At 46.1% G+C, this 53,526-nt stretch overlaps 3 protein-coding genes across 3 annotated transcripts; all 3 read left to right on the forward strand.

Moving 5' to 3' along the window:
- Window positions 1-353: 353 nt before the first annotated feature.
- On the forward strand, window positions 354-4,826 carry BRS3 (bombesin receptor subtype 3; the record flags this gene model as incomplete). The annotated part of the gene is made up of 3 exons (XM_084269153.1): window positions 354-784; window positions 3,479-3,830; window positions 4,419-4,826. The coding sequence occupies 3 exons, from the start codon at window positions 354-356 to the stop codon at window positions 4,824-4,826; spliced, it is 1,191 nt and encodes a 396-aa protein (XP_084125279.1).
- A 6,857-nt stretch (window positions 4,827-11,683) lies between these two features.
- On the forward strand, window positions 11,684-23,541 carry HTATSF1 (HIV-1 Tat specific factor 1; the record flags this gene model as incomplete). The annotated part of the gene is made up of 9 exons (XM_084269350.1): window positions 11,684-11,854; window positions 16,496-16,700; window positions 17,023-17,070; window positions 18,531-18,685; window positions 19,634-19,801; window positions 21,369-21,464; window positions 21,962-22,051; window positions 22,553-22,690; window positions 23,075-23,541. 9 exons carry the CDS (start codon window positions 11,684-11,686, stop codon window positions 23,354-23,356), a joined length of 1,353 nt encoding a protein of 450 aa, XP_084125476.1. The 3' UTR covers window positions 23,357-23,541.
- Window positions 23,542-32,656: 9,115 nt separating this feature from the next.
- Window positions 32,657-36,672, forward strand: VGLL1 (vestigial like family member 1; the record flags this gene model as incomplete). The annotated part of the gene is made up of 4 exons (XM_084268969.1): window positions 32,657-32,867; window positions 33,446-33,865; window positions 35,941-36,000; window positions 36,632-36,672. 4 exons carry the CDS (start codon window positions 32,657-32,659, stop codon window positions 36,670-36,672), a joined length of 732 nt encoding a protein of 243 aa, XP_084125095.1.
- Between the last annotated feature and the right edge of the window lie 16,854 nt (window positions 36,673-53,526).

Raw genomic sequence — 53,526 nt, forward strand, 5'->3', positions numbered from 1 at the left:
TTACTTGCCAGATACCTCCATGAAAAAGAATCAAGCCATCATTTCAGCTAATATCTTTAAAGAAACCCCTCTTCCCTTTTTTTTTCCTCCTCCCTCTCTGCTCCACTAGCTGAAAAGCCAATAAAAAATTTCTCCACCTCCTACACAGTTCAGAACAAGACCGGTGTGCATTTCTCCTAGGCATGTTTGGAGACCCAGAAGGGGATGAAAGTAGTTAATGTGCAACGGGAATCTTACTTCCAGACACCAATCTGTACCTTTCTACTGACCTTGACGATATGCTGCCAGCTGAATATTAAACCATTTTTCTGATCCATTTAAGCCCAGCCTGAGGAGAAGAAACAGTTAAAGAAATGTCTCAAGTATACTTGCATTCAGCTAATCAGACTTGGTGTGCATCTGCAAATGGTACAGAACTGAAATCAATCACTGACAATGAAACCACAAATGAAAAATGGACCGAAGACTCCTTTCCAGGATTAGAAATACTGTGCACAATTTATGTTACATATGCTGTGATCATTTCAGTGGGTCTCCTTGGAAATGCTATACTCATCAAAGTCTTTTTCAAGATTAAATCAATGCAGACGGTTCCAAACATCTTCATCACCAGCCTGGCGTTTGGAGACCTCCTGCTTTTATTAACTTGTGTGCCTGTAGATGCAACACGTTATATTGTGGATACCTGGCTCTTCGGAAGGATTGGGTGCAAGCTGCTGTCTTTTATCCAGTTAACCTCAGTTGGAGTGTCAGTGTTTACCCTGACAGTTCTCAGTGCTGACAGGTGGGTCTGATGCGACTGATTTGCCAGGACAATTCATAAAAGAGCAGAAATTAGCATTTTGCACAATATTAAATGCCACGTTGTTATAGGTTAAAAAAAACAACCCCCAACCAACAACCAGCTCTCCTGTTTAATTTTAAAATGCATGTTAGGAAAATGGGAGCAGTTCTTTTGAATGGAGTCAAGTGAGAAAGCCTCTGTAATACAAAGTCTTGTGACCTTTTATTAGCTTGAAGTACAGTGCAGGGTGGGTTGTGTGTTTGGGGTTTTTTTTCCTCAATTGCACAGAAAAAGAGAAAAATTGCTTAAGGCAGGGAAAAGACAGTATATTGGTGCTATCTAGTGGTGTACTAAAGTAGTCAGGGAAGATGAAAAATTAAACTGTAAATGACCGAGTGGGAATCCTTTGTACTGAGCACTCGGTGTGGCTCTAAAATCCTGGAACATAAAAGGTTGGCATGTGGGGTAAAATGCCAAACACCACCCCCCCACCCCCTCCACCAGAATAGGCTGGGGGACAAATGGATGGCTTTCATGATTTGATGGTTCTTGTGATACTATCATAATTTTCAGCTTGTGAAGAGCTTAGTGTGACATGATGCGATTTGAATGTTTTATATTACAGTTCTTATAACTTTTCCAGAGATGTTTTAGCCCTGAGGTCCTGAATTTAAACTCAGGTTACAGCAGCACTGTTAGTAGGGATCTGTGTTCCCATCTGACTGCTGTCAGGAGTTGCTGAATGGTCAGTTTTCTGTGCACTTCTTCCCTAAGGGAACTGAGATGAGATTTCAGTTCAACCAGCACCAGTATGCCAAGGAACAGAAAAATCCACAATGAGTTTTAATATGTAATACTTAAATAGGTATTCAGAGAGAAAAAGATTTTCAGCTTGTGTGCCAGCAGTTGTGGACTGTTTGTAGACAGCAAGTAGTTAATGCGTCCAGAATTTAAGCAATACTGTACTCCTAAACACATCAGCCAACACAGGAATGGCCACACCAGGTCAGATCAAGGGTCTGTGAAAGCCAATACCAGCCTTCAGCAGTGGTAGTATAAGGACAAGAAAAGACACATAGGAAGAATAAAAACCATTATCCAACGTGGCACTTCACCCTAAGCCTGCAGATGACCTCCTGAGCAGATGTGGTTTCTGTCTGTTTAATAACCTCAATGGATTTCTCTTCTAGATCTTTGGCCAGCATCTTGAACTTGTCTGGCAATGACTTTCTCTGCCTGTTGCATAAAGAACTCCTTTTGTTTTTTCCCTTTGCACGTGGCCCTGGCTCTTGTGCCAGACAGACAGTGATCCCCATCCATCTGTCCAGGCTACGTGCATTATACTCCACCCTTAGTGTGGCTGTTTTGGGTTAAGCTGTGCAGAGCAGCACATAGTGTTCAGGTCTTGCATGAATCTGAGGCAACTGCACAATGATCCCTTTTGCTCTCCAATATTTTCCTAGTAATTCCTAACATTTTGCTTTTTTGTTGGTTTTTAAGAGGACTGGTGGAGTTTTTTTACTGCTGCTGAATATTAAACTGATGCTTTTGCTCAGCGGTGTATCATAGTTCCAAGGTCTTGGTCCTGCGTGATGTCATTTCAGAATCCAGCACGGACTAGATGACCTGTAAAGATCCCTTCTGATCCCAACTATTCTATGATTCAGATACTCACTTCTGTGTTTACTTCTTCATGCTAGAGGTTATATAAGCATTCCATGTGACAGTTCCACAGGGAAACTATATGTTAAATGTCCTGAGAAAGCTCAGAAAGAACATCAGTCATGTGCACAGTGCCAAACGATTGTGTTCCGGTGTGCTAGAAAAGCTCAAAGTCAATAAAAATGGTATTTATTTGATGAACAGCAGCCAACTTGCAGACCAGACCCTCAGCTTGTGCAAAATGGAATGACTAAGCTGTCTTATCCTCTGGATTCTTTTTCACTGCTTTTCCTTTCGTGTCAGTCTTGTGTCCCCCTTCCCTCGCCCCTGGAGAGGTTTCTTTCTTCGGTTATCACTGCTGAGGGTCCCTGATGCTCCAGGAGCAGGATGTGCTGCCTCCTCTGCTTCATCCACCTTTGTGGCAGTTGGTCTTTTTCCACATCCCGTTTCCACACAGATTTTCACACATCTATAGCTTTACCCAGATTTTTTTCAGCTGTCTGACTCAGTCCACACGCTGCAGAATCACAGCCATGAATCAACAGCCGTGTTGGCTCCTGTTTTATAAACATGAATGAATACCGGAGCATTACTTTGAGTCAGACCACTGTACTCAGCTGGGGCCTTAAGAGCAGAGAACAAAGGCAGGGTGTAGATGCTTGGGCTTGTGTAGTTATTAAATAGTTAACTGGTTTCACACCTTCACCAGTTTTGCATACTAATTCCCTTATTTACCTTCCTAGGCATGCCATAAAAATACGCCCTTACTGATGCTAAGCCAAACAGCAGACGTCATTTTACTCAGGAAGGCTTTAATGACAAGTCCCCCCAGCCAACTCATTAAAATATATGCTGAAAATTAACTTTCACATTTCCATATGAAATTACAAAGCCTTAGTATCTGTTTCCTTTTTCAAGATGAATCGACCACCCTTGGTTTAGTGAGATGAGGGATGGCTTTATCCTCCAGAGGTTTGCATGCCAGGGCTTGCATTGTAACTGCATTTCTTCTGACAGTGATGTTGGTTTTAGGTACAGGGCCATCGTTAAGCCCTTGGAACTGCAGACTTCGGATGCGCTCCTGAAGACCTGCTGTAAAGCTGGCTGTGTCTGGATCATCTCCATGATACTTGCTATCCCAGAGGCCGTTTTTTCAGACCTGTATTCTTTCAGCAATCCTGAGAAAAATGTAACTTTTGAGGCATGTGCCCCCTATCCTGTATCAGAGAAGATCCTGCAGGAAGCTCACTCCCTGGTTTGCTTCTTGGTGTTCTATATCGTACCCTTAGCTGTCATTTCTGTCTACTATTTTCTTATCGCCAGAACTTTATACAGAAGTACATCCAACATGCCTGCAGAAGAACATGGCCATGCCCGTAAGCAGGTGAGCTATCATCAAGCACTAACTTGTCTGGTTCTCCAAAAGCTATCATGCTGATTGGGTCTGAATTCTTGAGTGCTAAACCTTCACCTGAGAATAAGAGTAAAAAAAACTCCATAAACTCAGCCCTTATTAGCAATCTAAATTCAACTATTTGCTCAAGGACATGCTTATGACTCATTAACTTAATTGTGAGCATACAGGCTTTCCTGAAGAGGTATGGGGTTTGTTTTGCTTTAATATGAACCGATAAAACTCAGGGGTTAGAAAGCTGAATTGTAAACACTGAATCCCCATACGTGTGATCTGGTACCTTAACTGAATTTTTAATTTCTAGCCTGGATAAGATTGCCATGTGACTTATAACAGAAAGGGGATGTGCTCTGCACAGAAAATACTTTGTTTAAAGAAATTGTGCCATGGATTTATTTGTCTATTGGTTTATTAGTTGGGGCTTGGGTTTTTTTTTTCCATTTTGCTTTCTTGGTCACTAATGCATTTAGACTTTTAGACTCCTTTGAAAATAAGCACCAGTGACATAAACGTGTTCCTAACTGCTATTAACACCAGCTCTGCATTATTTTCTTGTAGATTGAATCCCGCAAGAGAGTTGCAAAAACAGTGCTGGTGCTTGTTGCTTTGTTTGCCTTTTGCTGGTTGCCCAACCACATCCTCTACCTATACCGCTCTTTTACATACCATGCTTCTGTAGATGCTTCCACCTTTCATCTGATAGCTACTATTTTTTCCCGTGCCTTGGCCTTCAGCAATTCCTGCGTCAATCCTTTTGCTCTTTATTGGCTGAGTAAAAGTTTCCGGCAACATTTTAAAAAGCAAGTCTCATGCTGCAAGGCCAAATTTCACAGGAAGCCTCCCAGTGCTACCCAGAGTAATACACCTACCAGAGCCCTGTCAGTCACGGGCAGCACGCACGGCTCAGAAATCAGTGTTACGCTGCTGACAGATTATAGCATCACAAAAGAAGAGGAAAGCGTTTAGTCCACCTGGGATGAAGAAGGACAGAAATTGAGCCTTTGCAATGAAATCACTCCTACCAGGATCCTGGAAAGACATGCCAAGCTTTGCCCTGCCTCTGAAAGAGCTTTCATCAGGAGTTCCTAATTTAAAAAAAATATATACAATAAAGAAATCGAACTGTGTGGGGGAAGAAGCTGCAACAGCGGAACTTTCAAGCTCGAAGGGATTGTTCATGTTCCCAAGCACGAACACTGATGCCTATCTGGAATTCCGGGACTGGGCAGGACAGGACTCAGCACAGCAGGTGTGAGAATTGGCTGTGAGGATGGTTTTGTTCCCTGTGACTTGCTCTTTGACTTGTGACCGAGAGCTACTTCTGTCAAGTACTTGCATTTAGGGCAAGCGAGCAAGACCCCATATTTCAGAACACCATCAACCAGTCAGATTTTTTTCTTTCTTTCTTTTCTTGCCCCAAATGTTACCCATTTGTAATTGCATCAAATAAGCATCCTGAAATGAAAAAAAGGTTTGCTGTACAGCATGGTAAGCCAGAAAAAGCAATGTGGGCCAGACCCACACTAGCCTTTGCTTTGCCTGTGACTTTGAAACTCTGGGTGAGAGCAGCCTGCTGCACAAGGGGATGCCCTTCCCAGCTCCTCAGGGAGTCAAGGGAACTGGGAGGTGATCATGTCTCTTAAGGAGTTACAATCATTTTTAACCATGCTTGTAAAAGTCTTTGTGGTCAATGGGTATAACGTCTCAACAGCACGGAGTTCTTTATTGTTTCAGTGATTTAACACCAAGAAACGGGGGTGGATCTGTGCTAGAATTCCCTAGGAATTACAGTGCTCTTTTGAAGCAAACTGCTCAAATGTCCCCTCTTGCCTTACTCTGCTCTGTCTCCTGACTGGTCTTAAGTGCACAAAGTGGATTTCTCTCAGATGCAACTGTGCATCCAGTCCATGGAACGAGGCTAGAGCGACTTTGAAGTAAAGGCCCCAAAAGCGTATGGCCTGAGGGTCAGGCCGACCACCTCCCTCCGCAGATCCACCCCTGCCATAGTGCATGTGGTCACAGCTAAGTGCTCTGCACACTGTCAAGCATGCTGGGAGAGCTGGATTTTTCTCCTGTACTAATTTCCTGTTCTCCAAGTTATTAAAGCCCTATCCCTCTTTAATATTAGGGCAGTCTTTTCGAGATAGGCCTTCTCATTTCAGACCCACTGGCTTTACGACTCTGAGGCAAGTCAGATCATGGGCAACCTCTGCATCCCTAAAGCACTGCTGGCAGGGTCCATCTTCCCCTCAGGGCACACAGGAGGCAAGTTTTCCTACCCCACATTGCAAAAATGTTGAATTACATTCATTTTTATGCATTTTGTGTCCCCTGAACTAAAACTTTGTTCTGCGGGAGTTGGTGATAAAACCCCACAGATTTGCCATCGAAGGGACTTCTATCTCAAAAAAGAATTGGTGTGTTGAAGTATAGAAAAGAGGTTGCAGCACGTGAATTAAACAAAACAGTGCTGCCAGTCACAGAAGTTTCAATTTTAACTGACCCTTGGAGCTGTAACACCCCTCCAGCTGCACAGAGCCCCTAACAATAAACACATGGCGGGAAGTCCACCCATCCATGCACCATTATTTGAGTTCACTGTAAGAAGAGACAGTCTGTTTGCAGACTCTCTCTCTGTTGCCTGCCCTAATCAGAATAATAAAACCAAACTATAAATCCCAAGGGCACAACCTCTGTCATCACCTTAAACCAGTTTAATGACAGTCCATTTTAATCCCATCAGGCAGGGCCTTACTTTACTGCACTCTTCATGTTACAGGCTGCAAGGCCCTAATTGTCAAATGGAGTCTCCCTTTTATGGTACCAATTGTACACCAGGATAGGACCACTGAAATAGATGGAAATATAACAGCATAGAAACACAACGTATGGCAAAGCAGACTCCAGAGACTTTATTTTACTCCCTTTGTCTTAATATAACACATTCCCTGGTAGTGAGCTATGTACTAATGTAACAAGCATATGCATTGGTATTTTCCCCTTCTCTTTCTTGTTAACGGAGCTACAGGGTGAGCCTGAAATAACTAAAGAAGCCTACACACTTAGGAGCCTACTTTTATCTTCCTGGATTTTACCACAGGGAACTCTAAACAAACGAAAAATCCATGAACGTTACAGTTCCTTACATCATCCTTTTTTCTAGCTTATTAAAGCCTTTGGAAAACAAATCTGCCCCATGGGTCTGGAATTCACAATTTGCCTCTGTTGGAGGCCATATTTCCCACTGCAAAATCCTTGGCTACACCTCACAGTAGCCCTTAAAACCCAATTTCTTAATTTACCATTTTCCTTGCTTTGCATGCAGCTACTTCTTGCTTGTGTGACTACTCTCCAACTCGATGGTCTATCTATTGCTAATATATCCTGGTATAAAATTGGTGGGTTTTGCTATATGCTGTCCATGTTCTGGTTAAAGGCTGGCAATATTTCAAGCCATAATTTAACTCTTCTGTGTACTTTATGCCTTTATAATTCTGTACTTTCAAATCTTCATGATGTTGCATTGGAGTGGTACACTGGGCAATATTTATTTTTATCTAAACAATCTGATATTATTCATCCCAATATAATTATCTATAAAAATATCTCCATGTTACCATGAGTGGTTTTAGGGGAAAAGGGCTGTTTGCTTTGCTGTCTTTTCTCAGTGCTCCATAAACCCAGTTCTTTCACCCCTAGGTAATACAAGTGTAATTCTATAACAGCAAATAGGAATAATGTCCTTCTACAGAAATATCAAGTGATATTTAGCAAAGAACAGGCATGAATCATTAGGGTTTTACTATTTATATCCACAGTGAAAGAATAGGTAGAAAACAGGCACAAGATACCGAGAGGCAAGGCTCCATCAAAGGTCTTGTTCATGTGGAGTCTCACTGAGTAAATAAACACAGTTTCTAGGATGTATATCTTTTACAGTTTGTTTCGTGAATGAGATGTACACATTAGCAGCTTTAAGACATATAAATGTAATGACTATTGTTCACGTTAACAACAGGTTCAGTACCAGTACTCTGATTTGTGCTGTCACTATAAGATGTTGGTTTAGTTTTAAAAAATAAAATTAAAAACCCCACAAACCCAAATAAAAACCATGTCAAAGCATGGGCATAGCATGAGACTGCATCTCCAGCCAAAGCACGGGGCATTAAAGTCAGTTATGAAATGACAGCCATTTCAAAGCTCACCCTCCTGTTTTCAGAGCAAGCTGCTTTATTTTCCATAGTTAAATATGGGCTGCCCACTGACACTCAGGTGCTTCTGCTAAGAATATTCCAATTAAATATAATATGTAATATACTAGAATAGCTACAGCACTTACACATTTCAATTGGTGGTACTGCCATACAATAAAACACAGCTTTAATTGGTGTTTAGTTACAGGCTCTACCACAGATGGTCCCCTCGGTGCAAGGTGAACTGTATTGTGGAGTTTCCTTTGCCAGCGTAGGAAAGGGTCTTGGATTCTCAGCACATCTGGATCTGGTCCTGTCCGTTTTCATACCATGAAGGCTCCTCTTCACTCTCACTAGTCTGAGTAGCAGTTACAGGCTCCAGCCCCAAGGAAAGCCCAGAGAGGAGTAATCTCTCTGTCCCTAATCACTACTTACAGCTTCCTTGATTTAACATAACAAGAAAAGCATTAACTCTTTACCTAATTAAGAATTAGCCCATGAATTGTGGTTGCTCTCTAATAAACAGTGAACCAGCACTTTTGGAAAACCAAGACGTGGGTACTTTTAGTAGGCTGTGTGTCTAGACCAGCAGTCAGTTCAGATGAACCAAAACTGTATTTTATGTTACAGAAAAGACAGACGCAGACATAAAATTACCACACTAATGCCTCCTTTTAATGCTGGCATTTTGTCAGGTTTTAAAACACCATTTCTTGGCAGCTTAGACTGATCTGAGCTGCGTAACACTCAAGCTCTTCGCACCGTCCCCAGAACATGCAGCTTGTGGCAGCAGTGCTTGCACAGCTATGAATGACATCGTTTCTAGGATGGGATTGAGAAGAAAGCTGTTTTGACCACCAAAAATAATGAGTTTTCAGATGAATCAGGTCCTTGAGCTGGCTCACCGTGCCGTTTTACTGAAGAGATGATGGTGGCAACACAGTAAGCCGTGCTGTCACAGCTCTCGACACACATGCTGTTATCTGGGGAAAGTGTGAGGGAATTTGAGGTAGTTTGTCCTCAGAGCCACACTAAAGCGTGCAGATCAGATGCACCATGTGCTCTCACTTCCATCAAGCTGAGGTTAAATTTGGATCTCCCACTCCCCAGGCCAGCGCCCCAGCGACTCGCTGTGGGCAGTTCTGCACACCAGGGAGATCTCCACTGCGGGCAGGGTGCTCGCTGCATTGACTCAGGTTGTGAATGTGAAAACCTGCCACAAGCAAATTAGCGGTTTCAGACTTAAATCGTAGTGCTCTTACAATGTTTAAGGTTATGATTATCTTACTTCCAAATGTCTATCCAATTCCAATTTTCTAAGTAAGCACAGCTTATGTCAAGCCTCTCAGGCTCCTTCCCAAAATCCAATACCTATTTGGGACCTAATACAAATGTCTCTTAAACTGTCAACTTTATAAGTGACCACAAATCAGTCTTTGGACAACTATCGTAATTGCCCTGCCAAGAGAAAATTCTTGAAGCACGAAATGTCATTAACTAGGCTGGGTGTTCTCTGTGTAACAGCCAAAGGTTACTAGAAGTCTGTATTTATATCCCCGGCAATTTCATCTGACAGTCTGCTGACCAGCCAGTTAGCTGATGTCGGTCTCTCCCTCCAGAGCTTCACAAGCTCAGTATCGTGTCTTTGATTTTATTATCATTCCCGTCTGCAGGACAGTAAAGATGGATTTGTTCCTGGAATACTCATTTCTAGACAACTTCTGTATGGAATGCTATTATCACTGCTGAGTGGAAGGATTGCTTTGCCACTGGCAACCAGCCCCTGCTAGCTTTGGTGGGGCTGTTCAGCTAAATTTTCATTTAATACCTGGGGTTTGTGGCTCTAGGTTAAATTTTGCAAAATAAAATCCAAACAGTGTGCTTCTCTGTCCCCTAAATAAAAATAAGCACTTCAAAATACATACTTTAGGAATTCAATTCGATGTAAATATCTGAATCACACGGTGAAAACCACTAGAGGGCACTGAATGAAGGTCTTTGAAAAGAACCGACTAAAATAAATTATTTAAAATACTCAAGTATCCACAGATGGATTACTAATTGCAGGCTTTATTAATCCAAACCAATTTAAAAATTTTGCAGACAAGCCCCATCCCTTGCATTGTACGGAGGTACCAACCCTTTCTGAAGGGTGTGCTGTCACACCCATCATGGTGCAGCTCCTTCTCCAGGAGCCTTACTTGGTCAAACCATTCACACCAGTAGCCCGTGCCAAGGAAGGTGGAAGAACTAATGTGAATTTTTTCTTTGCATTTAGCACACCATTTTCATGTCATTTGTTTTTTTCTTTGGCTCTAGTAGGATGATGAGAGACTTTCAGTCGCTGTGCCAGATGACGACCAGCACAGCAAGTGACAGCAGCGTATTCAGTGCTGTCCAAGGCACAACAGGGCGAAGTGCTGCAGGAAGCACGCTCAGTGCTCCCACCTGGAGCCCTGTATCTAGTTCTGGGCTCCACAGTACAAAAGACTGGGATCTCTTGGAAAGAGTCCTGTGGAGGGCCACAAAGACAATTAAGAGCCTGGAACATCTCCCCTGTGAGGAAAGACGGAGTGAGCTGGGGCTGTTCAGCCTTGAGACAGGAATACTGAGAGGGGATCTGATCAATGGTTATCAATAGCTGAAGGGTGGGACACAGGAGGACATGGGCAGCCTCTGCTCAGTGTCTGTGGGGACAGGACAAGGGGCGATGGGCTCAGTTGGAGCACAGGGAGTTCTGCATCAATATGCAGAACTTCTTCCCGGTGAGGGTAAGGGAGCCCTGGGACAGGCTGCCCAGGGGGTGTGGAGTCTCCTTCTCTGGAGAGATTCCAGCCCCGTCTGGATGCCACCGTGTGCGACCTGTCCTAGGGACCCTGCTTTGGCAGGGGGGGTTGGACCTGATGAGCTCTGGGGGTCCCTTCCAACCCTGACAATTCTGTGACGCTCTGGATCACGCCCCTTAGCCAGGCTCTGCCATGCGAGTAACACTGCAACGGCCCCCATGGAGGCTCATGGAGGCACAGCTCCTCCCTGAGGGGTCGAGGGGCTAACCACCCCCTGCCAAGGGCCTGGCTATGGTGAAACAGAGCTGCAGGCGAAGGGAGAGAAGCCAGGCCCCACCAGAAGCAGAGAGCAGCCCCGTCACCACCGCCTCTGGCCCGCCCAAGCCCCTCAGCGCGCCGCGGAGCTGCGCCACCGCCCCAGGCCTCAGCCCGCCCAGAGGCGGGAAAATAAGCCCCGCCCCCTGCATGGCGTGCGCCTCCTCTCCATTGGCTCCACCGCCCGTCACGTGATCCGCCAGCCGGCGGCTCAGTGGCTGCGGCGTAGGCAGGTGCGGGAAGGGTTAAAAAACAACCCACCCCCTCCGTGCGCGAGTGGGATGTTACGTGCGGTGCCACTTCCGCTCCTGCGCGCTGCGGGGCTCTGGGACGGTCACCGGCTGCGTGAGGCGGAGAGGGCCCGTGCGCGCCCCCGCCCGCCGCTCCCGGCTGCGCGTGCCCGCGCGCGCCCCGGCCCCGGCGCCGAGAGGGGCGGGGCGAGCGGCGCCTCAGGCGGCGGTGCGGGACCCGGGCCCCGGCGCGGGCGGCTCCCACCCCCCCGCCGAGCTCCACCGAGCGGGCCAGGATGAGCGGCGAGGACGGGAACGAGGAGTTCTACCGGCAGCTGCAGCTCCAGCAGCAGTACGAGGCCGAGCCCGGCGGGGGCGAGGGCGAGGCCGACCCCTTCACCTACGTGGACCCGGCCGATGGGGCGGCCTACGAGTGGGACCGGGAGAAGAAGGCCTGGTTCCCCAAGGTGGGTGCGGGGGGCGCCTCGGCGCTGCCGGGGGGCCGGCGGCCGGGCCCGCCCCCTCGGTGCTCCCTCCACCCTTCCCGCGGTGAGCAGCGGCCTCCTCGCCTGGCCGCGGCCCGCTGTGGGGCGGCTCGCGGGGCGCCTCTCCCTCCTCCTCTCCGCACGCCGCCCGGGGGCAGCTCTTTCCCGCCGCTCGCCGAAGGAAGGGTGGGAACGAGGAGTGGCGGGTGTCGGTCTTCTCGCCGGGGAGGTGTCTCCCTTGCCGGGATTCCTGAATGAGACGCCTGCTCCTGAGCCTCTGGAGCGCTGGAACGCTATTTCCAGGCAAAGCCACGGCAGCTGGCGTTGTCTCCATCTCTGACCTAACCGGCTGCTCTCTGTTTGTGAGGAGCTGGGGGTTGGCTTTTCTCCTTGGCTGTGAACCTGTAGAATTGCTCGGGCCGGGCATGAAGTCACAGTTGTATTTGTGGATGTGTGGTGCTGCCTTTGGCACGTTTAGGTTTCTTTGTCACGGTGGCTGTGGGGATCTTTGGCTTTCTGTTGGCAGCAGAGATGTGAACTAATCCGATGAGAGGCCTAGGTGAAAACAGAGCAGTATATTCCTTTTATTACCCTCTGAAAACTACGTGTGTGTAAAGATATCTTGTTCCATCCCCTTGGTTCTTGGAAATGCACTTGAAAACTAAGTGTCTTTGGCATAGAAGCATCCCACAGAATGGAAACCTACCTGTTACAGCTTTCCATCTTGTTTTGTTTTTTTTTAATTCAATATTTTAAGTATAAAAATGAACTTGCTGTAACAATGTGGTGGTTCAGGGTGGGAGGGAACATTGATTTAAAGTGTTAAGGAAGTCTACTCATCTGCAGGTGAAATGGTACTATATAACAATGAATGAGCACAATTCATTAACTTGCAGATATCAAGGCATTTTGCAGCATATACATAATAAATGGAATGTATGAGTTCTTATTCATGGCAGTTCAGAGAATCTGAGAATGATGCCCATAGTGCCAAGTTCATGTGTGTGTAAACCTAGTAAGGTCTCCATGTAGCAGGTGGCTTTATAGAGGAGTAAAACCTGTGAAAAATCCAGACTCACATAGTGGAGCAGCGGAGACCTGAGTATCCCTGGCTCCCTGTGGAGTGCAATATTCAGTAGGCACGGTAACTTTTTAAAGCCTTCATTCTTTCCCCTTTGTTCCTTCCCCTTTTCCCCATCTTTAATTTATCTCTTGTCCTCAGGAGCGTTGGCCTTAAAGGCGTTTCTTATCTCAGCTTTCCTTCTTGGAGAGCAGATGACTTAAATGAAGAGCTGAACAGATTATATAGGAGTATCAAAGTTCATTAGTAGATATGATGGTAGTGGACATTGTTAAGGAGTCGTTGTGAAGGACCATATGTCATGGATAGGTCACCGAGCCAGGTATTATGATATGTCAGGTTACTTTGTTTTACTGATGATTATTCAACAGAATGTTTAACCAAAATAGGTCTAGGAGATCGCAGGAGCCAGGAGTTACAGTTCTTTCTCTACTCTGTGAGCAGTAACAAAATTCCTTATCTCTGTTCTCAGACAAAAGATTAAAATATTCTGGCTGGTCTAATCATCATCTGCAGACTAGTGTCATGCTGCTACTCTCCTTTGGGAATGGAGAGCCTGCTGAACTTCTATCAGAGCACATTTCAAAGCAGTGCAAAAAGTTAATTATGTTATTGGTCAGCGTTCCTCAGGAAAATTTGGAGACAGATATTTAATAGAAGTGATCTCAACTTTGTGTGTTACTTGATGGGTTGGCTTTTTTCCAAGTGTAATGTATTCATAGATGTCAGCTTTCTCTCGTCCTTCACAGACAGAGCACAAATCACATGTTGAATTCATCTGCCTGCCTTCATCTTGCTGTGAAGAACACAAGAGGCGGGATGCCTCCTGTCAGTGTAGGGTGTCTGTTCTTCATTTGGTTAATCTATTCCTTTCCATTTCGGTGTGACCGGTAGCCAGTTACACGCTGGCATGTCCTGTGGTATTGTATTTCTTTTCCTATAAGCTTAATTGCTCCAGACAGTACAAGTGTGTGGGTATGGAGAAAGAACTGATGTCTTTCTCTGGTGTTCTCCACCAGAGCTGGGTTGAAGCCCCAAGGAGGAAATGCTGTGAGTTTTGCTTTCCATGCAGGCATGGTACAACATGGAAGGGGTGGCTGACACCCCAGAGGGCTGTGCTGTCTTTGGCAAGGCTTGGACAGGTTGGAGAGTTGGGAGGAGAGAAGTTTAGTGAGAATTAACAAGGGCAAGTGTAGGGTCTTGCATCTAGGGAATAAAATCCCCAGGTACTGGTACAGGTTGGGGACTGGCCTGTTGGAGAGCAGCGTAGGCGAGAGGGTCCTGGGGGTCCTGGGGTACTGCAGGATGACCATGAGGCAGCAATGTGCCCTCATGGCTAAGAAGGCCAATGGCATCCTGGGGTGTGTTAGAAGGGGGGTGGTTAGTAGGTCAGGAAGGGTCCTTCTCCCCCTTTCCTCTGCCCTGGTGAGGCTGCACCTGGAATATTGTGTCCAGTTCTGGGCCCCTCAGTTCAAGAAGGACACAGAACTCCTTGGAAGAGCCCAGTGCAGGGACACCAAGATGATGAAGGGAGTGGAACAGCTTCCTTATGAGGACAGGCTGAGGGAGCTGGGCCTCTTCAGCTTGGAGGAGACTGTGGGGTGACCTTATTAATGTTTATACATTTGTAAAGGGTGAGAGTTGGGAGGCTGGAGCCAGGCTCTGCTCAGGGATGGCAGCGACAGGACAAGGGGCAGCGGGTGCAGCTGGAGCAGAGGAGGTTCCATGGGAATATAAGGAGGAACTTTTTCCCTGTGAGGGTGACGGAGCCCTGGGCCAGGCTGCCCAGAGAGGCTGTGGAGTCTCTTTCTCTGGAGACATTCACACCAGCCTGGATGTGTTCCTGTGGGATTTAGTCTGGGTGATCCTGCTCTGGCAGGGGGGCTGGACTAGATGAGCTTTTGAGGTCCCTTCCAACTCCTAATGTTCTGGGATTCTGCGACATAAGTGCCACTGAAAGCCTTCATACTTGGATGAATTGATTTATGTTTGCAATAATGCATTTTAATTGGAAGTAGCTGTGTTGGTATATATGGTAGGATGGGGAAAAAACCCTTTGTTGTTGGCTGGCAAAATCTGACAGTCTGTGGTAAGTAATCTACTAAGAATAAATGTAGGTTTATGTGGGAGTGTTATTCTCTGTGAAGTTGAAAAAGTCCACTGCAGGAAAGTGGCTAGCTGCTGCAGGTTTAATCACTGATTCATCGGTAAGTCCTCTGACAAAAATGAGTAATGTTGTTCACCAGAAAGTTTAAAAGCGGCTTAATTCTCTGGGTTTTATCAAATGTGAAACTAAGATTTGCTAGGATCATTAGTGTGAAATGTCATGAACCTGAATAGAACACATAGTCATCTTTGCTGGAGGTGGTTGTACTCTTTCTTGACATTATCTTATGTCAAGTCTGTAAGAGCAGCCACTCGATTTCCTGGTCAGGGTGTTTTGCAGAGGTTCAGTGTAGGGGCTGTTTCATGCTCAACTTTTGAGTTACACGGGGCTCCACAGCACATTGCATTATTCACAAGTCTGTTGCTGTCAATTCTGCATTTTTGATTTGTCATAATAAAAGCTTAGCCTCAGAACCTCGAGCTTCAGATCTCTGTGGAAGATGGGAGATTGCATTATTATCATTAACGCTACTGTTCATTGTGCCACCCTCTTAAATAGCTTAGTGACATGAAGTTTTGTTCCCTTTTGAATACAGATGAAGCAAGTGCAGCACAGGTCACAGTCTGATAAAATTTTCAAAGGTTAAGGCTCAGCTTTGGGAATAAATCATGTCAGAGTGTTTAACTTCAGTATATATTTCACAGTGCAGTGATCCTAGCAGAATCAGCTGTGATGTATTACGTCTTTGCATGTTACTGACAGTGACTAGTATGAAAATTACCGTTGCTGGAAATACTGGGAGTAATTTGTAGAGGGGTTTGTTTTGGCTTCTAAAAGATAGACATTAGGCAATTCTATAATGTATCCAAATGTAGTCTCTCACTGGAAAAGAGCAAGCTAATTTATCTTTAAGATAGAAAGTAGAGTATGTGGCCTTATAAACTACGTTAAGATACATCTCCCAAGTGCAATATTTATTGTCTGTCAACAGAAATGTGTGTCATGTCTGAAAATGTTTCAGTGAAAAGGCAGATGCCTACAAATCTCAGTCATTCATCATCTGTGGATAAGATGTTGGCTTACCTTCAGCGTCACTTTCTTCTGCATGGTTGGATGCACTTGGTTTCTGTCCTTTCTGAAAATCCAATTTATGTGGACAGACAGTTTTACTTGAAAAAAGGCAGAACTTATGAAATGTTCAAAAGCTTCATGTGCTGTATGGAATTATCATGTTAATCTAGTTCAGATAATGCCTGAACTGGTTGTTCTTGTGTGTTTGGCTTTGCAGAGAAGGGTTAGAAACAGTTTTAAAATGCAGTTTGTTCTTTTCTGTGTTGCCAGATAATGACCATCGTCTGACTAACAGTGACACCCATACAAACCCGAGTCTGCAGTTCTTCAAAACTTTGATTTCATTTTCCTAATGTCTTTTCAGATAACAGAAGATTTCCTGGCAACATATCATGCTAACTATGGCTTCAATGCAGATGATACAGACAGTTCATCTGCTTCTGGCACAGCAACTGAAAGTAAGCAACCAGTAAGTTCTAAGACATCAGGAACACAACCATCAGCAAATGAGAAAGGACCACAACAAACAGATCCAAAACAAAAAGCAGAGAAACGGAAGCTTGAGCCAGGTAAGTGACAAAGGGTTTCCCTCTGTGTAGGCTGCAGCCTGAATAGTACTGAGTGGAAACTGGCAATTGGTCAGTCTTGCCACACACTGCAAAGATACAGGTGGTTCTGGAAATTTCCAGAACGATTTCAAAATTGTGTAGTACTTCATAGGTATCCTCTTAAGCCTGTATACAAAGGGGAGAGGGGGGAGAACCTGAAGTGTGTTCAGAGCTTTTTCCCTGTGAGCAAACAAAAATTCTTAGGAATCTGGTGGAATGTGAACGTTGGTGTATGCTCCTATGTTTAATATTGGTGTAACTGAATTAAAACTCTTGCTTTTAGGATGGTTTCATGTTGAAGAAGACAGAAACACAAATGTTTACGTGACTGGTAAGTGATAGTGTTTACTTAACTACTTTGAGCTGGAGATGGTAAGAGACCTATATATGTCTCTGACTTCTCATTCAGTCTACAACTTACGAGCTACTTAACTTTATGTTCCTGACTGCATAATGTCTTGGTGACCTTTAAATTGCAGATGTGGGAAAGCAGTCTAAGGGACATATTCCATGCTTTTATCTTCTGAATGTGACATTTTGGGAACTGTGTCAGCCAAGCCACTTTTCTTTTTAAAATAAGCTACAACCAAGAAAAACTTGCTGTGAGCTCCTCAGGAATAGATTAATTAGAACAAGTTTTTAGTAAGATAAATCACAGAAATTTGCACACTTGAATTCTCAAAAATCTACATCCAGGTCAAATCAGCAGGGAACATTCACATAATGTTCTTGTCTGTTTCTCTGGGTGGTTTTGTTGTTGGGTTTTTTTCTTGTCCTCAATTCAAAGTTCAGACTTTAAGAACTCCATACATTATCAATTGCTTTTTCTGGTTGAATTTTTGGATGGAGAAATGTCCTGGTTTCAGTCAGGATGAAGTTAACTTCTTTTGTAGCAGCGGATGGGATGCTGTGTTTGAGGGTTAAAATGAACACAGTGCTGATAACACCCTGATGGTTTTAGTGGCTGTCAGACAGTCAAGGACTTTCTCAGTTCTTCATATTTCTCTATTCATGAGAAAGGAGAGGATGAAGCCAGGACAGGTGACCCAGACTGGCCAAAGAGAGTATTCCATGCCAGTTAAAGGGGGGCTGAGGAGCAGGAGGCTCCAGGACGTGTGGTTTTTGGGGGACGGTCGGGTTCTGGGACAGCTCCGGGTGGCACGGTCTGAGCTGTGGGTTCAGTGAGAAACTGTGTTGGGTATCAACAGTTTCATCTATTTTTTTGCTCTAAAGTCCTGTTAACATTGTTATATTTGAACTTTCTGCTATTTTAGTAAACTATCCTTATCCCAACCCATGGGCTTTTAGTTTCTTGGTTTTGGGGTTATTTGCCCCTTCCTTTCCCTTCCCTTGCCTCTCACCCCCCTCTTCCCCTGCTCTTTTCCTTTAAAGAGCAGGCAGCTGTGTGGATCTCGGCTCTCAGCTGGGGTAAAACCACTACAAGAAATTAGTTGTATGTTTGTAGGTTGGGTGGTTGTTTATTGTATCCAAACCCTAGAGGTGCAGTGGAACTTAAAAGTTGGGTAGAGTAGTTGTGTTCACATAGGCTGTTGTGTCCATTGCAGGAAAAGCTCTAGGTCTGCATGTTGAGGAGCACAAAGATGTTGCTGTGTGTTACACCTATTAAAAAGTAAAAGGATTTCCAAAATACTGGTCCCAAGAGAAGTGGTTTCTTATAGTGTATGTCAAATTTCACCCTGAAGATCAGAAAAACATAGTGAGTTTTTTGCTTAATGATGATGTTTAAAAAAAGGAACATAAGTGAACCTTCTGTTCTAATCTATTTTGCAGGTTTACCTCCAGACATTACAAAAGATGAGTTTGTACAAGTCATGTCAAAATGTGGTATCATTATGCGAGATCCTCAGACAGAAGAACACAAAATCAAACTCTACAAAGATAAGGAAGGAAATCTTAAAGGAGATGGCCTCTGTTGCTATCTAAAGGTCAGTGGTGTACTGAAATAAAGCCTTCCTTCCTGCTGAAGATTACACGTGGCCGCTGTTTCAAAATCAAGTTTAGAAGATTTTTGAAATCTCTAAAGTGTAACTGAGAATTTAGGTGTCCGGTTTAAACATCCCAGAAACTCCAGTTTATCTGCTTGTGCACCTCATTTGTTTCCTCTTATCTACCCCCACTCCCCCCCCATAATACCTGCTTGAACGTGTCTCTGCATGCTCCTGTCTAGGGTGGCAGTGATTATGGGGTGAAATGGGGGACCTCTTCACCTTTTACTTTGAAAATATGCCACTGTGTGCCCAAGAATGCAGAAGTAGCGAGACGGGAAGGAACGTACCATAGTCCTGGCTTGGCAGGCTCTAGTTGAGAGCTGGTCAGGTTCAGAATTGTTCCTGTGTTCGGTTAACCTGTGAAAGTTTAGGCTGTGGTATGGTTTCCTTCATGTGTTTCACATTTGGAAAGTTAATGCTTGCAAATGCAGTCTGCTTTAATTCTGCAGGAAGCTCCAGGTAGTTCAAAATCAGCTGCCTCGTGGGGCTGTTCAGTGCAGGAGTGTAAAGGGAGTCTCCAGACTAAAGGACTTCTAGGAAAATGTGAAAAATTACTTAAGAGTCTGAACATCTGCTGTTCCTGACAACATCACACAAGCTCCATAGAAAATCAGCTTGCTTGACCATTGTGGATTAGTTTCTGTGACGTGTTTGAATGAAATGTGTGCAGTTGCTTTTAGGGGCTTTAATCTGTTATACATTTGGTGAAGAAATACTTGGTTTTGGTGAAGAAAGCATTGCCAGTTTGACTTGGAAAAGATATGGCATTATGGCTTTCATGACAAGGAATTGATTGTTAGTGCAGTATTCTTAATTAAAGATTATTGGAATAATTTGATCATGCTGTGTGCTTTAAAGCTTGCTTTCTGCTTTATCTTCAAATAGAGAGAATCAGTCCAACTTGCATTGAGACTTCTGGATGAGGCTGAAATTAGAGGCTATAAACTGCATGTTGAAGTTGCGAAGTTTCAACTGAAGGGGGAGTATGATGCAAGCAAAAAGAAGAAGAAATGTAAAGACTACAAGAAGAAGTTGTCTCAACAGCAGAAGTTTGTATTTTTTATTTCAGTAAAACATTGTTTGAGTTCTAAGTGATATTAGTAAAATGCCACTTTCTTTGAAATAACAGTGCTGAGTTATGCAAAAATTGAAGTCCTATCTGACAGCAAAATGGGTTAAATGATGCACATTTGGAGGGGAGAAACTCTAAATGTTGTTGTAATGAACAACTTTGTGATTGACATGTTAAAATAATACACAGGGAACCACGGTCCTTTCAGTTATAGATGAAAATATTACAATTCTGGATAGACTTTTTTTCCTCAGTGTGTGAGAGCGTGCAAGTCTCACTCTTAGAAGCTACTAAGTCTGTCCACCTATTGTGTGCATCATACCTCACTAGGTGCAAAGAGATGCTAACTTCCATGGAAATAAATGCTAAAAAATCTCTGTAGATTCCCCCAGAGCTCTCTGTCTGGTATAAGATATGCTAGTTTGTTTTTTTCAGTTGTAGATTGATGCTTTTGTCACTTAAAAACTGGGTTTTTGCCTTTTGGAACAGAGAAGATGTGGATTAAAGAAGAAAGAAGTTTAAGTATATAGAACTCTTAATGCTTTAATAAAAACAGCATTATACTAAACATTTTAAATAACTATGGCAAAATACTTTCACATTATTAAAGGGTGCAAAGTCTACTTGACATCCTGTCAACTGAAAAGTAACTTGAATTGGATCTGCCTAAGAGATACACTACCAGTTCTTGCTATAAGAAGTCTCCAGTATGGAGAGAAGTTTGAAACTAATGAATTTACACTTGACAATAATAAACTGACTTAAGTTGGTGTTCCTTTTGAGTGGAAGAGCATAATTAACTTGTTGCTGTCTTCACTGGAAATCTTAAGTTTTATTCAGCTGAAGGGGCAGATGCAAGAAGGAACTTGGATTTTCTTTTCCTCTTAAGTATAAGACTTTGAGGTTTAGAAGTGTAACAGTGTGTTGTGTTTTATTAATAAGAAATGAAGTAGACACTTCTATCAGTAGTATCACTTTTTGTAAGAAGGCAAAGTCATAGATCCCATGCACTTGAGTCGTGTTGCTGGTTTGTGGCAGTGGCTCTCTACACTGTAGCATGCATCTTGCAGCAATGCCTGTGTAAGACTCGAGGTGTTCTTGCATGTCTGGTAAAGTTTCCCTGCTTTTATTTAAAGGGAATCACAGATCTACCTTTTTACAATAGAAGTTTTCTAAAAATGGTAAAATACTGACATTTAAATTGTATTTGACAGCAGGTGGTTCCTGTAACTGAGCTGCTATTAGTAAGGATTTAAAACTTGAAGATAATTTTCTGTGTTTAAGCAAATGCTTTGATTTTAAAAATAATTTATATCCCTTTATGAGCATATAAGTACCTTAAAACCTCCACTGCTTTGTAGAAGTGGTAAAATTGGATGATTATTGCATATTTTAGAAGAGTAGCTTACCTCTTTGTGTCAAAATACATGTTGTAGTTGGTATATTGCAAGAAATGCCAAATTAATGATTTTTTTTCAACAAATACTTGTAGAAACTGAAGAGAGCCGCAACAATATCTTCTTACTGTTGCTTCATTTCATTAGACAGCTGGATTGGAGGCCTGAGAAGAAAGATGGGGCAACTCGAATGCGACATGAGCGCATCGTTATTATCAGGAATATGTTTCACCCAAAGGACTTTGAGGTAGGAAGATGCACTTTGCCACTGTAGATTGTGCTGTTCTACTTAATACTGTCTGAACTTTTTGCCACAAGAATTTTAACAGGATTCTAGGCAAATGAGAACAAAATCAAACGTACTGTTTGGACAGGGTTTTTCCTTGTGTCGAGCATCTGTTTAAAATTAATTCATTTGTTTCTAAAAAGCAAGACAGAGATGCATGTTTTTCAGATTGGCCTTTTTCACTGTGTGTGTCCAGACAATACTCCTTTTTGGGGTGGAAAGAGGAGCAGACAGTCACTGTTTGAATGGAGAAGCCAGCACAAAAGCCTTATTAATAAAAGTAGCATTTATTAAATTCAAGTAAGGGCTGTCTGCCAACTCCCAAGGGGCTTTGAAAATGCAGCATAACAGCACTGAATTGATGAACTTTTAATAGATTGGCAGATGAATTCTGTCAGTGACTGAGCAAAATAAAAGCTGAGAAGTGCTTCCATTTAATCTCTGTGATTGCATTGCAGGAGGATCCCCTGGTGCTAAATGAGATCAGAGAAGACCTGCGGACAGAGTGTGAGAAGTTCGGTCAAGTAAAGAAAGTTCTCATATTTGATGTAGGTGTTTTTTACAGGTGGTGTTTGCAATACTGATACAATGTGAAAATGTGTGAAACTTTTTAACATTCATTAAATATGAGTGGAGCATTTATTTGATATGACATGTTTATGTCTAGGAAACTTGACCTAATCTTCCACTATTTTTAAATCAGCTGCTTTGGAAATTAATTTCTAAATACCTGTCCACTTCAGAATGTGTGAAGGCAAACCCTTAACTCTTACCAACAACTTGGATACTTGTCACAGTTTTGAAAGTTTATACATACATTTATTTGTAGCTTAAACTAGCTGAATTGTTTCTTTTCTGTGTGCAGAAAATCTGTTCTGAGTACCTGTAGAACAAAATGTGTGAACTTGCAAATTGACTTTTTCATACATAAACATGTATGGGCAGGGTGGAGATATATCCTGGTGGATTTTTGTTAAGACTGTCTAAAAGATCTTGGAATTGGTACATGTTTTATAAAACTGTTAAAGGAAAGTTGTCTCTTGTTACAGCGACACCCTGATGGCGTGGCTTCTGTGTCATTTAAAGAACCAAGTGAAGCTGATCTGTGCAAGCTAACTCTAAATGGAAGGTGGTTTGGTGGTCGTCAGCTGAGTGCTGAAACTTGGGATGGTGTAACGGATTATCAGGTAGCCTTTCATGGTCCTATTTCATCAAATATTTATTCCAAACTGAGAATATGTTCCAGTTTGAGAAGTGTTTGGTGTTCCCATGGCCTTCCCACCTGTGGGAAGCTTGTCCAAAGCTGCTAGGATGTCTCAGAAAAATCATGCTTAATTATTCAATTCAGAAAAAAAAGTTTAAAGGATGTGATTGATGTTAAAAACTGTGTGCTGGAGATGTCAACTTAGAGCATTAGTCACTAGATGTGCAGATCAGTAGCTCAGTCAGACGTGGCCTGTTGAAGTCTTGAGGTATTACTGCAGTATGAATGTTTGTATAACCTTATCTGTGCAAGTAACGTGTTTACAAGTAGAACTTTGTAATGATGCATAAAAATGTATCTTCAATAGGTGGAGGAGACTGCAAGAGAGAGGGAAGAAAGGCTCAAGGTGTGGGGATCGTTTCTAGAGGATCCCGATGCGAAGGAGCAGCAGCCTGCATCTGATCCGGATACCGCAACAAGTAGTGTTGAGCTGCCTGAAGGCAGACAGCCTTCAAAGGTTAATGACACATCTAAGGATGTAAATGATGAAGCCCATAAGAGGGAGAATAATGGTGAGGGCATTAATGAAGATGGTGCTCCATCTACAGACAGCAGCCTTGCGGGCAGTGATGTTGAAGCAGATACATAACATCTTTAATGCTTTCTGAAAGCATGGGTTTTAGGGTGGTGTTTGAGTTTATCCCTCTCTTTAGGGTGACTGCAGACAACGTTCATATGAATATATGCATATTAGAATGTCATCAACTGTGTGCTTTGAAGTTTTCATTAAAAGCAGTATTTAATGAGATTCTAAAAGTTTGTATTAATTGGCTGTTCAGGTAAAGTAACTCAAGTTGCCAAGAATGCAGTAAAATTCATCAGGCTTCTTTTGTTCTAACTATGCTTGTCAGTGTTTCATTATGTAAGTGTGAAATATGTTCCAACCCTTAAGTTTATGTAACTATATGTAACTTAAGTAATGCAAAGCTATTACAAGATTTGTGGATTTTACTGTTAATTTTCCTGTACCCCTTGGAACTTGGTATCTCATCCTTAAAAATTAGTCTTGTCCTGAGTGCTTCAGATCCTTTTGTGGATGCTGTGACACTTAGAGAGTAAACACATTGGATAAGTTGCTATGTATTAAGTAGCAATTGGTAAGAGTTGTACCAAGTTGCAAACCTAAAGGAAGTGGAGAATAGACAAGGATGCCACAGCCAACATCAGGCAAACTGAATGAAGGTAGATTATTAAATCACAGCATTCAGTAAGTAACTTTTTCCTTCCCCTCCCCCTTTAGATTTTTCTGTTGATGCTTAGATTTTTTTTTTTTGTTGAGGCTGGAATTATGTCAAGGAGACTAGAAATGCACGAGTACACACGTTCTAGGACAGAATGAAATGAGACTGATTTCAAACTCTCATGATCTGTATGCATTAGGTATGAGAAATAGGCTTTTGATTGATAGGTTGGCTCTGTTAAGTTTTTACTTTAATATTAGTGAGGGGTTTCATTTAACTCTGTTAGAATGATGAGCGTGAGTTCTCATCTACGTTTTGGTTTAGACTTACGTGCTCTCCAAAGTGAGGAGGATCTCCCATGTTTCATAAAAGCTTTTGGCAACTTGAAATACAGTTTGCTGTGCAAAAGTTAGAATACTTGAAAAAACACTTTCAATTAGTGTTCTTTTATATGGAAAACACAAGTGCTAGCCCTCTTAGAAATATTTCCAGTAGAAAGGTTTAGAAGACATTCTAACTTTAGGTATCTTAGTAAGTGGCAGACTTTCAAAATAACTTTGGGGGAGCTGTTTTGGGGATAGGCATTCTTAATTTCAAATCCCATTTTTTTGTTACCTTAGAATGTGGATTTAGACACTAAACAAAACGTCGATGCTAAACTCCTACACGCCTTTCCTATGGATGGTTACTGGTACACATCTGTAAGGAGGATCTTTAGAATGTTTAATTCATAGAGATTGCAAGAAATCATAGATGCTAATTCTTACATTTCCATCTGGAAGTATTCAGAATGATCTGAAAATCAATGTTTTAAAATTTTGTGCTCTGAAGTCTTTTGTACCCATTTGTTTTGGCTGTTTGGGGTTGTTAATAGTAATTGATAAGTATGGGTAGCTACACCAACCAGAGTATCAAAGGGAACACTTGCTGTCATGGTTATAATTATTAGATCCTTTCTGGTGACACAATATCTGGTCTTAAAACAAAAATGTTATTTGAATTCAGGGTTTAAAAGTCAGGGGGCTCATTATACAAGTTTAATGGGGGCTTATTATAAGCTGGCATCCCAAATTCCCAATTTTGAATTGCCTTATAGATAACTGCGACTTGCCAGTGAAGAAATACCATTTTTTCCACTTCACAAGTGTGTGACTTGTCCATTTCAGCAGAGCAGGTGTTTGAATGCTTTGGGGAATCTGGAATACTGCCTGGTTTGTAGCCTCTCTTAGCGGCACCTTCAGATTGCAGCTCTGGGTTGTGTTGGTTCTGCCTTACTTGTAATGAGCACTGCAGACCTTTGAGGGCTGAAAGTTTTGACATGAAGAGTTTAATGTAGTGGGGTAGGTATTGCTTTCAGTGCTCCTTTGGATAACTTCTTTTCCAGCTTCTAGACTCCAGGTTTTAGAACTGTGAGACTACTGTGTTTTGTTTGCCCCTTTTTTTTGAGAGTCTAGTCATACTACACTCTACACAGTTCAATCAGCTGTTTTACAGTGGAATTGCAACTGGTATAGGGAAACTGTTGACAAACGTGTAATTACTGTACAGTTCTATGAAGCCTTATCATGGTATCAGATATAAGAAATAATGTTAGTGTTAGTGTTTGCAAAAAGACTTTGAAAAATAAAGAATCATTATATGTGCAGTAACCTTCCTCTCTCCAATTGATGTACAAATTTGATTGGCTTGCTTCAAAAGTCAAACGTGATGTTAGTCTTCTCACCTTTTCCTCTAGACTTCACACTGAAGTAGAGCACCAACAGAGACCAAATGCTTTACTGGCTTTCCTATTAACTAGGATTCTTAAGAAAATAAAAGCTGTTTTTCCATGAAAATATGTTGTTCTGAAGTGTGGCATTACACTCAAACTGATATTTTCCTTTTGTCTACCTCTGTTATTCCCCAGTAAAATGTAAAAATATATTTTTATAAATACTGAGTTATTGAGGCATTTAAGAGTCTATGGAGAGGTTAATGCAGCTGTGACTTTCTTTTCAGCAGATTTTCATTGAGACCCAATTCTTCTTATGTTTTCTTTTTTAAATTATACACATTTTCATAAATTGATCTGAAGATAAATTAAATTTTTTCACAAAACTTAAAATTACTTTTTTGAAGTATGATTATGAAAATCTTGTAGTGCAGTAATGTTTAATACCAAATTTTAGCAAATTTGAAGTTGGGCAAGCTGAGTTGCTTTTAAACTTTTTTCTGACTGAGCAGCATTGTAAATAAATTGGTAAGAAGATAAAACCCCAGTGAAGTTTTCACTGTATTTGCTCTTTTTTTAGGCATACTTTCTAATGACTTCTCTTGCTCACTGGAAATGACAAAAATCAAACCTTTTGCTCAATTTCTAATTGTTCTTGGGTTCCATTCCAGTGTTCCGTGTACTCCATGTTCCTTCAGCCCCAGCCTTTTGGTGAGGGGTTCATTTGGAGCAAAGCTCTCTCCTTCCCTCCGTATATTATGAGAACCAGAACTAGCAGCAGGGTGAAACAACTTGTGGAGAATCGTGACTGCTCAGATTCCAACTGCAGAAGTAGCTGTTTCTACTAATTCACCCCGTGTGACACAATGGATGTGAAGCCACCTAACTAGAGCAGCAGGGAAAGAGCCCTGGTACTTCAGCATAATTTGGCATAGCTGATCACTTTCTTAACCACGCAACCCAAAATCAGTTGCTTAGTTTCAAGATCAGTTGGTACTTTGCTTTACCATCAAATGCTGGTTAGTGGTTTGCTGGCAGGGTGCTTTTACGGAGTTCCAGGTATCCATTAGAGATTCCAAGGTGTGAAGAGCATGGCCCAGGTAGACCTCTGGAAACAAAAAGCCCCAAAAGCAAAGGCACGTAAGTCATAGCTGGTTCTTGAATGTTCATATACAGCTGTAAAGAGAGAATTAGTTTCATTTTGCATCAAAATGTTTATCTGTTTCTCCTGCTGACTTTTTCTAATTCCTTTTTTTAATTGAATTTCAGTCCCTGGTACAACTTATCTTTTGTATAAGGATTGCAATTCACTTAAGATCATTAGTATGTTAAATGCAGTGCATTTTTGGCTAAAACTTGTCCTAGACATTTTTCAGTTAATCTATTTACATTTACAAATGCTTAGCTTAATCCACTTAAGAAAACTTAAAGGTATTGGATGCTTCATAGAAACCCAAACTTGCCTTTAAATTTTCCAGTAAAGTCGATACCCATCCCCTGAATTCTTGTCCCATATAACTGACTCAAACTCTTCTAAACAAAACACATGCCTAGAGATTTTAATTGGATTTTAAATTCTTAGTTTTATTTCTGAATTTGAGGAAACATACTGCAGTATGATAAATGAATTATGTAAGTTGTGTACTTGTGTTGATTTGACTGATGTGTATTTTAGTGCTCATTATACAAGGCTTGAAGTCCTACTGTCAGGATACTTGGGAAGTTCTGTCAAATATTTATAGAATTATGAGATCTTTTGCAGCGAATTGTTTTTTGCTCATTCTGTAATATGAAAATATATCGTTAGATTAAACTTTTCAGTAAGTTGACTTGGAATTTTTCTGACAGGTTCTTTCAATAAGTTCAATTGATAATATTCATTTATCCTTTAGAAAACCAACATTTAAAAAAAAGACTCAGCATACTGCAATAGTATCTAGACCTGTGACAGCATCTGCGAAATCCCTTGGTTTGTCTTCAATTTTGTTTCTTAAAGGGGTTGTGTTTTATACTACCTTTTTAATAAACAAACTCCTGATCAAAACAAGTCTTTTCTGATTAGTTTTGAGATGATGTATCTGTCTTGCTCTTTCCCTCAGTAGAAGATAACTAGCATTTGGTGCAGTGTGACTTGAATTTCTAAAGCGTGTGTGTTCTCATGCCATCCCAACTGGAGTCCAGGAGACATGTGGGTAGAACTGTAAGTGTTTACAGTGGGACATGGTACTTGTTCCCTCTTCCTGGGTTTGTCTCTGACTTCATTCTGGCTTGGGGTGTTAATGGACCTTGCATGATAACAGCAGCAGGAGGCATGACTGACTGCAGGCACAGGAGCTACAACTGAGGCTGGGGGAGGGGGGTTAAGGACAAGCAGAATTTCCATTTTATTCTCAGAAATTAAGATTTTTATTTTTTTTTACTTCTTTTTTCAAATCTTAATGTTCTGAATGCTTTAAATGCACTGAAAATCACTTGGTTTGATTCCTAAGATCCAGTGGAACAGGGATGGTAATCTCACTTTTACCCAGGGTTTTTTGGGGTGTTCACCTAAGTTCTTTAAACTGATGCCACCTAACAACCTTAAGTGCTCTAACTGCCAATCTAAGAGGAAATTCTTCAATGAGGTCTTGAAAAGCTTTAGCAGAAGCAATCTCTGCTATATGAAATTGTTTAGGAAAGGGGATAGAAGAACGAGGGAGATGTTGAGGACGCTTGCCCTGCTGATGGACTGGAATCCAGTCTGTCTCACAACAAAAATGTGTTTATGCAAAGTCTGTGCCAATAAAAGGCTGGGCACGTGCAGGGAAATCTCACAGCCTGGTAGTTAAATTGTTCTGGGAGATGGCAGAGGGCGGATTCATACGTATTTAGGCAGAGGGAATTGGATTGTGCTCTCCTACTTTCTGACTGGGTCAGTAAACAAGCTCTTGAACTACTGAATAAAAGTCATAATGCCACCAGGTTGGTGACTTACATTCCACAGTGTATTTTTCCACCTGAGACTGGCAAATTTGGCCGTAATTCAGCATTTCTGGAGTGGCTGCAATCAGGTAACTCTAGTTAACTTTTTACAGAAAAACCCCAAACTAACTGCTTGCTACAGCCCTTACAGAACAAGAACAGCGTTTTAATTTTCAGAAGATTTCTATAGTTAGTTAAACAGATTCAGCAGAGAAGAGAGAGAAAATTGGTTATCCAACTTAACTGGGATGAAGACAGGTGATCTCTTCCTCCTTGCAGAGGTTTGCAGCCACACACTTACTGCTCTAACTTGGCAAAGGCAAGTCCTTTCTGACCCTGGCCAGGCTTGGTTCTCTGCCATAACTTGTTTATCATCTTACTCTCAACTCTTCTGAAGTCCAGACGCTGTCTTCTTTGTGTACACGTTGTCATAAAAAAACCCCAAACCAACAATCCCTACTTACAATCTTATTTTCCTCATTCCTGAAACCTCCTAACCCGGTTGACTTGTTGGAGTGCATTTCATGCATTCTTAGCAGATAGGCTGAAGGAAACGCCTAGTTCACTCACAGCTAGAGGCTAGAAAGCGTGGAGGGAGTTCATGAACGTTGCTTGTCTCCTGCAGTCACTGCAGAGTGCACGCAGCCTGCTGGGGAAGGATCCCAAACTGCTGGACACAGCATGACCGTCCCACGTCTGGAGAATCTCACTGGTGTCACGCCACTTGTGACAGTGAGTTAAGGTAGGAGAGCTCAATGATAATGTATGTTCAGTGACTTCTTCAAATGTTTCCTTGCTTGAAAAATGTTCAGTGGAAGAGAATGCCTGCTTGGGAGGCTATTGCTTAATACTTGGGAAGTGGATTTTTTTGTTATTTTATTTTTGAAACTGGTTTGGGCCACATGATATGGAGAACAAAGAGTTCCCTGTCCAGTGCTACAGCCATGGGAATTAATGCTACCAGCAAGGGTGGAGAATGAAAAATATCATAAAGTCCTGGCACTTGAGGTGAGCAGTCAAAAACTGTGTCTCTTAAATCTCTGTTGACCGACCATCCCTGTTCACCTGAAGGACAAATAACTTGGACAATTACTTGTACTATTCAGCTGTAATTAACCCATTCTGAGGTAGTGTGAGGTGAGCTGAGTCTGTTTCATCCTGAGGTCCACTTCTATATTTTGACACCAGTTTGTGGCAGACACAAATTGGAAGGATTTCTGCCTTTTTTGCAGACTTCCTGCTGGAGGATGGAAGAATGGGAAGCTGAGGTGACGAAGGGCACAGTGCTCCAAATCTAAGTCCTGACTCTTGGGCCATTAGATTTCCCGTGTGTGTGATCACTGAGGGGACTGGGATATGGCCTAGGTTATATCCAGCCTTTTTATGGCTACTTGTTGGAAAGCACAAGAGGATTTTAAGGGAAATGAGAAGATAAATTCCTGTTCTTTCTTTAAATATATGTACCTTTTTAGCACTGTAACTACTGTGGTTGCCATTCACACACAACTGCTACCGCCAACAAACGGTGCTGAAGGAGCTTCCAGTTAGTGTCAGGAGCAAGCTGAGCATGTTAATAAAGTGGTATGGAGATTCCATGGCTGGCTTGCACTGAGTGAGGAACAGGAAATACAGACCTCTGGGCCAGAGCTAATGCTTTCTAAATTGTATGGTGATGTGTGGTGCTGGAGCGGTGTAGGAAGAGCTGGTTTGCTGCTTGCTGTCAAGATGGGCTGATACAGTCCTTCCTCGGGCCCTATGGTCGCTGATGACTTTGCCAAGCTTTTACCTCTTGGGTTGGAATTTACAATGGCAAGTGCTGGCCTCCAGCTAAACAACCAGAAAGTCTCTCAAACTAAACAGTGGGTTGCTTTCTAAAACAAGGCTGGGGGAAAACAGTGTCTCTCCCTGTGCTTTGTCCAGCCAGTTGTTTGAATTGTGGTAGCTCCTGCTCATCTCCTGATCCTTGGGAAGGTGCCTCTAAATCAAGAGGAGGGTTTTTCAGTTTAGGTATTCTGTGTTTGGGAGAGTTTGGTCAGTTTTAAAGTTCTGGAAGGTTGACTTCTGCATCAGACAGCTGTTACAGAGCAGGCCCTTACATCTCCTAACTGATGAGCAAGCTGGATGTGTCCCATCCACACCACTGTGGAAAGGATTATGGGGCAAAGCAATAGAAATCCTAAAATGGGGACTGAGGAACTCCTGACTTTGAACATAAATTGGTGGTTGGTGGTGGGGTATTAGGGCTATCTGAGCCAGGGACCATGAAGGGGGAGAACTGAGTGGAGGCTACGGAGGAAGTCAAGGTGACAAGCAAAACTAGACACAGAAGCAAACTATAAACAAGGATGAGAAGTTTGTAGTTGAAAGCTTAAGCATGAAAAGGTGGATAGATTACAGCTGGATAACCTTAATCCTCCTACTTACTGTCTGAATGCTTGGCTTTACAGCCTGAGCAGTCTTTTCATGTGTAAGAAACACTGAGAGGCCTTTGCAGATGCTTCAGAAAATACCCTTTGAAATACAGACGAATGCAATGTTTGTTAGAAAGCTTCCGAGGATTGGGGGGGTTATGATTAGAAAAGGAATCAGATAAATGTGTTGGAATGGGTTAAGCAACACTGCACATTGCAGGGTTAGTTGGATGGAAACACAGATCTAATGATTCATTAGGTTTTGCGTGAAACAACTGGCTCTCAGCCAAAGGTTTCCCCAGCCCCTGGAAAGTAACAGCCACCTCTTTGGTCCCAAGGTAAATCAATTACCCTGTGTGCTGTGAGGAGCTGACAATAAGACTGAAAAATTGAGTAGGAACAGCAGGCCCTTCTCCACACTCATGGCCAGAGCATTGCTAAATATGATTTTGATTACAGCAGAACACATGAGCTCTGGCTGTGGAACAAGCTCCCCTGTGGCCACCAACTGCACAAACCCTTAAAAACCATCCCTCTCAGGGTGAGCAGTGACATTCCTTGTCCTGCTCTGACCATATCTGGCAGCAGAGGTTTTTAAGGAGCACAGAAAGGAGCTGTTTCTATTGGAGGAGTTTTCTATTGACTTCCTGCAAAGTATTTTAGAGTAGCTCCTGTCTTAAATCTGTAACTTGTGGTTGAGCTACAATGTGTGTTTTAGCAGCCTTGCTGCCAAAGTTTAAGCAACTGACAGACCTACCATGTTCCTAGGTATGTTATTCCAAACCAAAAATGGTTTTTTTGTTCGTTTTTTTTGACTTGAATTTGCCAGAATTTTGAATTTTCAGTAATTTAATCTGAGTGTCTCTTTCTAACAGGTGAAGCAACTAATTACTCTCAGAACTCTTTTCCTTGGGAAGGTCTGAGTTGACAGCGATCCAGGTACTTTGAACTTTACATTATCTAAAGTTGTTATTATTTTAAGTGCCCATGAGTATTTTTTTTCTTTACTTTTATTTTCACTCTGTTAGTATGTGGCTTTGAACCATACAGAAACCAGAATCAGACAAAGCATTGGGTTAAGTTCACCCTGAGCTTCATCCAGGGCTAATTCCACCTCTGAATTATTTGCCTAAGTGCTTCAGTTCTTTCACCACAGTTCCATCCTCAGAGCATATCTGTGCAGTACTGGGTCCTAAGCCCAGAGGTATACAGATGGATGAAGGCAGGGTGAGGAGAACTTGGAGCTCATCAGGAAAAGATACTGCATTGAGCGAGTTAAAGACTAATTGGACAGGAGTTTTCTGATTGGGAAAAACACACTCCCATCACAACTCTGAAAAATGTAGTAGGAGCTTATTGAAAGGTTTCTCCTTTTGCTTTATGTTTAAAGTCTTTGATACCTTAGAAGCAGGTAATAAGGAAATCAGTAAAGAAAAGATGTGTGGAAAAAGCAGAAACCCAGATAAAGAATCTAATCTTACTAGCAATAGTTCTTCTGGCCCTGCCAGTTTCAGGAGAAATATGGGCTCACCACTGTGCACTTTAAGTTGAATAGTCTTTCTTTGACCAATCTGCTTTTTTGGTTTTTGGACTTGTTTTTTGTCAGGGGCTGTTGGTTACTGAAGATGGAAGACACGAGGAAGCTCTCTCCAAAGCCATGTAAAAGCAAAGAACCTGTGAAAACCGAATGGGGGGCTCAGAGCGTGGTGTTCACCTACTTCCAAGGAGATATTAACAGTGTCGTCGATGAACATTTTTCTAGAGCTCTAAGCAATGCCAAGAACCCACAAGACCTGAGCACGAAGCACAGGGGCGAGACAGTTCTCCTGAAGAATGGTGAGACGCTTCCCATGCCTGAGCACGGTGTCAGGCAGGGGTGACGAGCTGTCACTAAGGAATTTAGGATGCAGCGTGCCTAAATTTGGAACCCTGCACAAACAGAAAGCAAACTATCATGCTTGCAAAGCCCTGGATTACATAGCTGGGAATTCCTGGGTAAATCCCTGTGCTTTCTGGGGTGATTCCCGAGCTCTCTGTTGGCAGGACTGGGTGCTTATTTTCCAGCCAATAGGCTCCATCACTGTTGGATGCATTAAGTGAATGATGACTTAATTTCTCATCTTTGCAAAAATACCTTTGTCCAAACTTGCAATTCTTAATAACCTGCCTATGCTAGTGGCCTGTAAAAAAATGCATGAAGTATTTATTGGAAAGTTTTGGTGGTGGTGGCTTTAGTCTGCTTTTAGCATGAATTCATGGTTGATTTTTTAAGATAAGCATCACTAAAATGAATATATATTTGTGTAAAAATGAATATGCAGTATAGCAGTGTTCCCTTCGAAGTCTGTAGGAATTTACCTTGGAAAAATTAAGAATTGATAGACTTGAGATGTTTTCTTTCTGTTTTTTTTAAGTAGATGGTGTGTCTCCCCACCAGTGGAATTTCTCTTCACATTGCTCCAAACCATACCCATCGTCATCAGCAACAAGCATGTCAAATTCTGGTCTGAATTTTTCCACTGCAAGTATGGCAGGCCAATACCAGCCAGCAGCTCTGCGGAGTCACCCAACTCAGCCTGCTGATCTGTGGTCCTTCCCTTCGCTTGGGACTCCCAGTCTCACCAGTTCAGTCTATCATCACGCCTTGCCTGACCTGCACGTGGTAGATGAGCCGACCTCTGACAGGAAATACGGTTCTCTTCTTGGTCTTCTGCAACAGGAACGGTGCCTAACATCCATGCAGGAATGTTCCATGAAGCAACACTCGAGTTCTGCTTGTATGACTGGACCTGCTAGGTTTCAAAATATAAGTCAAAGTTCAGCTCCTGGAGCAGGTAAGGAAATACTTGCTATCACTTTATTCTTTGATGGCGTCTTACGTAAAGAGGCAAAACAATACAGACTGTTCCTGAGCTTCTCGAGCTGGAGCTGTCTCCAGCCCAGCTGGTAGAAATGTGTTTCAAGAGATGTGTGCTGTGGCACTTGGCATTGCTATAGCTCAACCAAAAAACCTGTATCGCCCACTCGCACGGTGTTTTGCCTTCTGCCTTACACTGGGGAGATGTTTTAAGTGGAAACAGACGTTATTCACAGTGCTGTCAGGATTTCTACCTTGTAGGTTGCAGGTAGAGTGTTTACCACGGGTTCCTGTATTATGACCAGAAAGAGGTGGCCAGGTAAGTGCCCTGAGGAACCTTATCTTGCTGATGTGCTGCCTGCAGGTGAAACTGCAGTCCTTACCAGAAAGCCCAGAGGTTTCTCTCACTCCCCCCCCCCCCCCCCCCCCCCCAGTCTCTGTCTGTAGCTGGAAGGACTGGGGTAAAGGGGCTGGTGGGCCAACTGTGCCTTGTCTCCCAGCTAACTGCTGCCTGCCAGAAGCACTGCTGGCCTGTGTGTCAAAGGCTGTGATTGCTTCCCAGAGCTGCTGCGATTCATGCAGGAGCGATGATCTCTGCTTATGTGTTATGAACAGTTAATAGGAATCCCAAACCTAGGTACTGCCAGCAGACAGAAAAAAGGTGGCTGGTGACTGAAGTGTTTCCTGGGAGAGCTGTGTCCCCACAGCATCTGGGGCTGCTGGATGAAACTGCTCCCCTCTGAGTAACTTCTGCCTTCGAGAAGCCCTGTGGGATCAGGCTTGCTGGTGGCCGGTCAGGGGATGCCTGTGTGGCTGTTCCCAGGCGTTACCCAGATACTCAGCTTGGCACTGGCCTTCAAGAAAAAGGGTTGTGAAATTGTTTAGGGAGTCTGCTGGAAAAATACAGCCTCTCCTGCCTGGTGTTTCTAGATAAAAGGACCCAGGCATGTGAAGAAGCGATACTGAGTCTCAGCGTCTGAAAAATAGACAGCTGGGAAATGTCTACTGGCTACCCAGATCCTAATCTGCATCAGCAGGAATTTGGCAGAACGTGGGCTAAAAGTACTGCTTGTGTCTGCAGGCTTATCCGTAGCTTCTCTTTGGAGGCTCCACTGAAGCGATGTTGTTTTGAACACCCCAACAGTGGGTGTTTTGCAGATTTACTCCCACTGGAGTGTCTATTCTGGCCTGTGTGTGTGGATGGGGAAGGGGCAGGGGCAGGGGGTGTGTGTCTGCAGCTGGGATGGAAACTTCCTGCTTGTGGTACATAGTTGGATTCAGTGGGGGCTGGATGTATGTGTGGTGTGGGCACGCTCCTGAGACCTTTTGTAGCTAGTAAAATGACAGTTAATTACTTTAAAGGTCTGGACTTCTAGGATTTAACTTAAGAACAAGGTTAGGTGCCCTCTTCCCCCAAGGGGGCAATGTGAGCCTGTTCAGGCTTGGGAGCCTGAGGCACCAACTCCTCCAACGGAGATATTTCTTGAAGCTAGTCTTGAGATCAAAAAAGGGCAGCACTGCTGACACAGTGGAGGCTTTTCCCCCAGACTTCAGAGAGAAAATGGGTGTGGAAAAATTGAAAAAGAAATTTAAAAGTTCAATATTCATTCCCCAACCATTGCCAATTAAAGCCTTTTTTCCTGGGTGTTACAGGGCCTTTCTGAATATTCAGGAAGCCTCAGAGCACCATATGTCTAACACTGTAGATGTGCTGATCAAGCAACCCCAGAAGAACAGATAAGACACGGCTGGCCTGTGTTCACAGGGAGTTTTTGGCAAGCCCCTAGGATATGTGCATCCAGTCTGGCTGTGGGAGTCCCTGTTTCTTGGCTCTATCTTTTAAATATACTTCTCGTTCTGCTGTGTCATGTTTAAGAACAGCTGATATTTATATTTATGGAAGCATATATTGCTGTGCCAGACAGCACAGAGCTCCCAGCACCTGTGCTATAGGCTGGGCTGCAAAAGCACAAGGTTCCCTTAGGATTTACTGTCTACTTTTAGCTCTGTGTTGAATCTCTGCTCATCTCACTCTCTTTAATTTTTGCTCAGAGAGGAAAGCAGGCTCTTACCAGGGCTCAGAGAATCCCAGTGTGAGCCACGCCACTGCAGGTGAGTAATGAAACCAGCAGGTTTGGAACAAATCAGTGCTTGCATGTGAAGGGAGCTGCCTGGCTTATGCATGCAGAATCAAAGATGCTTCCTTGCTTGCTTCCAGACTGTATTCCAAAAGCTTGTTTTTCCTCAGATGGACACACCACCTCCCATATAACTACATTAACAGGGAGGAGGGAAAACAGTCTATTAACGTGGCAAATGGGATTTTCTAACTCCACCTGCCTTAGGTTTTGTGGTTATACCATCAGCCTGCTGCTTCATGGTGCCCATTTTGCACTGGCTGTCCAAGTTTCAGACCCCAGAAAGACAGGACACCCCTTGCTTTGTGTCTGGAGCCCCCAGCGTCCCGTTGGGTGTGTGCCAGCACTACTGCAGTGGTCACCCACAAGCCCACTGCGCATCCCCAGGGCACTCAGACTTCTGTAAGTCTCTTGAGACTGCATCATACCCTCATGTTCGTTCTTTGATGTGCAGTAGTTTGGGGATGCTTTGGAGGGCTCACTGTGGTGTTGTAGTAAGAGCCATCTTGCATCAGAAGAGACCCAAAGGTGCGACTTGGCACAGCAGCTGAAGGGGTTGCGTGGCCTGTGCTGTTTGACTGTCCTGACCCTGCTGTGTCTTTCAGGTATTCAGATTCACGACAGAAGACGAGATTTGTACTTTTAGCAACTGGATGTTTCTGTTTCATCCTGAAAGAGGAAGTTCTTGCTGTGAACTTTTGTTATTTGCAACTGTGAATCAAGAAGACATGAACTGCAGCCATCCTGTGCTTTTTCTCTCAGTTGGAAGGATAAGTGTAGTGTTTGGGGAATGAAAAAATCATCTTTTTCTATTCAGTAAAAAACTTCTACTAGCTGTGGTATGAAACCTGACAGAATGTTTGTTGTGGAGAAATGTTGCCTACTTCAGGCTTTTCATGCAGGCCTCTCCAAAGGGGCTCTTAGCACTTTTTAATCTTCCTGTGTTTGTTCATTTACAATCTCCTGATAAGAAGCACAATTCTTACCAATGCAGTTAGGAACTGCAGGTATGGAGTTAGTATAAATTCAGTGCTGCAGCTTCTTATCTTGATTTGATATCTCTGTATTACTTAAAATAGTCTTAGACCATGGGCAAGAGATGTCAGGACAACCAGAGGTCAGCAAGGCACGCTACCACATTCATGTTGTGGAAGTGCAGTAACTTGGAACCATACTGGCAAGTCAGAGGGATGTTCTTCACAAACTAGGATGTGTGTGCCCAAAGACTCTGGTTCACCCTCTCTTAATGTATAACCGTTCTCTACGAAACACTGAATTCACCTGAGATCTGGGAGGGAATCTGGGTCCTCACTGATGCAATTACAATACCTCTGAGCAGAATCTGGAGGTGGGGATGGTCTTTTTCCCCCAGGCCTTCTGCAGGTGTGAAAGATTCTTTTTCAAAATCACCCCTGTGTGGTTGAATTCCAAATGGTCGAGCTGGAAGGGCTCTGTCACCAGAACAAGCAAAAAAATCCCTCTGCTCACAGTAGCTGCATCCCCCTGACCTCAGAAGGGCTGAGTGGGGCCGGTCTCGATGCTTCTCCCCGCAGCAGAAGCGGCAGCTGTGGGCTGTGTTGATCTTGCACCATCAGATCCTCACGTCGCTTCACCACTCGCCCTTGGCAAACATGTTTGCTGAAGCTCCTGTGAGTAAAAACCTCATGTGACTGATGTTTAGTTGTGCACGTAACCCCTTACTGCACTGTGGTTCCTCAGGATGAAAATGATTCTGGTTTGGTTGCTTTCCTTCGTTAGCCATACATAAAGCTAATTGTGCTCCTTTATATTAAATGAATCTGACAGCTCTACACAACTGCTTAAGGAAAAAGCTGACCTTTTGAGATTCTGGAGCTTGGGATTTCTGGGACAAATCCTTAGCTGCTGCAAATGTTTGTGGCTCTCTTTACACCAGATACATATGCTGCCACTGGTCTGCTTCAGGTACAACACCTTGTGTAATTTTATAAATAATTTGTGTTCAGGAACTTTAGATGCTTATGGTAATGATTTTAAGAAGAAAAATTAAAGAAATCTTGATCTGTGTCATACAAACTTGCTCTAGCATATACATGAGCAAGACCAACTTGCGATGAGGTACAAGAGGTAGATCAACATCTGTCTTCCTATAGATAAGCACTGAAAAAATAATTTCTTTTTAGTGTTTCTACAACTTTGACTTTCTTCTCTTCTAAGCTTAGGAATACCCGTCCCATTAGGGTGTTTTGTCATCCACAAAACACTTAATTCTCTGCTTTTTTGAAAGGCTATGCAGTTATGTCATCTGACTCCCACTGTGGGCCGAAGCAAAGACTTCCACACTGGACTCCATACATCGGTCTTACCAGTGTGTGTTGCAATTCCAGTGAAGTTACTGCTTCAAAATCACTGAAAAACTGTTTCTTTTTTGTCTCCCTCTGCGATGCCCCCTCCAAGTGGGGGTTAGGCAGCATGGGGGGAGATCCCCCTGTTTTTAAATGATGCTGCTTATCATGAGGACACATGGCATCACTGATTCTGCCTTGGTGTGGCACCACTTGGAGCCATTGCCACAAGCTTTGGCAGCACCCTGTCCTTGCCATCTGGCTGAGTGACAGACCCAGAGTGAGGGACCAAGTGCCTGGGCAGCCCAAGGGCTGGTACCTTATCCCGGCACCGCGAGCCGTGGTGCTGGGCTTTGGGCAGGGTGCTTGCTCTCCTCCCTGGCTGGCAGGAGGGTGATCAGTGACCTTGGGGCAGAGGGCTGGGGGCCAGAGGCTCTGCTGCTCCCATGCTTTGTCTCACACCACTGCAGTGTGCCTGGGTTTGTAGGCATCTTGCTCTTCTGCAATAAGCAGAGTTGACCCATCAGTGCAATCTGCCTTTAATGATTTGGTAGGAATAGAGGTGTGGACGTTCCACAGCCCTTCCCTACCCTGGGTAGGCTTTTACATATGCGTATACACACACATGCACGTTCCTCTTCAGGACTGTGTGTCCAGCATGGAGTGTTCCTTGCCTCTCTGCCCAGCCCAGCACCATGTTCCCCACACTTCCACGCTGCCGCCACGCTCCCATGACGGCGTCTTCATTCCCATTCAGTCCGTGTGCTCGTTGCCTCAGCAGGACTTGGCAGGGGGCTCGCTGCATTCAGCAGCTGCCATCTGCTACTTCCCACGGTTATTTTCAGTTCCTCCTCTGAATGCAGCAGCCACGGCGGTGACAGGAGGGGAAAGGATGCAGGATGTACCCGCTGGTCCCTGAGCACTACCACACCTCGCTGGAGACCCCTCCGAAGGACAAGCGTGTGGGGTGGCTGTTGGGGTTTCTGGTAGCTCACTGACCCTGTGGGAAACCGCTCTCTGCCTGCCTTTGGGTCCCATTTCTCAAGCTCAACTGCTTTGTGCAGATGGTTCTTCTCCTCTCTCTTCTTCTGATGGGCAGATGAGATGCAAACCACACGCTCTGTGATGAGCAGACAGAAGAACACCGCAGCGTTCGAGATGCCTGCCCTGTGAGGAGGCTGAAGCCTGGGGTTTTTCTAATAACCCCCAGGAACTGTTGTACATTTTTTCAGCGTGCACGTCCCAGGACACAGGCATTTTCCTTCTGTGTGCCTGGTGTTTGCGGGCGCCTGGCTTTGCCTTCTCATGCGGGATGGCCCTGGTCCAGCTCCTCCTCCGATGGTCAGATAAACCTTGGGGGTGGCTGGGAGCAGGGAGCTGGCTTAACAACTCCACCCCGCTTTAGTCAGTCATTAGCAGTGTTAAAAATAGTCTGGACTCCAGTGAGAAACAAGAGAGATTCTTTTGCTATTAAAGAAAAACCTAAAGGTTGTTTGTTTAGGTAAAAAAAAAAAAAAGGAGGTGGGGGGGAGGAATGTTACTGAGTAACTCAGCCCCTGTGGGTGCTGGGTGCCTCCCTTCCCGCCAGCCTGGCTCTGAAAGATCCCAGGAATAGGACAGAGATGTGACTCTGTGTTTGCATTTATGTTGTTCTTAATCTTGGCTGAGCAGTGGAAAGAACCACAAATTCTCTGGCACGTGAGAAAACCCAAACCGTGCTGGTGAGCCCAAAGGAACTGGGGGTGGCCGTGTGCTGCTGGGGGGCCAGGCTATCTCTGGGGTCACTGAGAGGGCTGCCTGGCCCCAGCCCAGGGACCACCAACTCACAGTGATGCTGACAATGATGTCACCCAGGAAAATGGTCCTAGCTGGTGGCTCTCATCCTGGGGCTGATACCCCTTTCCAAGAAGGGAACCCAGGCTGCTGTTTTTTCATTTTTGTTCAGATGTTGCCTTTTTTCCCACCTCCAGTGAGAAAGGGACACCTCACGTACCCACGTGGCAGGCAGCTGTTGGCAAACACTGACTCACTGCTGGACTTTCTGACCATCTTGCTGTATTTCAGCTTCTTCTGAGGGGGTCTGCCAAGCAGGACAGTCCTGTTCCTGGTGAGTCAGGTGCTGAGGCACTGGTGCAGCTGTAGCTGCCTGAACTAAAGGGGTGCTGTGCCCTGTGGCCTGTGCAGTGCTGCTGAGGTCAGGAGGTGGGGGTGGTGTTTGCAAGTGCCCCAAATCCTTTTTATAATTTATTTTTATTTTTAAACACCTGAGGTGTGGTTGATGTGGGAAAGTTCTGAAAGTGTTGAAGCTGCCTGGGGAACAGTGAGTCCACAGCATCCTGCCCCCCAGCATGGGTAGAAGGAGTGAGCTTGCAGGCTGATAGAGAGGCTTTCACCTTCACTTGTGAATGCAACAGCTCCTTGTTCCTGGGTGGCTGAGCTCTCAAATCCCCCCAGGAATATGGCAGCCAAACCTCTCCAAGCCCTTTTTATCCCTTTCTGAAGGGCTGCTTCTGTTCCCAAGCATCCTGGAGCACCTTGCAGGCTGGCAAGGAGCTGGGCAGGGTGGTGCTGCCGCCTGCAGCTGTCGCACCTGAAGCTGCAAGAAGGGGGTACCAGGGCCAAACCTGCCCCCCTCGTTTGAGAGCACAATGCCAGCCTTTCCCAAAGCTGGTGTCAGTAAAGATTCCCTTTATTTTGGGGTGGTTTTTTTGGTGTGTTTGGGTTTTTTCCCCCCTTTGGGCAGACTTATGACTAAGTCACCACCCAGCCTTGGTACACATGAAGGCAAACCCAAAATAACTGGAGGAGGGAATTTCCTGGGAAGGGTAAGAGTGTTGTTGTGTTGCAATCTATGGACCAGCCCTGTTTTCCTCTACTGTCTGGTTTAAACCACTGCACCTTTTGGGCTCAAGGCTCTAATCCACTCAGCTGCCGCTCCACCGAGAGCCTGGCACTCCCGTACACCTTATCATATGTATCATTGCACCTATTATCATGTACATATCATTACACTGGGGGATTTCAGCAGAGAGCGGGTGTGAACTGGTGGTTTGGTGCCTTGGTGGCTGGGAGGAGGATGCTCCTCGTTTTGGTATCACACTTCGTGTCGGAGGGCTGCGTGTTACTGCAGTGCCAGCACTTCTCTGCAAGCAACTTAGCTGTGGGCTTGTCATCCACATCACAGTGTCTCTGCTGAGGGGGGTGCAGAGGTAGCTGAGGGCTGAGAAGTCAGTGGCAGGGCCGTGCCGGGGGCTCGCAGGGTGCTCTGGGCCACCTCAGAGGATGCTTTTGTGTGGCTGGAGTGACTCAAAGTGGCTACGAGCCAGCTCACATGCAGTTTTACCCAAACCACAGTCCAGCAAGAAGCTGCCATGAGCCCCCTGAGCTCGGGAGCACTCACGCTGCTGGCTGCACTGTCCCTCCAGCCTGGCTTCTTGCTGGGGGTTCAGCTGGGAGCAGTGCTCCCTCTGAGCAATGGGAGCCCTGCAAAGCCCCTGCACCCCAGAAATCTGGCTGCTTCCCTGACCTCCATCCTTGGCTCTGTACCCCCATCTCCCCTCCCCCAGGGCTTGCAGGTCTGGGTTTGAGTCTGACCGGAGCAGTTTGTGTTTTCCTCATCTCTCTCCACCTGGCAAATACAAGGTACAGCACAGGAGGGGTGTAACTAACAGCATTTCATCTCCTGCCTGCTACCTTCAGCTAGGGAGAACGTGACAGCTCTCCTTATCCTGGCACAATTGAAATAAGAAGCTTCTCTATGCCCAGCGTTAGAATCTCTCAGGTAGCTCCAGGCCTGGGTCATTACCACACAGGAGGGTTGCTTTAGGTCAGTCTCTCTGCCAAACAAAACCAAACTGAGTGGAGGAAAAGAAACTGAATGTACTGAACCCCCAAAGGGCACCTCTGGTACCTGAGCAGAGCCAAAAGCAACCCAGCACTGCTGCATGCTGTCTCCCCGTGGCTGTGGGTGACTCCATCCATGCACGGGCTTCATCTCTTTCCCTGTTCGTGGCTCAGAGATGACCAAAGCCTTACAGATACTGCTGCAGGATGTGCTTTGTTTTGGCCTTGCAGAAGATCAACCCTTTATTGGTCCTAAAAGATTAGTTCCCATGAAAGCCTTGAAAGTCTCTTTGTTTCACAGTGATATGGACCCATCCAACTACTTTCAGAACAGGCTGCCCAGAGAGGTGGCAGAGTCACCATCCCTGGAGGTGTTTGAAAACTGTGTAGACGTGGCACTCCAGGACATGGTTTAGTTGACATGGTGGTGTTGGACTGATGGTTGGACTTGATGATCTTAGAAATCTTTTCTAACCTTAAAGATTCTATACACTGGGTCCACAGAGCAGTCCCCATGTCTGTGTGGGTCTGGCTGTGATGCCAGAAAGCAGGACCTCTGGATTTGTGGAGGTTGTAGAGCAGTATGGACTAATGCAGACAAGCCAGGCAGAGAGGAACAATATTCCTCCTTGTGGATTACCCACAGGCCAAGTCCCAAGTGTGTGCTGGATAAATGATATTTAACAAACGCCAGCATGTGCAGCTCAGCGTCGTGGGGAACGCTGTGTGCAATCTGGGCACTGTTCTCAAATCGCTCCGGAGAAGAACACAAGGGCTAATTAAAAATTATGGGCAATTAGGAAAGTCCTCCAGCTGGATTTTTTGATGCATAAAAGAGGAGAGGGTTTTTTAAGGTACAATAAGTAGATTTTAAAGGAAAATCTCCTGGCTTTAGTTGAGCTCTCACCATAGGCATTCGAGACGTGGTACTATCGTGGTTCCACCTACCACACATTGTTTGTTGGTGCTGGGTTTGTACCATGTTTTAAGAAAAGATTAGCATCAAAATGCTCTTTTCCCCCCTACCAAAGGCTGCCCTGCTGTAGGTGTGTGCAGAGGAGACAGGAGTTGCTCCCCCTGTGAACTGCTCTGCTCCCACCATGGCACCCAGGGCTGTGCCGCGCGGTGAGTACGCAGCGCCCGAGCACCAAGGTGAGTGACTTACTCTGCGTGGAAGGGCTGGGGCAGGGGGGTGTTTCCACTCTGCTCCCTGCAGGATCTAAGCACCCTCTCGTTGACCTCTACGTTTGCCTACAGGAGGGTGAAACGATTGCCCAACACCTGCCCTGGGCAAATGGGACTGTTTTGCTGGGCTTGTCCAAATCTGGAGGATGAGGATCATGTTGCACTGCTTGTCCCATTTCTTACCAAAAACAGTATCATGGAGCAGTCAGTCTATTGGGTGGATTTAAGGGGTAAAATCCACATGCATCATCTGTAAATTGGCCTATTGAACAGAGCTGGTCAACGTGTGACTGATGCCTGCCCACACCCGGGCAGGGCTGGAGGATGAGCTGGGTCTGACCAGGAAGCTTCTAGGTCTGTTGTTCAAACCATGCTGTGACAGACTGCTTGTCTTGCAGGAACACCCACAGTATGGTGTGAGGATGCTGAAGATCATAAAGCCACCTGGAGCTCACAGCCACGGGCCAGCAGCAAGTCAAGGGCTGCAGCATGCATCACCATCCCAAAAAGGCATCCCTGGGCAGCGTCCTCCCAGCACAGGCACAAGTGGTGACCTCCCCTGCATAGAAACCTGTTGTCTGCCCACAGCCTGCATAGTGGTATCCCCAAAACTAGGTGGGTCTTGGTTATTTTAGGGGGGTTATTTTTTTCTTACTTGTGCAGGAAAGCAGCCTGGGAGTGCTGGTAAGGAGGAACAGCTATGGGAACAGCTCTGCCATCATCCTGTGGGGTGCTGTGCTGCCTGGGCTGCAGGAGGCTGCTCTTGCTCTTGGCAGATTTCCCACATGGACACGCTGCTGGGCACAAAACAACCCCGTAAGGGTGAGTAAGGAGAACGGCTGCCCGTCTCTGTGCAGAAATGCCTGGGGAGGGAGGGGTCTCAGGGAGATCAGAGCCGCCTCTACCACTCCTCCTTGTCTGGGAAAGATGTTTTCCGTGACTTTGCAAACTGGGGAGTGTGGGAGCCTAGATCCAGCTTTATTGCCCTGTGCACGTCCACCCCCTGCATCTCTCACAGGCACAGCAGCAGCATGCACAGAGACACAGAGCGTTGGGAGTTGAAAGGGACCCTGAAAGATCATCTAGTCCAGCCCCCTGCCAGAGCAGGATACCTAGATTAGGTCACACAGGAACACATCCAGGAGGGTGTGAATGTCTCCAGAGAAGGAGACTCCACAGCCTCTCTGGGCAGCCTGTCCCAGGGCTCCGTCACCCTCACAGGGAAAAAGTTCCTCCTTATATTCCCATGGAACCTCCTCTGCTCCAGCTGCACCCGCTGCCCCTTGTCCTGTCGCTGCCATCCCTGAGCAGAGCCTGGCTATAAGTTTGCTTCAATGCAGACTGAAAACCCAAGGCTCTTCAGCCTGGTTCCAGCTTACAATGGGTAGGAAGACAGATGCAGACTTCCTCACGTGCAGAGGTGCAGCAGGAGTTGAAGCTGTGGCAGCCCTGCCCGCGCCTCCCACTTCACCTCAGCAGGAGCAGGAATGTTGCACAGCTCTGCAGGCACAAGCAAAGGAGAAACCTTAGTGCACCGAGTCAGCCAGGCTCAGTTTGAGCCACCCTGGGACTGTGTGTGAGTCTCTCTCAGCAGTCTTGAAAGGAGGGAGAGAAATCTGTAATTATATCAATACACATGTAAACGAGCATCTGCCACAGAACCAGTTAAACTTCTTTGTATTAAACATGTATTTCTGTTGACACGTTATTTGTGGCATTCTTCATATATAAGGGTGTTATTAAATAGGATTTTGGCTTGATTTAAGCAATTAAATGAGTCAATTCTAGGCATTTGACGGATTTTCTAAAGCTTTGTGTCAGCTCTTGATGTGTGTTCTTGAGGCTGCCTCTGAGCTGACAGCTACCGTTGGGAGTTATGATTATTCAGAAATAGGTGTGGGTAAGTCTGATGAACTGTCAGTGTTTGGGTTTTCACTGACCAAATGTGGTTGGATGTGAAACTAAGGGACCTTCTTGCAAGGCTGTGCTTGGGTTTGATTTGTTTCTGTACCTGCCTACGAGCCCTTCTGAAATCTCAGCCAAAGCAACAGCTTCAGTGACTTCCCTCTTTAATTCCTTGGGGGCTCCAAACTCAAGCAGTTCCATTTCAGTCCTCTGGTGCATAGTGAAAATGCTGAGAGCCTGAAGCCTCCACGGTGTGAGAGAAGATGTTGTTATTTTTCTGGTAGCAGATGAGGCTGGTCTTGCACTTCCTGAATGCTCAGTGCTGCTGTTTACTCCCTGGATAAATGTGATTCATTATTCTTTGTTTCTTTCCAGGCCCTGGTTCAGAGCTTTGACCTCCCTAAATTCTCTTAAAAAGAGAGATTTTATATATATATATATATATATTATATATATATGTATATTCTCCTAGGTGGTCTCTCTGGGAAAAAACAAACCCCAAAACATACTGGATGCTCCATGGTGTGCAAGGCTTGGTGGTGGAGCTTGGCTGCAGCTGGCATCTGGTTGCCAGGGTCGGAGGATGAGCATCTCTTCTTCCTGAGCTGTATCCTTCATGTTCCTTCCCAAACTGGGAAATCCAGCTGTGTTGATATTGCTCAGTGGGGAAGGATGCTTGGTCTGGCCTCATTAGATGTGGTATTTTTGGCTGCAGCAGGTTTTCATCACGTGTGTGTAGTCCTCTGTGTCTCTGGCCCATGTGTGTGCTGCACGTGGCTCTTGCCTTTGATGGGGCATTTCTTTTCTCTCCTGCCTGGTGGTGCTGCCAGCGCTGTGCTGGGAGGGGAGTGGGAGCAGCCCAGCCAGCCAGGGTCACCTCTGGCTGATGAGGCTGTGCAGCGTGTTTGCACCTATGCAGTTAGATTTGTTCCTCATCCGTGGGTGGATTCATCATGCTGCCAGTGACTGTGACAGGTCGTGGTGCAGCTCTGGGGTGACAAATGCCACGTCGTGAGGCTACTACGGTGATTCCAGGAGGCTCCACTGGGACAGGGCTTATCTGCTGTGTGGATGCCCAGAATGTGAGGATGAAGCCCTGAAGGCTTTAACAGAGACTGCTGAAGTCTTTAAATGCCACGTTTGCTGTGTTGAGAGCAAAAGACACAGGAATAAGACATTAACTGAGGCAAGGGATGCAAATACTACCTGTTTGCCTGGTGATGATACGAGGATAAAAAGCCACCTGCAGTGCCCACTGGAAGAGAATCACAGAGTCACAGAATTGTAGGGGTTGGAAGGGACCTCCAGAGCCCATCGGGTCCAACCCCCCTGCCAAAGCAGGGTCCCTAGGACAGGGTGCACAGGTTGGTGTCCAGATGGGGCTGGAATCTCTCCGGAGAAGGAGACTCCACACCCCCTGGGCAGCCTGTCCCAGGGCTCCCGCTGCTTCCTGGGGAGCCACGCTGTGTCCCCGAGCTGCTGTCAGAGGGTGCAGTGTGGGAAGCAGACTGCCCAGCAGGCACAGCTTTAGGAGTGCCACTGTGCTGTGTTGCATCAGGGAAACTGGAGGATTCCCACTGTGAGGGAAAGAAAAACTGTAGAGCAGCTTGGCAAGGATCAGACAGATGGGTGAAAGGAGGGAAGAGGAGTGTTTCTGTCACAGAGTGTAACCAAACTGTGCTGGTCCCAGCTCAGTGAGGCCATGGAGGGGACAGCAGTACCCAGCTGTCTCCTAAATGCAGCTCTCTGAATGCAGCCTCTGGTGTGGGAAGTTTCAGCTTTGATGGGTACAAGGTGGGTCCTTAATTTCCTTGGTCATCAGCTACTCTTGGAGGTGGGTGCTGGATCTTTTGGTTTTAACACAGGATGGGTTTTGTTTTGTTTTATGCCTGGTGTCTCTGGAGCTCCAGCTTGGCTGATCTGCCATCTTCATCCGACTCTCAACCCAGGTAATGGCGGGTGCTGAGCATCGTGCAACCCCATCCCACATCCTCTAGCGCTGCGTGTGAGAGCGGGTCGGGTTCTTAGAGACCCGAACCATGCGCTTCTACCCTCCAGGACAAGCTCTGTGGTTTTTCTAGCAACAGCAGAGCAAGAGGTCACTCCTGCCGCTCAGCTCTCCTGAGGCTGCTCTCAGTGGCAGCCGGTGCTCGGAACCAGTAGACACTAGAGGATTGTGTAATGCCTGGCTTTGTGGTTCGCTGCAGTTGTGCATGGGTGGGCACTGTGGTGTGAACCTACTTTCAGTTCTATTGATGTTTTCTTTGCAAAACTACAAAAAGCCACCAGTTTAAGTCCCCCTTTCAAAGACACTGACGGCCGCCCCATGGGCTGCACACTGCTGCTACTTCATGCACCATGGGAGGGAGTGGGTGAGGGGGAGGATTCACCTTCCTGCCCAAATCCAAGCTGTCACTTAGAAACCACCTCTGCGTGGTGTGGCACTGCCACACCCCCTTGTGATCCAGGGGGGCTGGTTAACAGAGACTGGGGGGGGGATAAAGACACTGACCACTTACTGTCACGGGCAAAGCAGATTTGACCTGGGGGAAAAAGGATCTGCCACTCCTGCAGCCCCAGCTCAAGGTATCATCCACCCTGAACTGCTCTGAAGGTTGGAGCTGGCACGGTGACGGTGTTTATTGGTTTGTGTCTATGTTGTCTGTATGTGTTTGGCTCTTTCCACCTCTGGATCTTCACTCTTCCAGCAAGAGAGAGGTCTCATTTCAACATTGGACCAGTTGATGTATCTAAGGTAACGTAAGCAACCAGACACAGGCAGCAGGAGAAAGCCAGTGTCCTGCCTGCCCGATCTCATGCACACGTGGTGAAGGCCCACAGGGTCCACAACCTGCCTGGCCCCTGGCCCGTGGGGTGCTGAGGGACCTGCCTGGGATGTGCTCTGGGTTTGCCTGCTTCTCTCTCAAGCCACCATTTCCAGTACAGTTCCCCCAATTTACTGTCACGGGGATGACAACACTCAATACTTACGTGGGTAGATTTTCTCGTGGCTCAGCAAAACAGTGACAGTTTCTTGGTGGCTGCACGTTCTTCCCCTCCCTGAATGCTGGGGGGAAACACTCCTGTTTTCTATCCTCATGGTTAGAGCCATGCTGCATTTTCCTTGAACGGGGTGTGTGGGGTTTTTCTTTCACTGTGTTTTGCAATAAGTGGCCATTTAGGGGTGTCAGCCCCTCTGGCCACATCACATCTGTGTGGTTGTTCCCTCCAGGGGTTCTTTAGGCCAGAGATTTTCTACTTTTAAAATAAAGGGGGGGTTGGGGGTTGTTTTTTTTTTTGCTAAAAGGTAATTAGAACCCCTGGAGTTTGGTCCCCTCATGAGGGGAGAAGTGTGTCCCCTCACCTGGGCTTAGGAGGAGCTGCACTGGAAGGAAAAAGGTGTATCCCCAGCAGCTCCTGTGTGTTTCCAGCCCAGCTCGAGGGGAGGTGGGGATGTCCTGCATGAGATCTGGCTGAGCCTGGCCACCAGCAGGGAAGCTCACACCAAATTTGTCCTCTTTGAGAAAGCAAAACATCTTAAAGACCCTCCTGTCGGTTCTCCTGGCAGCTCAGCAGTGCAGCGCTGACAGTGGGGAGTCTCTGTCCTCCATCTGGTGCATCCTCAGAGCACTGCAGGGAGCAGCAGGCCCTGGCCTCCAAGGGGTGAGCTTCAGGTTCATCATCGTGCCTCCACCATTGACCCAGCAGGAACACCACCACCCCACCTCCCCCCATAAGCTGCTGGGACCTATGGCTGGGTGCCTTCCCCAATCTCTGCAGCTGAAGCTCCTCCACTTTGCAGTGCTGGGATGAAGGGGCTGCTGCAGTGGCCAGGATTTAGTCTGGGAGGAACCTTCCCACACTGGCAGGGTGGTGTCCATGGCACCAGGGCTGTTGTTCCATTTCCATGTCTGCATGGGGTGTTTCCTTCTCATTTTACTAGCAAGGCAGTGCTGAGCTCATCCTGCCGCTCAGCTTCCTGCAAAAGGTGGGATGGGGGGGCTGTGCACCCCTGCCCATGGGGTTATGCCCAGTGTTTATGCCACTATGGTCACCAGTAGCAGAGCAGGACCAGAGCTCAGCCCAGAGCCGGGCTTTGCACTGCCTCTGGCCATGGTGTCAGGGCTGTCCCTTGCTCTTTCCCCCATCATGCTGAGCACACCCGGAGCCAGACCCGAGCTCCTCACCAGCCCTGCTCCCATGGGCAGTGGGGGAAGTGGAGGTGGTTGGACCTTGAGGAGACACACATCAGCCACGGGGCACTGCTCCCTCAGCTGTGCAAAGGAAAACCTGCTGCTGGGGTCTGTCCAGATGGGGAAATTCCCAAAACATCTTCAGTGCTTTGCGAGGGTTGGACTTGCTCTCCGCTTGGCTGCGGAGCTCCTCCGGCATCACCCGTGGCATGGAACCTCATCCCAGCAGAGAGGACCTCGGTTTTTACCAACACCTTCCTAGGTGATGTGTGCCAGGGATGGAGGGATGGACAGGGCGGGGTGGGGAGCCAGAGGAGTCAGTAGATGGCAGAGTTGGTTTAGCATCCGCTCTCTGCCATGTCTCTTGCAAGCTCACAGGGATCTTACCATGGATTTGGTAGCAAGGTGATGCCCCAAAGCTTGGAGCATCGCAGCCTGGCCTAGGAGCAAGCTGTGGCTGTGGCTGCTGCAAACCAGCTAGTTGGGGGTGAGCAGTTGTGCTGTGGTGCTGCAGTGGCAGCAGGGCTGGCTCCGTGCAGGGAGGGGGCTCCTCGCGACGCCTGCGTCCCTGGCTCAGAGCGTCAGGGCTCACGGCGCCCAGAACGGGCTGTGGGTGACCATTGCAGGATCTCTTGCAGGATCTCTTGAAGGCGACGCCGTCCTGCCTTTGCTTCGCTGTGCAGGAGATCCAAGATTGGGTTTGCTGCCTCTGCCGGCGTGTGCCTCGTCTTGCTCGGGCTCTCAGACCACGTGTTACTAGAGAGCGTGGCTACGTGTGGATTTCCACCCCAGCACAGACCCCTCCTGCCCCCAGGTGCTGCTTTCTCCATGGAGGGGGGTGTTTAGTCCCAGCCAGAGGCTAAGAATCTTCCCCCCAGGTCAAAGCAGTGCTCCCTGTCTATCCCTCACGCCTTTGGCTGCTCACCATTGCTGGCTGATCTCCTGCCTTTGCCAGCAGCATCCCTCTCTCCTGCTCATCTTGGGGCTGTGCATGGCCCCAGGGGGATCCCCGTGATCCTGAGGGATGAGTACAGCCTCCCAGGGGATTCAAAGGTTGGTGTCAGTAAGGTTTGGGACAAGATGAGTTAGTGTGCCTTAATATTGCCTTGGCAGGGGGATTGTTGTTTAATGTGGAGGAGAAAGGCAGAAGATTAACTTGGAGGCTGCCAGATCAACCCTGGGAGATTGCCTGTCTCTTGATAAAGTCCAGTCAGGAGTCACACAGTCCCAGGGGGATAACATGGGGGTCAGCCAGTGTTAGGGTCTCACTGCAACCCTCCAGCTATGGAGGAAAAGGCTGGGCAGGGTGGCAGCTGCTTCAGGTCACATCTCACCTCCCATGGCAGAATCCATCCGAAACCCTTGAGATCCCATCCATACCCATGTTGCACATGACACAACCATCTGCACTATGGCCAAGAGCTGTGAAACCCTCCCTAGGGCTCAGTCAAACCCTGACCTACGGGCAGGTCCCACCTGCGTGGCCAGGGACCCTCGCAGGGTGACGGGACCGCGGGCGGGGTGGCTCTGCCACTGCAATGCTGGGAGCCCATCCAGTGCTTGGAGCCGATCGCAGCAGCAGCTGCTGGGGGGTGCTCAGCCCCACAGGGTGAGGAGGACTGGCAGCATCCCCCCGCCCCCCATCTCCCCTCGGGGCTCTTGTTTTGTTTGCCAATCCCACAAAGTCCTGGATGCCTTTCGGTCCCGTCCCAATGGGGCGAGTGGGGGAGGAAGAGGCGGCGCACAGGCGGTGCTGGGACCCTCCCCACCCACCCCATTGCACCGCACCGTGGGAGGCGGCCGCTGGCGTCGGCAGCCCCGCAGCCTCCCGCGGGTTTTGCTTTTCCCCCGCTCCTGCTCTCTCTGTTCAGAACATGAAAGGGCAGAGCCTCGCCGGGGCGGTTCGCTGCGGCTTGCTCAGGTGCGGGGGGGGGGGATGCATGGGATGCTCCCGCTCCCTTCCGCTGTGACTCAGGCAGCAGGGGCTTGTTTGGCAGTGTAAGGGCCACAGGGCTCCCCGTACCAGGCTCTATTTTTAGGAAGCCAGGAGAAGTAGGTGCAGCTGCCAGTTTCTTGCCAGAAGTTTCTAGTGCCATTTGTGGTTTCTCAGCTTTGGTGAGGCTCAGCATCAGCAGTTGGGAGGCTGGGTGCTCTCGGTGGCTCAGCACAGCACGGCTGGCATCGCCACTCAGATGCCCAGTCCAGATGTGCCACAACAGCCACGTGCTGTTCAGTGTCCCCCATCCTCCATGGGATCGCTGGGGCTCGTTTCTCTGCCTTCTCAGCTCCTCACCCACCTCAGTCCTCTTGGGAAGGGCTGGATGGGAGTGCGTCCGTGGGTGGTACAGCAGGGGAGGGAGATGAGGTGGGATGGAGGGAAGGGGGCACAAGGAACGATGGCCCTCCAAACAGGGTGGCTTAGAGGGAGAGCAGCATCCCACTGCCATCCTCCTCAGCTCTTTACTGTTGCTCTTTGATGGTCTGGAGGGTGGTAGGGAAGGGGCAGATGTCCCCTCGCATCGCTGGGGAAAATGCAGTAGAGATTGCTCTCTGCACCCTGCTCTGATAGGTCTGGGACAGCTCACGTTCACATCTGGTGGAGCTTGGAAATTCTGCTGACCTCTACACAGGACTGAGGGCCACAGCAAGCGATGGGACAGCAGCCTGCCATGACCACCACAGTAACTACAACCACCATCTTCTGCTCTTTTTTTTCAAGAGACAGGTACTGACGTCACCTATCCCTGAGGCTGCTGCTTGCTGTCCTGCACTCCAAGATCTTTCTTTCATTCATACCAACGAATGGAAAATGCAACACAATCTTTCCTTCTCCGGATGCTGGTGATGTTTTCTGTTGTGTTTTGGCCGTGTCTGGTCCCTCTTCCTCTCTGGCGATGGGTTTGTCCTAGAGATGAGAGAGCTCAGAAGATGCAGGAGAGGGCAAACACCTAGAGAAATGCCAAAGAAAATGGTGGAAAAGCTCAAATTTCCCTTCTGCCCATGGCCCTGTGTTGAAGGGACTTAAATTAAGCTGCTCTCTCCCACGGCATTGCAGGCAAACTCCTTTTGTGACTCAGAATCAAATCTTCTATTTGAATGTATTGTTCTTAGTACAGCTCCTGTTAATTGTAAAGAGCAGCTGGGGCGAGCGGCGCATTGTAAAGAGCTAGTCATGAAACCACAGTGGGCACCCCAAAAAAACTTAAACCTCACTCTTTCTCATCAGCTTTACCTTGCTGCCTTCAGAAAGGCTCCTTTGACAGTCACGGAGGCAAGCAGCCGGATATTTTCTCAGTAAACAAACCTCTGAGCGCCGAGTGCAAGTGGAGACAATCTGCTGATCAGTGGAAATACCACAACTAGGTCAATAGGAATGCAAGTGATGGATCACATTTTCCCATCGCCTCACCCGGGCGTTACCTGGCGGGAGGAACCGTGCCCGTTTGGGTTCACAAGTGAGCGGGCACGGTGACATTCGGAAGGTTTATGGGGAGTGACAGAAAACCCTGCTGGTTTCTTGGGCGACGGGCTCGTCATCCCGTGAAGGTGTGACATCACCTTCCCTGGGGTTATCCCGTGCAGGCAGACTCCTTCCGCTGGTGTTGGGTCCTCTCTTCAGTGCCCATCATCCCTCTGGACCGCGCCCCTCTCTCCCCAAGGCTGTGTCCCCGCTCTGCTGTGCTCCCACAGCAGTCAAGCAGTCAAGGATGGGCAATCATGATGGTCCTGAAATGGGAAAATGTGGGTTTTGAGGATATTGAGCCTTTCCCCCCATCTCTGACATCCATGTGAAGCCGTGAGGTGGCAACAGACCATGTCCCCACGTGCCAACACTACCACACACCCCCCGGTAGCTCTGTCCTCTTGGGCTGCCTGGCTCCGAACAGCAACAGTGATGGGACAGTCACTCAGCTGGCACCTCTTGGTGGATCTGGCACTATTGGCATTGATTCCTGACTCAGGATGGAGAAGCCGCAGGACCTGGTGGTGTGGGGTGGAGGAGCAGCTCCCAAGGGCTTGCTCCCTACCTGCTAGGGCAGTAAGGGGCTG

The sequence above is a fragment of the Gallinula chloropus genome (genome assembly GCF_964237585.1).
Source record: "Gallinula chloropus genome assembly, chromosome: 11".
Lineage (NCBI taxonomy): Eukaryota > Metazoa > Chordata > Aves > Gruiformes > Rallidae > Gallinula > Gallinula chloropus.